This window comes from Pithys albifrons, chromosome 3 (genome assembly GCF_047495875.1).
Source record: "Pithys albifrons albifrons isolate INPA30051 chromosome 3, PitAlb_v1, whole genome shotgun sequence".
Taxonomy (NCBI): Eukaryota; Metazoa; Chordata; class Aves; order Passeriformes; family Thamnophilidae; genus Pithys; species Pithys albifrons.
The window spans coordinates 21,587,226-21,658,195 of record NC_092460.1 but is presented as its reverse complement, the minus strand read 5'-3'; the positions used below and the strand labels follow the sequence as shown (position 1 = coordinate 21,658,195).

At 44.7% G+C, this 70,970-nt stretch overlaps 2 protein-coding genes and 1 long non-coding RNA gene across 3 annotated transcripts; all 3 read right to left on the bottom strand.

Moving 5' to 3' along the window:
* Positions 1–13,400: 13,400 nt before the first annotated feature.
* LOC139669543 (nucleolar protein 8-like) lies at positions 13,401–24,509 on the bottom strand. Its single transcript, XM_071550043.1, has 13 exons — positions 23,960–24,509; positions 23,732–23,794; positions 23,357–23,435; positions 22,896–23,043; positions 21,703–21,771; positions 19,475–21,394; positions 19,102–19,203; positions 17,545–17,664; positions 17,145–17,229; positions 16,159–16,303; positions 15,769–15,852; positions 15,032–15,162; positions 13,401–13,468 (listed from the first exon to the last, which is right to left on the bottom strand). Exons 1-13 carry the CDS (start codon positions 24,096–24,098, stop codon positions 13,401–13,403), a joined length of 3,153 nt encoding a protein of 1,050 aa, XP_071406144.1. The 5' UTR covers positions 24,099–24,509.
* A 12,327-nt stretch (positions 24,510–36,836) lies between these two features.
* LOC139669298 (uncharacterized) lies at positions 36,837–38,961 on the bottom strand. Its single transcript, XR_011697229.1, has 2 exons — positions 38,888–38,961; positions 36,837–38,576 (listed from the first exon to the last, which is right to left on the bottom strand). It is a non-coding gene; the product is annotated as an uncharacterized lncRNA (long non-coding RNA).
* Positions 38,962–53,217: 14,256 nt separating this feature from the next.
* LOC139669542 (nucleolar protein 8-like) lies at positions 53,218–64,406 on the bottom strand. Its single transcript, XM_071550042.1, has 10 exons — positions 64,379–64,406; positions 63,808–63,990; positions 60,144–61,316; positions 59,323–59,765; positions 58,950–59,051; positions 57,393–57,512; positions 56,993–57,077; positions 56,000–56,144; positions 54,873–55,003; positions 53,218–53,285 (listed from the first exon to the last, which is right to left on the bottom strand). Exons 1-10 carry the CDS (start codon positions 64,404–64,406, stop codon positions 53,218–53,220), a joined length of 2,478 nt encoding a protein of 825 aa, XP_071406143.1.
* Between the last annotated feature and the right edge of the window lie 6,564 nt (positions 64,407–70,970).

The window sequence follows — 70,970 nt, the reverse complement described above, 5'->3', positions numbered from 1 at the left end:
TTTTTTTCCTTAAACCTCTCACCTGTGTTACAGAACAAATAACTAGACAGGACTTCTTCCCTGACTTTCAGTAAGACTTTTGAAAGAAACCAAAAAAGAAGTGACAGTGAGTAAGTTCTGTTGTACCTCTCAGTCGTTCATCGTCTTTGGAGAAGAAGAAAAATCTTGTACTTTCTCTTTGTGGCAAGCAAAGAAACCTGGACAAACACAAGGAAACTTTAACATCAAGAAAGTTACTGTCAAATTCCATTAATGCAAGTTAAAGCTGTAGTGCTTCAGAGAAACAGAATGCATGGAAGAACATTCCTTCACAGTAACCAAATATGGTCTCCTATAAAAAAGACCCTTTTATAAAAGAAAATTTACTATGTCTCTGACTTTTGGCCAAACCAAACCTGGTTTGGGTTGAACCAAAATTACCCACTTAATTTCTCCAGTCTTCAACCACAAACTCAGCTTTCGTATTTTTATACTCAAGGTCAAACCAAATGGGCTGTTGGGATGTTTCACTGTTACACTCTGTGCAGCAAGGAATGGTTTTCCAGGATAACTTCTGTTGCTCAGAGATGTGGAATGAAGACAGCAGTTTCCCAGGACCTGAGTGCTGCTATTAATATTCTCACAGCAGCAAATTACTACAACCAAATAGAAAACAAATACAACTTGCATTTCTTGATCCTTTTCAATTTCTGATGCCTCTGGCTCATCACCATCCTCAGAACTGCTGTCCTGGAAACGTGGATCTTCTTGCCATGTGACTTTTCCAGGTTTTATTGTTTCAAGGATGTAGGGCTCTGCAAGATTATCACAATTGAAATAAAAAATCAGATTATTCCTCTACTTGCCAGCAAAAAACCCTACTTCCCAGTGCAGAACTTACATTGGAAAAGCAGATTTAAGAACGATGGAAACCTCCCCTCTTGGGCTTTCTGAATCTACGTCTCTGCTCAGGTATTTTTCACTTTGTTCTGGGGGTTTCTTTCATATCCTGAAACCTTCATTAGTGCATTCAGAACACTGAATCCTTTCTGAAAGTCAGTAAAAATGTGGGGGGCTTGGTTTTTTCTGGTTTCTTTTGTTTTAAATCTTTCATTTAACTTCACATGGTTTGTTTTGTTTCCTACCCTACTGACTGACTTAATTCAGTATGTTTTAATCTTGAGTGTGTAACACTTATATCCCCTATAGTCATGGGTCGTGCAGTTTCAATTTCCTAAAGGTACAATAAGAAAATTAAGTAAATAATAAAGCAATCTTGAATGTTCTTGGTGTCAACTCCGGATTTGCTTTTGCTCATAATACTCCCATTATCACTCCTTTGATTTCAAATCTTATTGGGTTGTATGAAACTTTGACTTGGCATATCACCTTTTTCCCTGTCTGAGAAATGTAGGGGATGACAACAACGTCCATCACGGTTTAAAAAAAACAAATAAATAATCGTTCTTTCTCAAAACATCCCTTTCAAGATTCCTGGGGCGCAAGCTGAGCTACCACAATCCTGGCAAGTGTAACTGAAGATCATAATGATTCTGCCTCATTACTCACTGTTGCCTCTGAAAATGCCCTGGATTCTGAATTCCTAGGCACCGTATTCCTGCACAGTGCCTGACGTGAGCCATTCACTAGAAATTGCACTGTCCTGCTCTTACCTTCTTTTACACCTGACTTCTCTGTGTCTCCAAAGAAGGAAAACTTGAAACCACTCGGCTCCTGAGCTGTGTTATTCCCAGAGACAGGTTCCAAATGGTCAGGTGGGGCAGAGTCCTCTGCATCATCTTTGTCCCAGGGTATTTCCTCACGTTTCTCTGATTGGCTCTTTGAAGATCCAAATAAGTCTTTTAAATCAGCAGCAATATCATAATAGACTTCTTCAGACACTTGAGGCAGTTTCTCACTCTCTTCTTTCTTCTTCTTCTTCCTTTTAGCTTTACTGAAATGGGATAGTTGGAGGACAGTAACACAACACAGCTGTTTTTAAAAGAAAGAGCCACCTGGCTCTTGATGTTTTCCTAAACTCAGCCATGCACATTGATGAGGAGTTCACTTTTAAGGGAGAGAGCAGTGCAGGGGAAACATCTGAGCTTTGATTCTAAAGGCAGGAACAAGCCTCCTTTTTATTACCCACATCATTAAGGGACTTTTCACTTAACATGTGGTAGTTCATAAATGAAGATACTTAGGACAGATTTCTCTTCTGGCAAAAGAAATGTTAAGAGCTAATATGCCTTTTCACAGGATAAGAGCTAATACACATGTCTCTTGAAAACTTCTCAAATCTTCAAGTCCATGACTTGACCTTTCTCACCTTCAGTGAGGACAGAAAATGGCATGCAGAGAGTAGATGGACTACAAAGAAAATATGACACTGCATGCTGGTTTTAGTGCTCACAATTCCTATTGTATATTGACTTCTGCAACCACAGGGAGGACTAAAGAGAAAACAGCAGTCTGTGTAGTTTCAAACTCAGTCTGCTGCCATAGGCTTCTCTCTAAGGGGAGAAACATCACAACTATAGTTACCAAGCTGTAATATTACCTCTCCTTTTCTGTAGTACTTGGTTTCCTTTCAAAAACTGCGTGGTCCTGTCTGGTGGGATCGTAACGGAGGGCATTAATGTCTCTAAGAAAATAGAAAGGCAAAGAGAAACCATGAGACACTCTAAAGGCTCAAATGAAAGCTACCCCAAACCTTTACAGTAGGATACAAATTCAAATTGGCTTCTTCACCAAAATCTCTCCAAAATGTAATTGACATTTAGAAAGTCCCTGCTAGTCAGTGCCTGGGAATTCCATTAAATACTGACTTCAAATACACACAAGAAAGGAAGTACTTTCCTCAGCCATCTAGGCAGAAATTTTGGTTAGGAAACACCGGCAAAACTTAAGTCTCCCTAAAACTCCTTCACTGATGGCAGATGATTCATACTTGAATTTCTTGGCACTTGTTGCTGTTTTACTTGGCTTAGGCTGTTCCAGGTTGATGTTCAAGAGGCTTCCCAGTATCTGCAGAGTTTTCTTTTTCTCTGCAGCAAGGTCGTCTTCCTCATCTGCCTTCAAGCTCTTTGTCTCTGCTAAGATAGCAAGAAATACATTATATTTTCCCTGCTGAGCCTGTGATATTTGATGCATAGTATCACTATAGTACTAGCAGAGCTCACGTCTATCAACACATCGCTTCCTTTATCTAAAAGCTACTCAGAGACTTTGTCCCTTGCACTGTAGAAAATCTTGGGTTAGAACAGTTCTGGGCATCTATTTCATGTGAAGGCCAGATCAGGTATTTAACATGTTTCCTGCTGCTGTCATGTAACTGCAAACCCTCTGCCACTGCTGATACTCTACAGAAGATCACATTAAAGCAATGAAGGGAATAGCAGAGTGAGGCTAAATTTAAGTTTCAGAAAGAAATTGAATCCTGAAAACTGGGTTAATTTCTTTTTCTTGGGGGTGGATATTCAAACTTTTTCTATTTTCAGCTTTTCTGCCTTCTGCTGCTAAAGAAAAAAAATGACCCTACTTAAGACTGCCAAATCAGCCACAGGCTGCAGGATGGCTACAAAACAAACAGTTTAAATGAATATAATGATCCAAAAGGGGGTTTTTCTAAGTCACCGCTTACCCAGTTTTTCAATGTGGATAAACACATTCTGATATCATGCTGTATTAAAAATAGTCTCAAATGTTGTTTTATTAGGCACATGTGCCTCACTCAGCTGTTCCAAATACTTTTGCAGCATACACCTTTAAGAAAGCACAGCCACCCCTGGTGTTTCCCATGCAGAGCCACAGCAGAGGTGGGTGGTTTTCTTTTAAGGGATCACCAAAGAAGCCAAAGGAGGCCATAAGGTGCTTCAAAAGCTGAAGCTCCATGATATGGCTCCATTACTACCAGTAACCAGGAAGTATGGGCAGCTTTACCTTCCTCCTCACTGTCACTCTCCAGGAATCGGGCGTCCATGCGGAATCTTTCATCGGTGCCAAATCGGGACTGCAGCCTCAGGAGCTAAACAAATGAAACAAGTGCTCTTAAGCACTGGAGGAGGAAATCAGCAACGTTCAATCCCCTTTTTTTCAGACTTAATGAGAACATACCAATAATTTTTAGCTCCTGGGGCCTTTTCCAGGAATTTCTTTGGATACAAAGATAACACCACACATTATTTCCTCCATGGCCACTCTTTCCTCTGTTGAAGGGAATTCTATTGTAAATTGATAAAAACCATACTCAGCAATAATACAAGCCTACCAGTTCTGTTCCTCTGAAGTGGCCCTATAGACTCTCAGAGGAAAACTACATTCCAGTGATGGGTTCACTCACTTTTTCCCCAGCTTTGCCTTCAAACTGTGGCTTAATTTTCAATCGTTCATCATCCGTGTTGTCTTGCTCGTTCTCACTGCTGTCAAACAGTTTGCCTGAAGGCTTGGGAGCAGATTTATCCTTTGTTAAACAAAAAGGAAAAACAAAAGGAGGAGGTTATTTACATCTGACAATATAAATCAGTACCAATTTTGTGCGTGTACTTTCCAGTTTACCTTAAAAAGTGGATTTCCTGCACAACCCTGTGCATTTCCAGCACTGATCAATCTACTGCCAATCTTACCTTGTATACACACCTTGTGCAATTCTGGTTTATAATTATAAAATTATAATTACGATTGTTCAATTTGACCACAGGAAAAATATCCACATAAAAGGTAGGAAGATCGTCTTAAAAATATCAATGGCTAAATAACGATAATGGTCCTAATCTCACTACAATTACAAGGAAAAATCACAACAAAAGCAAACCCAATGGTTTAAAGTTTTAGCAGAGATGCGATTAAAAAATGTCATAGATAAGAAGTTCTATTTAAGAAAAAAAAGTATTAAATTGTACTAAGCCATGGCAGTAAAATCATGAGGAGTCTGCTAATGATAGTAAAGACGAAGCCTTACACAGTTCTTCGGAGCTCAACAAAAACAAGATACTGCCTTAGCACTTCATCCAGTCTCAGAAAGAGCAGAATACTTCTGTACTGCTCAAGCCCAATCTCCTCCCCAGCCTTTGCCTAAAAGCAGAGGAATTTCAACACTGATTATACAGAAGTTCTTTCTCTTCTAAGTTAGAATACCTTCTATACCAATCTCAAACTCCTTCCAAATTCTCCAAGCTCTCAAGCTTTCTCAGATGAATGGTTAAGTTCTTTCAAACCTGTCTGATGTTAATTCAAAACTTACCTACATTTCTCTGGCACTTCACTAGGAAATCTAGTCTTCAGAACAAAAGGCATGGTCACACAGGGCTTTTGTCTAACAACACTTACTTCTCCAGGCATATTTCCCAAACTTGCGTCTTTTTTCAACGTCTCATTTTCCGTGTCTGAATCGAATAGGATGTGTTTGTGCTTCCCTGCTGGCTGGCTGTCCTAGGAAAGGGGGAAATGTCAGGTCAAACACAGCAAGTACTTGCTGCAGTCATACAGAAGTATCTAAAAGGTGTTTCCATGACCTCTGCTATTCCTCCTGCAACTCCAGAGGCATTCCAGGGACGAGGTATGCAGGATTTTGTATATACTCAAAACTGGCAATGTATCAGAAAATCCAGACTATGATTTTTAGGAATCTTAATTCACATACATTAATTACCCTTTTCCTTGTACTCTGGACTATTCAGATAAAAGTTGTGAGTGTAATTACCAGATTCGAAAGTGCTCCTTGAATGAGTTTCTTCTGGAGTTCTCTCTCCCTGTGTCTCTCCTCCAGAGCCGCCAGCCTCCTCTGGTCTGGTTGTCCTGTTCCTGTTTGTCTCTTGTAGGTTCCTTTGAAGCAGCAGCATGAAGACAAAGCTCCTTATCTTCCAGAAGGCCTGTCTTCCTGTTCTCACATGTATTAGCTTCACATTCTGCCTTTATTGCTTACATTCGTCTTCATCTTTTAGGAAAGCAGTTTTGGGGTCTTCAGTTTTGGGCCACCCAGTTGAGAACAAGTAGGGTATTGCTTGGGGGGAGAAAGGCCAGGAGTCCTGTCCAATCGTTCTCTTGCTGATAAAGGAGATTGGCCAAAGACAATGTGCTCGTAAAGACAGTGAGGCAGGGACTGTGTGTTGGAAAGCTGGAGGGAGCCCACGGAGCAATTCAGCATGAAGAACATGTGGCCACAGTGCCCATCTCAAGTTTTTTCCTGCAGATATCTGGGTAAGCATCTGATCGTTTACACAGCAGGCATGCTGGAAGGGCGAGAGTCAATGGCACCAGGAATGGCACCTCTGCGGGGCTGTGGGATTGACCCCAAGGGCTGCTCTGTGACTGCCTGGATGAAGGACAGGGCTGGAGGCCTTGGAGAGGATGGGCCATTGTGGGCACAGGTGTCCCAGCAGGTGCCTCCTGCCCCAGCTGGGCCCGGCTTGCTGAGGAAAGGAGGGCCCCAGCCCCGGGATGGCTGGATGGCTCCTGCCTCCCCTGCCACCACTTCCAGCCCTGCACTGGCCATCCTGACAGCCCCTCTGCCCGGCTGTGGGAGGGGCACTTTGGTCTCATCTGGGTCACTCACTCCGGGGGCTTCCTCCTTGCCCTCTAACATGGTGCCTGCCAGTGGTGAGTCCCTGTCTCACTGTCCCACTGGTGAGCACAACTCCTGTCACTTTGTGTTCTCACGTCTTCTGTCAGGGCAACGTCTTGACTGGCTGCGTGGATTTCGGGAACCAGGGCAACGTCTTGACTGGCTGCATGGATTTCGGGAACCAGGGCAACGTCTTGACTGGCTGCGTGGATTTCGGGAACGACCCTGCTGGCGGGAGTGGTTTCGCCTGCGGGATGTTCCCAACGTGTTCTCCCTTCGGTTTCGCCTCCCAGCACTCGGTGCAGGCGAGCAGCTTCTGGTGTGGGGCCTTCTGGATAGGCTGGATGAATCTGAGTTTTGACGTTGGCGGGAGCGGTTTTGCCTGCGGGATCCCCCTGAAGATTCCTGGCGGGACCTGCAGCTCCCAGCACTTGGTCGTCTTACACAGCTTCTGTCATGACGACTTCTTGACCGGCTGGATGGATCCGCGGTCTGATGTCGCAGGCGGGGACGTTTTCCCCTGCGGGATGTCTCTGTCACTTCCTCACTGGAGCCGCGACTCCCAGCACTTGGTGATCTCGCACGCTTTCTGTCACGTCGACTTCTGGACCTGCGAGATCGATCTGGGGTCTGCCGTTGCTGGCGGGGACGTTTTCCCCTGCGGGATGTCTCTGTCACTTCCTCACTGGAGCCGCGACTCCCAGCACTTGGTGATCTCGCACGCTTTCTGTCACGTCGACTTCTGGACCTGCGAGATCGATCTGGGGTCTGCCGTTGCAGGAGGGAGCGGTTTTGCCTACGGGATGTCCCTGATGCTTCCTGATTGGAGCTGCAGCTCCCGGCACTTGGTGGTCTCACGCGGCTTCTGTCACAACAACTTGTGGAACTGCCAGATGGATCCGGGGTCTGACGTTGCAGGTGGGGACGTTTTCCCCTGTGGGATGTCTCTGTTTCTTCCTGACTGGAGCTGCTACTCCCAGAACTTAGTGGTCTCACACGTCTTCTGTCACAACGACCTATGGACCCACCAGGTCGATCTGGCGTCTGCCGTTGGAGGCGGGAGCGGTTTTGCCTACGCGATGTCCCTGTTTCTTCCTGGCTACGGGTGCGACTCGCAATACCTGATGGTCTCACGCAGCTCCTGTCATGGGGACTTGTGGACCCGATAGGTGGATCTGGGGTCTGACGTTGCAGGCGGGAGCAGTTTTGCCTGCGGGATGTCCCCGATTGTCTCTGCCTGGCCTGGCGCTGCCCAGCACTTGGTGTTGGCACATGGGTTCTGTCACGCAGAGTTCTGCGCTGGCCCTGTGGATCTGGGGCCTGACCTTGCTGGCAGGAGCCATTTTGTGTGAGGTCAGGCCCAGGACTGGTGGAGGAGCTGCTGTCCTGTGTGCCCAGGTCAGGGATGTCCAGCTCTGACTCATTCCCGGGGGCTGTAAGGGGAAGCGGGAAGGTCAAGGGCTCCCCAGGCCCAAGGCAGGCTGGGCCAGAGCAGTGCCCCCAGCCCTCCTGGAGCAGACAGGCTCTGCCAAGCCATCCTGGCCACCTGATGCCAGGCCCTGCATGGCCCCAGCCCAGGGGCACCTGTGTGCTTTGTCTCTTACCTGTGTCCAGAGGAGCACAACTGCCACATTCCCAGCTGGTTGCGCTGTCTGTCAGGCTGGAGCAGCGTTTGTGGGTACCCTCGGCAGCACAGGAGCCGCACAGGAGCATTTCCCAGGGCCTGGGGAAGCAAAAAGGTTGATGGCCACGAGGACAAAGTGTCAAAAGCATGGGATATCTGGCCAAGCTCTCCTTCAGGCTCCTTCTGCTTTCAGCCCTTGCCAAGGCACAGATCCTCTGCAGAGCCCCCCACGGCCCCCCGCTGGCAACTTACCCCTCTTCCTCTGCCTCCTCTCTGCCTCCTGGATAAAGACACTCTCTGGCATTGCACTGGTGGTGCCTCACTCCCAGGTCCCTGAATGCATCGTCTTCCTCCCATAATGGCTCTCTGACAGGGAAAAGGAAAACTTATGAGCTCTGCCTGCCCTGGCATCTGGCAGGTGAGTCCCTGCCCTTTCCCCTGTGCCATTTCCAACTCCTGTGAGAAGCTGAACGTGGCCCTCCCAAAGCAGTGCAGGGCCAAGACTTGCAGCCTCCTGTGTTGTGAGCCAGGCAGAAGGACACCAACCTGAAGGGGATTCGGATCCCCACAGTGAACATATCCACGAGAAATTCCCAATGGCCTCTGCAGATGGGGCACTGGAAGTATAAAATACCTGCAGACAGAGCCTGTCCCTGCAGGAGAAACAAGCAGCGCTGAGTGAGGCCCTGGTGCTGCTGAGCCCCTGCTGTTCCCCTGGGGGTGAGGAAACTACTCCTACTTGGATGCAGTCCCTGTGGAACCAGGTGTTTTTGCACTCTGGGCACACCATGGTCTTGAAAGTCTTTCTGTCCTCCACAGGCTCCATGCAGATGACGCATTGGGTGCCTGGCTCGGGAGTCGCCTCCACTGCCTGCTGTGGTCTGTGTGCAGGGCAGTAGGAGCTGGGGACACAAGAGATGGGTGGGGTGAGAAGTGCTGGGCTCCTCCCTGGTGGTGGAGAGGAGGGGGAAGGAGGTACCTGTACGGTGTAATGTACTGGGTGACACAGCCAGCCTCCTTGGCACAGGGCAGGTGGAAGCTCAGGTCACACTCCATTTCACAGCAGGTGATGGTGGCCCCGCTCTGGCCACAGATGAAGCAGCGCTGGAAAGAGCACAACAGCCCCATCAGCAGCAGCCCTGGGGTCTCCTCCTTGTCCCAGAGCTGTTGGCAAGGGCTGGTCTTCCTTTCTTGGAGTCTGGGCTAAGCTCCAGCAAACCTCGCCTGGTACAAATCTCCCCGCTCATGTCAGGCTCTCACCTTCTGTGCCAGCCGGTGGACAGCCAGTAGGATATCCTTTGGGAGAAAGCCCAGGAATCCTACCCGCTCATTCCCTTGCTGATGAAGGAGAGTGGCAAAAAACTGCAGGAAAGACGATGCGCTCGTAAGGACAGAGTGGCAAGGACTGTGTGTTGGAAAGCTGGAGGGAACCCAGAGAGCAACTCACCAGGCAGAACATGTGGGCACAGAGCCCACATCTCTCAAGTTTTTCCCCACAGATGTCCGGGTCAGCCTCTGATCGTTTACACAGCAGGCATGCTGAAAGGGAGAGAGTCAATGGCACCAGGAATGGCACCTCTGCGGGGCTGGGGACAGCATCCCTGTGGGATTGACCCCAAGGGCTGCTCTGTGACTGCCTGGATGAAGGACAGGGCTGGAGGCCTTGGAGAGGATGGGCCATTGCGGGCACAGGTGTCCCAGCAGGTGCCTCCTGCCCCAGCTGGGCCTGGCTTGCTGAGCAAAGGAGGGCCCCAGCCCCGAGATGGCTGGATGGCTCCTGCCTCCCCTGCCACCACTTCCAGCCCTGCACTGGCCATCCTTGACAGCCCCTCTGCCCGGCTGTGGGAGGGGCACTTTGGTCTCACCTGGGTCACTCACTCCGGGGGCTTCCTCTGTCCTGTCTGACATGGTGCGTCTCAGCGGTCAGACCCTGACACTGGAACACTGAGGTCTGCTCCACTCTTCTCCGCTGGCTCTGAAATAGGAGAGAGGCTTCTGCCCCTCTCCCCCTTCTCTTGTCCAGTCAAGGAACACCACAGTCACCTTGAGATGCTCCTTTGCTGATTCTGAGAGGTGTGACGTGGGTGAGGTTGCAGCACAGGCTGAGCGCCTGAAACTGTGAGGCTCTCCCTGGGCAGCTCTATCCTCCTCTTCCTTCTCCTTGCGTTGTCAGGTAACACTGACACAGGGCCTGAGCCCAGGGTTCCCTTTTGTACCCTTGGCCCCATAGGTCACAGTGGCCACTGTGACATCAGCAGCGTGCACCTGGAATATGGGCGGGATTGGCCTCAGCCCCCACCACCCACTGTGACACCTCCCCTCGGCAGCCGAGGTTCCGAGGCAGGTCTTATGTCAACAATAATAGAAAGCATAATTTGCCCCCACCTTGAATTCAAAGCTGCGAGGACAGTTATTAATACTATGTTTAAACAGGAGGGCAGTTAAATTCCACCCTGACACCCAATCCCATCAGATCTGGGAAGCTCAGCAGGGTCAGTCCTGGTTAGTACTTGGATGGGAGACCTCCTGGGAACATCAGGGGCTATAGGTTCTAGTCCTGAGGACTTCACTGTCACAGTCCAAGCTTGCTTGGCCATGGCAGATGATCCTTAGGACTTAAACGGTGGGGCCAGTTCTGCGCACCCTGTGCCTCCCCCAAAAAATCCACTGTGCAGGCTGGAAGGGCACACCCACATGAGGAGAGCCCTTCCCAAATCTTCATTGGTGAAGCCCAGCCACACATACAAATTTAAACACATTATAATCTCTTAAAATTACTTCTTTGAGGTGAAAATTTGATATAGAAGTTATTGATTTGACAGATGTATCAACAGTTACTTTCCTGCTGTTTCAAATGAGTCACTTTACCTTGATTTATTTGCAATAGAGGCTGAATCTTACTTGCACTACCTTAGTCCAGTGCTTGGTCCAGCCTGAGAGACAGCTGGGAATGTGACAGTTCTGCTGCTCTGGACACAGGCAAAAGGCAAAGCACTCGGGTGTCCCTGGGCTGGGGCCAGGCAGGGCCTGGCAGCAGGTGCCCAGGATGGCCTTGGCAGAGCCTCTGCAGCACAGGTCTAAGTGGACATAACATACAGGAATAGATATTCATTTCATACCAAGCATACAACACCAGCAACATCTGTCCCCTGTATTTATAAATATAAAAACTCAGTAAAAAAGTTAAAAATCAGCTCTGTGAACAAATACAAATTATTCATTTCATAAACCTGTTATATATGCATGTAAATATACATACATATTTGTGCACATACGCATATATAGATGTATATATATATGTCTATTATGTATGTATTTTCATTAACTTCTGGGAAACTTTCACCCTAGAAATAACACAGTCCAAATATTGGTAAATCAATCTAAAATATGCTCTCTATTATGTTAGGCAGAATACAAGTTATATAATCTTACAGAGAAAGAGGTATCTGTTCTTTCTCAGCCTTCAGCAGTGGAGCCAGAGGACACAGCAGAAGATCTTCATTATATGATATAATTACCAGAAATCGAACAAAGCAGCACGTCACATTTAAACCATATGTATATATGTATTTCTATATGTATATACATACATACAAAACCCCAAAACATGGAACAAACATCAAACTGAAAATAAACATGTCCCTATTTAGAAACAAAGTCTTAGCAGTTTTTGCCAATATTCTTTCCTGTTAGATTTTTGAAAGGGTTTTGAAAGTAACATTGTTTGGCAGCTTCTTCAAAGAAGAAATATGAAACATTTCTGATCAGTAAAATAAGAAATATTTATTGTTTTGCTTTCACTTTCCTTTTTGCATCCTTATGCTTCTTCCTGCATTCCTGGAAATATTTAAAATACAACATAAAATTATGAAAAAAATAATAATGATTAATACAAGTTTCTAGATTCACCTGTATTTTTACATACACTTAAGTAACTGGTCCTGCACATTACAGAGATTCACTAATTTACCTGACAGGACATCATAACATGATGTTATGCACACTTGTATACTACAGAAGTTTAGTTCCTCGGCAATTACAAAATTGCCAGCCTTTCTAGAGGTCCTGAACTAATTCTTCATGCAAATAAGCAGCCGTGTTCCCTCCTCATGCCCACAGTTACCAAAGAAGAGATGTTAAATACTCACCTCAATCAATAATCTTCGTCTATCTTCCCAACCATCTTGTTCCTCACTGAGATCCACTGATCTACAAAATAACTTTGGGCCCTCTGCCCAAAAAAGAACAAATTGATTTCCTTAAACACTTCTGAAAATGCTGCTGTTTGTAAAACTCATGAGCAAGACAGCAATCAACTCAGAAGGTCTATCCTTCATATTCTTCCTATCATTCATAATCTCTTATCCCCCACAACATGATTGGCTCCAACAGAAATGCTCTGAATTACTGCCCTGTGTACTAAGAAAAACAAAAGGCAGCAGCAGTTAATATGCCAAGATAGAAATTGCAGTGAAATTGCACCTGTTTCATTAAGAGCTCAGCACCATTACCCCACATCTCCCAAGAAAATTCATGCCTGCTGAGGACTGAGGTCTCACTTTCAACAGGGCCTGTAAATCAGACAGGCTGGAAGATTGCAATGCACTAATTGTATGAACACAGCAAGATAGTTCATGACCGTTACCTCATATGTCTCAAGAAAAAAACATTATTTAAGACTGTCCTGATAAGTTACTGCATAAGATACCACAAGCAATTCTTGTTGTGGTCTGTGGAACCGTTCGAGGCTGTGAATGTTTGCTGCTGTTTTGTTTGTTTTTAAATACAAAATTCACCATATTCAGAAGAAAAAAAAATCCACATTAATTAGAATCAAGAACGATGTGGACATATGTGGCTAATAAGAGTATTCAACACTATGAATAGTAACACCAGAAGGAGAGGAAAAAATTAATGATGATATATATGCCTGAAAGGCATTTGTGATTTTTTTTTGGTAAGCTCTAAAAGGCCAGGTACATATTAGGCAATTCTCTGGAAAAAAAATGGAAGCAAGACAGATGTTCAGCGTATTTGTTACCAGCAGTTTGTCATGGGATTCTACCTCAATTTAGACCACAAATACGAATGAAAACTTGCAATTTATTTTTTTCCTTAAACCTCTCACCTGTGTTACAGAACAAATAACTAGACAGGACTTCTTCCCTGACTTTCAGTAAGACTTTTGAAAGAAACCAAAAAAGGAGTGACAGTGAGTAAGTTCTGTTGTACCTCTCAGTCGTTCATCGTCTTTGGAGAAGAAGAAAAATCTTGTACTTTCTCTTTGTGGCAAGCAAAGAAACCTGGACAAACACAAGGAAACTTTAACATCAAGAAAGTTACTGTCAAATTCCATTAATGCAAGTTAAAGCTGTAGTGCTTCAGAGAAACAGAATGCATGGAAGAACATTCCTTCACAGTAACCAAATATGGTCTCCTATAAAAAAGACCCTTTTATAAAAGAAAATTTACTATGTCTCTGACGTTTGGCCAAACCAAAACTGGTTTGGGTTGAACCAAAATTACCCACTTAATTTCTCCAGTCTTCAACCACAAACTCAGCTTTCATATTTTTATACTCAATGTCAAACCAAATGGGCTGTTGGGATGTTTCACTGTTACACTCTGTGCAGCAGGGAATGGTTTTCCAGGATAACTTCTGTTGCTCAGAGATGTGGAATGAAGACAGCAGTTTCCCAGGACCTGAGTGCTGCTATTAATATTCTCACAGCAGCAAATTACTACAACCAAATAGAAAACAAATACAACTTGCATTTCTTGATCCTTTTCAATTTCTGATGCCTCTGGCTCATCACCATCCTCAGAACTGCTGTCCTGGAAACGTGGATCTTCTTGCCAGGTGACTTTTGCAGGTTTTATTGTTTCAAGGATGTAGGGCTCTGCAAGATTATCACAATTGAAATAAAAAATCAGATTATTCCTCTACTTGCCAGCAAAAAACCCTACCTCCCAGATTTAAGAAGGATGGAAACCTCCCCCTCTCGGGCTTTCTGAACTATCTCTCTGCTCAGGTATTTTTCACTTTGTTCTGGGGGTCTCTTTCATATCCTGAAACCTTTATTAGTGCATTCAGAACAGTGAATCCTTTTTGAAGTCAACAAAAATGTGGGGGGCTTTGTTTCTTTTAAATCTTTCATTTAACTTCACATGGTTTGTTTTGTTTCCTACCCTACTGACTGACTTAATTCAGTATGTTTTAATCTTGAGTGTGTAACACTTAATTCCCCTATAGTCATGGGTCATTCAGTTTCAATTTTGTAAAGGTACAATAAGAAAATTAAGTAAATAATAAAGCAATCTTGAATGTTCTTGGCGTCAACTCCAGATTTGCTTTTGCTCACATTACTCCATTAACACACCTTTGATTTCAAATCTTGTTGGGTTGTATGAAACTTTGACTTGGCATATCACCTTTTTCCCTGTCTGAGAAATGTAGGGGATGACAACAACATCCATCACTGTTTAAAAAAAACAAATAAATAATCGTTCTTTCTCAAAACATCCCTTTCAAGATTCCTGGGGTGCAAGCTGAGCTACCACAATCCTGGCAAGTGTAACTGAAGATCATAATGATTCTGCCTCATTACTCACTGTTGCCTCTGAAAATGCCCTGGATTCTGAATTCCTAGGCACCGTATTCCTGCACAGTGCCCGACATGAGCCATTCACTAGAAATTGCACTGTCCTGCTCTTACCTTCTTTTACACCTGACTTCTCTGTGTCTCCAAAGAACTAAAACTTGAAACCACTCGGCTCCTGAGCTGTGTTATTCCCAGAGACAGGTTCCAAATAGTCAGGTGGGGCAGAGTCCTCTGCATCATCTTTGTCCCAGGGTATTCCCTCACGTTTCTCTGATTGGCTCTTTGAAGATCCAAATAAGTCTTTTAAATCAGCAGCAATATCATAATAGACTTCTTCAGACACTTGAGGCAGTTTCTCACTCTCTTCTTTCTTCTTCTTCTTCCTTTTAGCTTTACTGAAATGGGATTGTTTGAGGACAGTAACACAACACAGCTGTTTTTAAAAGAAAGAGCCACTTTGCTCTTGATGTTTCCCTAAACTCAGCCATGCCCATTGATGAGGAGTTCACTTTTAAGGGAGAGAGCAGTGCAGGGGAAACATCTGAGCTTTGATTCTAAAGGCAGGAACAAGCCTCCTTTTTATTACCCACATCATTAAGGGACTTTTCACTTAACATGTGGTAGTTCATAAATGAAGATACTTAGGACAGATTTCTCTTCTGGCAAAAGAAATGTTAAGAGCTAATATGCCTTTTCACAGGATAAGAGCTAATACCCTTGTCTCTTGAAAACTTCTCAAATCTTCAAGTCCATGACTTGACCTTTCTCACCTTCAGTGAGGACAGAAAATGGCATGCAGAGAGTAGATGGACTACAAAGAAAATATGACACTGCATGCCGGTTTTAGTGCTCACAATTCCTATTGTATATTGATTTCCGCAATCCCAGGGAGGACTAAAGAGAAAACAGCAGTCTGCGTAGTTTCAAACTCAGTCTGCTGCCATAGGCTTCTCTCTAAGGGGAGAAACATCACAACTATAGTTACCAAGCTGTAATATTACCTCTCCTTTTCTGTAGTACTTGGTTTCCTTTCAAAAACTGCGTGGTCCTGTCTGGTGGGATCGTAACGGAGGACATTAATGTCTCTAAGAAAACAGAAAGGCAAAGAGAAACCATGAGACACTCTAAAGGCTCAAATGAAAGCTACCCCAAACCTTTACAGTAGGATACAAATTCAAATTGGCTTCTTCACCAAAATCTCTCCAAAATGTAATTGACATTTAGAAAGTCCCTGCTAGTCAGTGCCTGGGAATTCCATTAAATACTGACTTCAAATACACACAAGAAAGGAAGTACTTTCCTCAGCCATCTAGGCAGAAATTTTGGTTAGGAAACACCGGCAAAAATGATGCCACCCTAGAACTCCTTCACTAATGGCAGATGATTCATACTTGAATTTCTTGGCACTTGTTGCTGTTTTACTTGGCTTAGGCTGTTCCAGGTTGATGTTCAAGAGGCTTCCCAGTATCTGCAGAGTTTTCTTTTTCTCTGCAGCAAGGTCGTCTTCCTCATCTGCCTTCAAGCTCTTTGTCTCTGCTAAGATAACAAGAAATACATTATATTTTCCCTGCTGAGCCTGTGATATTTGATGCATAGTATCACTATAGTACTAGCAGAGCTCACGTCTATCAACACATCACTTCCTTTATCCAAAAGCTACTCAGAGACTTTGTCCCTTGCACTGTAGAAAATCTTGGGTTAGAACAGTTCTGGGCATCTATTTCATGTGAAGGCCAGATCAGGTATTTAACATGTTTCCTGCTGCTGTCATGTAACTGCAACCCCTCTGCCACTGCTGATGCTCTACAGAAGATCACATGAAAGCAATGAAGGGAATAGCAGAGAGATGCAAAAATTTAAGTTTCAGAAAGAAATTGAATCCTGAAAACTGGGTTAATTTTTTTTTGGGGGGGTTGAGGAGGAATATTCAAACTTTTCCCATTTTCAGCTTTTCTGCCTTCTGCTGCTAAAGAAAAAAAATGACCCTACTTAAGACTGCCAAATCAGCCACAGGCTGCAGGATGGCTACAAAACAAACAGTTTAAATGAATATAATGATCCAAAAGGGGGTTTTTCTAAGTCACCGCTTACCCAGTTTTTCAATGTGGATAAACACATTCTGATATCATGCTGTATTAAAAATAGTCTCAAATGTTGTTTTATTAGGCACATGTGCCTCACTCAGCTGTTCCAAATACTTTTGCAGCATACACCTTTAAGAAAGCACAGCCACCCCTGGTGTTTCCCATGCAGAGCCACAGCAGAGGTGGGTGGTTTTCTTTTAAGGGATCACCAAAGAAGGCAAAGGAGGCCGTAAGGTGCTTCAAAAGTTGAAGCTCCATTACTACCAGTAACCAGGAAGTATGGGCAGCTTTACCTTCCTCCTCACTGTCACTCTCCAGGAATCGGGCGTCCATGCGGAATCTTTCATCGGTGCCAAATCGGGACTGCAGCCTCAGGAGCTAAACAAATGAAACAAGTGCTCTTAAGCACTGGAGGAGGAAATCAGCAACGTTCAATCCCTTTCTTTTCATACTTAATGGCAACATACTAATAATCTTTAGCTCTTGAGGCCTTTTCCAGGAATTTCTTTGGATACAAAGATAACACCACACATTATTTCCTCCATGGCCACTCTTTCCTCTGTTGAAGGGAATTCTATTTTAAATTGATATAAATCATACTCAGTAATAATGCAAGCCTACCAGTTCTGTTCCTCTGAAGTGGCCCTATAGACTCTCAGAGGAAAACTAAATTCCAGTGATGGGTTCACTCACTTTTTCCCCAGCTTTGCCTTCAAACTGTGGCTTAATTTTCAATCGTTCATCGTCCGTGTTGTCTTCCTCGTTCTCACTGCTGTCAAACAGTTTGCCTGAAGGCTTGGGAGCAGATGTATCCTTTGTTAAACAAAAAGGAAAAACAAAAGAAGGAAAGTTATTTACATCTGAGAATATAAATCAGTACCAACTTTGTTCATGTGCTTTCCAGTTTTCCTGAAAAAGTGGATTTCCTGCGCAACCCTGTGCATTTCCAGCACTGATCAACATGCTGCCAATCTTATCTTGTATACACACCTTGTGCAACTCTGGTTTATAATTATAAAATTAAATTATGATTATTCCATTTCATCATGGGCAAAATATCCACGTAATGGTGTCCAGGTTTAGCCTAGCTTTTTACCAACTCTCGACTGGCCCCCCTTCCCCCCTCTCAAAAGCCTCCCCAGCAAACGGAAGAAACACTGAAAAGAAATTAACTCAAAAGAAACTGAAATGAATAAAAAGAAGAAATTATATTTTCTAACATTCACAATCACACTGTGTACACAGTACGTAGGATCCCACCCCCAGGGGAAAGGGAAAAGGGGACTGATCAACGAGAAAATTGGGAAGAAACAAAACCAAACCAAAAAAACCCCAAATGAAACAGACAAACACAATTAAAAACTTCAAGGAAGGGGAACAAGCATGAAACAATCTCACCCAGGACAGGAGAACCACCAGCAACCGAAGGGATCAGACTCCAGCCTCTCCCACCAACAACCCCGGCCAAGGAAAAAGGGACAACCAAAACCAAAAACCCCTCCTCCCCTACTATGTGGAAGACACATGTAGAATACTTGTAACTTCCTTAGATACAGTGGTTACTGAGGAAGCCATGGGTAGAACCATTACAAATGGGTAACTCAGATTTTACAACAGTTAAAAAATTGCAAATTTCTGATTACATCAAGGAAGGTAAAAATGTCAATGGCTAAATAACGATAATGGTCCTAATCTCAATACATTTATAAGGCAAAATCCCAACAAAAGCAAACCCAATGCTTTAAAGTTTTAGCAGAGATGCGATTAAAAAATGTCATAGATAAGAAGTTCTATTTGAGAAAAAAATAACTATTTAATTGTACTAAACCATGGCAGTAAAATCATGAGGAGTCTGCTAACAATAGTAAAGACGAAGCCTTACACAGTTCTTTGGAGCTCAACAAAAACAAGATACTGCCTTAGCAGTTCATCCAGTCTCAGAAAGAGCAGAATACTTCTGTACTACTCAAGCCCAATCTCCTCCCCAGCCTTTGCCTAAAAGTAGAGGAATTTCAACACTGATTATACAGAAGTTCTTTCTCTTCTAAGTTAGAATACCTTCTGGACCAATCTCAAACTCCTTCCAAATTCTCCAAGCTCTCAAGCTTTCTTAGATGAATGGTTAAGTACTGTCAAACCTGTCTGATGTTAATTCAAAACTTACCTACATTTCTCTGGCACTTCACTAGGAAATCTAATCTTCAGAACAAAAGGCATGGTCACACAGGGCTTTTGCCTAACAACACTTACTTCTCCAGGCATATTTCCCAAACTTGTGTCTTTTTTCAACGTCTCATTTTCCGTGTCTGAATCGAATAGGATGTGTTTGTGCTTCCCTGCTGGCTGGCTGTCCTAGGAAAGGGGGAAATGTCAGGTCAAACACAGCAAGTACTTGCTGCACTAATACAGAAGTATCTAAAAGGCATTTCCATGACCTCTGCTATTCCTCCTGCAACTCCAGAGGCATTCCAGGGACGAGGTATGCAGGATTTTGTATATACTCAAAACTGGCAATGTATTAGAAAATCCAGACTATGATTTTTAGGAATCTTAATTCACATACATTAATTACCCTTTTCCTTGTACTCTGGACTATTCAGATAAAAGTTGTGAGTGTAATTACCAGATTCGAAAGTGCTCCTTGAATGAGTTTCTTTTGGAGTTCTCTCTCCCTGTGTCTCTCCTCCAGAGCCGCCAGCCTCCTCTGGTTGTCCTGCTCCTGTTTGTCTCTTGCAGATTCCTTTGAAGCAGTAGCATGAAGACAAAGCTCCTTATCTTCTAGAAGGCTTGTCTTCCTGTTCTCACATGTATTAGCTTCGCATTCTGGCTTTTTATTGCTTACATTCATCTTCATTTTTTTGGAAAGCAGTTTTGGGCTCTCCCGTTGCCGTTTAACGTGTTTCAGAGCCCCTGCAGCGTTGCTGTCCCTGTCACTGCTCTCACTGTCACTCTGATCAAGGCTGGGAGAGGCAGCTCCATGCTCTGAACTGTGGTCTTGTGGAGAACTCCTGTCTTTTTTCTTCCCCTGTAAACATGGCCTGGAAACAGGCTGATGTCTCTCATCTGCTGAGGAGGCACCAGGTGACGGTGCCTCATGCTGCTCACTGGGCACATTTTGTCTCTTTTTACTGCTGACTTGAAGTGCACACAATGGATGGTTCTTGGGCTGTCTTTTAGATGACTCCTCCCCAGAAGAAAATACACAAGCTCCAAGTCCTAAACCTACAGACCCCTTTTTTAACCCAGTACTGTCCTTACTTGACTCTTTCACACAAAGGGACCCCATTCCCCTGAAGGGCTGATATTTCAAACGTGAATTATTTTGTCCCTTGGAGCTTTCCTTATTCTCCCCTGCTAAAATATCAGCCAGCACATCGTCAGGAGAGATGCTTTTTTTTTTATCTGCAGGGTGACATTTAGGAAGTTTTGGTTTATTTGCATTACCCTTAGGATTTTCTTCAGCAGGGGACTGAGCAGAACTCTGTGCACCATCAGATTCCTCTGCAGGTGTCCCAGTGTTTTTGGCAGCCAATGCTTTTAAGTCATGTAAGGAAAGGTCTAAGCGGTAACAGTTTTGCATCATGGACTCATAGTCAGAACTGATTTCAGACTCCCCTTGCTCAGACTCCGAGTGAGAGCTCTCACTATCACTTGTCTCTGCTGTACTGGTAACTGCTGAAGTTTGCAATGCACCAATTTTGGATTTTTTAATTTTCCACTTTTTTTCAATGTGTTCTCCTTCTACATTTTGAGTTTTCAGTGATGAGTCATTTAACAAACCACTTTTTTTGTTAGCTAGGATTTTTTTACTTTCCACCTTCATCTGTTCAGAATCTTCTAAAATTGCAGTTTTGCTGCTATTTGGATCTGGAGTTTTACCTTCAGCAATAATTTCATCTGTATCTGCTGAATCATAACCATTACCATATTCCACAGTCTCTTTGTAACTTCCTTTAGTGGTTTTCTTCATGGCATCTGGCTTGCTTAAGGACCAGTGACTACTGTATTTTAATCCAAAATCATCCCCAGTGATTTCCAAGGGGTCACTTTCAGTCTCAGCATTTCCAGCTTTCCATTTTTCTGTCTCTTTCTTTACCATGGCTCTGATCTCCTCTTCAGAATCAACATCACTGTCAGAAACACTCGTGTTATTTCGAGCTGTAACTCCACTAACATTCCTCTGATCTGATGATAAACCTTTGCCTGGCGTTTTACGATCCAGACTCCTCGATGGAGGCAATTTCAACTCGTCATTGGGTTTGGGGTTTGATCTCTGGCTCAGCTGTGGTGAGCTGGTGTGTTTTGGACGGGGCTGGCACCCAGAGGACAGAGCTGCTGCTCCATTCAGGGCCTCACTGCACAGTGGCCTCGGTTTTTTAGGTGGTTTCTTCATCCCAGAGAACTCTCCTTGTCGTTTCCTGTTTGCACTGACATCTCTCCCTTGCAAGTGCTGGGTGAGCTCAGGCACAGGAGCTGCTTGTGCCCGGTCTGGCTCCAGCTTCCTCAGGTTATGGCAGTACTTTGAGGGGTCATATTTCACAATGTTGGTCTGAGTTAAGGAATTAAAACAAGATTCCTCCAGCAAACAGACTCGAGTCTTTCTGAACAGGCTGAATTCTACACGAAAGGACAACAAGGAGCCCTTTTTCATCTCATGTCTTTAAGCAACTGACTTGTGCAGTCTAAGAAACTGCTCCAAATCACACAAATTTACTGCAAGACACACTTGAGGGATTCAGTAAATTGAGTCTGACATAGCAATCAAAATTAAGACTGTTCAGCAACTGTTTCTCCATATGACAGAAGAAGGAAGGGAACTGTGCCTATGCCCAAACAGTAGGAAAAGGATATTTTATTCTTTTGCGGATTCCTGAGGTGGAGGACAGGCAAGACTCTGCCAAATTTACCAACAACCCACTTCTATAGGAAAAGAAAAGTAAACGGTGTTAAACAAAAAGAGAGTGGAAGTAACCCTGGAACAGAGAAAGATGTTTGTTCTTGGATAACAGAACTACTAATAAAAGAACCATCTGTGACTAATTCATTTTTGTTTATGCTCTTTAGTGAGATATAATCGTACTGTGCAACTTAGCCAGCTTCCTTCTCAAAAACAACAAAACCCAAAGCCAACCAAAACCCCAAACTTCTACGACCTGCAAATAAAGAATGATAACAAAGTAGTAAATTTCTTTACTTTGCAAGTACTATGTCTAATATATGGCTTCTGGTTTATGAGTTAACAGCAGCCACTGCACAGACAGAATCACTATTATTTTGCTCTCTTCCCCTTTGCCACACACACACAAAAATCCCTCTAACACCATTCTGTGCTTTGCAAATAATTTTCAAAACTTTCCAATTAATATAATTTTTCCTGTCTTAATTTGCATGTTCAGTGATTTTAATCTTCCTCTTGTAAGCACGTGCAGACCCTAATCCTGAATGTGAAGCACAGAGAGCAGTTCCTGACAGCCCAGCCACCAAAAATTATGTGCTGTATAAAAGTAAGTCACACAGTCTCTTTACAAGCTTTTAAGGGTGACATGAATGTACATTATGCTACAGGCTTATGCAAATTCCCAACATACACAAGGAACAAAGCATTTCCTGATTTAACACCACGAGAGGGGACAAGCAGATCACAATTATTTCCAGTCACTGCAAAGAATCACAGAATCATAGAATGGATTGGATTGGAAAAGACCTCCGAGATCATCAAGTCCAACCCTTGGCCCAACTCCAGTCCCTTTACCAGATCATGGCACTCAGTGCCACGGCCAAGCTCTGTTGAAAAACCTCCAGGGATGGGGAATCCACGCCCTCTCTGGGCAGCCCATTCCAATGCCTGAGCACTCTCTCTGAATAACAGGAGCCTTCTCCTTGTCTCTACAGGAGGTATTTCTTCAGCCCACTTTTCACAACTTGGACTGTCACCCCCAATAATTACATGTCTTTACATAAGGCACAGAGATTTAGCATAAATTTAGATATAATGAGCTTGCTTTTTCTTGGTTTACTTCTCTTACACATCTCCCCCAGCATACCTTGTGTTCTGGCACCTCTGTACCTGGGACTGCTTTCATGTGGAAGTCCACAACTCCAGCCTTTTTCAGTGATTCCAACAGACATGCTTGGTTATTTCTCTGTGGCTTTTCTTTCTGCAGCTTTGCTTCCTCCCTCTCTGTGGCAAGCCTGTACCAAGAAGTACATCAGACATGGGAAAAGTACTCTACTAAATAAAGCCCATGTGCTGGATTCGAGCTGGCAGGGACCCCCTCCCACAGAACAGCAACCACCCACTGCTCAAGGAATCAACACCTTGACGTTCCCTTTAAGGGAATAACGACATAAATCACGTTGCAGTATCACACATGCATCAACACTCCACCACTCTCTATGAAAACTGAAAGAGTGTAGAAGATGAAAGCACAGCCATAATATTATCAGATAAACAGAAGAGGGGTAACTTGAGCAGCAACACGCATTTTTAAAAACTGATTTTTACCTGTGCAAAAAGCTTTCTTTGGCCAACTCAATTTGCAGTGTCCCTCCTTTCCATTTTGTTTTATTTAAAACTGACATGCCTGCAAAACAACGAGATGGGAAAATAAGTATTTTTTATGTTAAAGAAGCACAGCCCAGACTTCACTACACCTCCTTCTATGACAGGCTGAGGTTTCTTTAGCGTGATATTACACCTCACTGCTCACTTGGTTTAAGTTTGTACCTGAAAGGTACCCATAAAATTGAAGCTTAAAGAAGGCAACAGAATAAAACAAGCTCTACCTTGACCACATCCTGTTGTGACATCAGATGTGTTATCAGTAAAACAACCTGGCTCAAAAACATCAACAAGTAAAAACCAGAAAGATGTACTTACACTTTCTAAGCTCGGCATCAGAAATGCTGACACTGACGTAGGCAAAAGTTTTCACAGGGTTCCCTGATCAATGACAAACATCCAGTTAACTTCTGTGTAATATCAGTGTTTCCTTTAAAACTGAAAATTAAGCTATTTTGTGAAAATAAAGTGACTCTGAAGCAGAAATTCCATTTCACGCTTCAAACTGAAAAGCAATGAACCTTGAAAAGATAAAACAAAACATACCCTGATCATCCTTTCTGGTAATAATTTCTGCATCCAAAACATGCCCAAACTTCTCAAATCTTTCCTCCAGTTCGGCCTTAGACACCGTATGGCCAAGCCCTCCAACATACAAACGCTTGGAAACCTGTTCCTTCTCCATGCCTGAAGTCAAAGCATCACACCAGGAACACACACTCCGCTTTCCTGCGGGGAGACAACAACAGCTCACCGACACTGGCGCCGCAGGGGCCAGTGCGCCTGGAATGTCAAATTACGGGCAAATCGCTCCCCCAACAGCGCTCCCTGCTCTGTCCAGCGCCCGCAAACCCCGCGCTGCTGCTCCGCACCGGGGGCTGCCTTAAACCTCGAATCGCATCACCGGCTGCGCGATCGTGAATGGCAGCGGCTCGTTACCGCATAACCCGGGGTGCTCTATCGGAAGCATGGGAGACCCGCACAGACCCGACCGCGTCAGGAGCTGCCGAGGGACGCCCGGCAGAGGGGCCCGGGCCCGGCCCGAGAGACCCCCACCCGGCAAAGGGGGCCCGAGGAACAGCCCCTCGCCCCCAGACCCGCCGCCCCCCTCCCTCACCGCCGCCCCCCTCCCTCACCGCGGCGACACTCGATTTACCTTCCCCCCAGCACCTCTTCCCAGCTCTCACGCGGAAAGGGTTCCGCCTCGTTAGGCAGCCGGGTTCTCTGCAGGCTTCATGTTTCCCGCCGGTCAAGTGTGGTGGGAACACATAGGCTGGGTCTTGTGACGAAGGGCGCCTTGGGCGTAACCAATCACGAAGAAAAGCAGGGGCGTTTTCTGCAATACATGAGCAGAAATTAACAAAAACACAGGAACAACCGCCAAAGCAACGCTTTTCCCATTCGTGTCTAACGAGGAGCTTTGCTACTGTCCCTTCAGCGGCGCCGTTCTTTCAGAAGGAGGGGAAAGAAGGCGCGACCGGCCGCCCCCCGCTCGGGAAGCAGCAGTGCTAGCGTCCAGACGCGCGCAGCGCGCGGGCTTGGCGCGCGTTTCGAAAGGCGCGGGGGGCGCGGGAACAGCTGACCCGCCCCTGGGTCCCGCCGCCCGCGGCTCCCCGTTCCCGGCCGCTCATCCCTTCCGTCCCTCGGTCCCGCCGCCCGCGGCTCCCCGTTCCCGGCCGCTCATCCCTTCCGTCCCTCGGTCCCGCCGCCCGCGGCTCCCCGTTCCCGGCCGCTCATCCCTTCCGTCCCTCGGTCCCGCCGCCCGCGGCTCCCCGTTCCCGGCCGATCCGCTCGGTTCCACTGCCCGCAGCTCCCCGTTTCCGGCCGCTCATCTCGTCCCCCGGTCCCGCCGCCCGCGGCTCCCCGTTCCCGGCAGCTCCGCTCCAACCCCCGGTGCCGCCGCTCGCGGCTCCCCGGTGCCGTCCCCCGGTCCCGCTGCCCGCGGCTCCCCGTTCCCGGCCGCGCCCCCGGGGCACGTCTGTGCTCCCAGCCCGAGTCTCGGCGGGCGGCACCGGCTCCGGCGGGCGCGGTCCCTGCGGGGCCGAACCCCCGCTCGTTGCTCCCAGACCCTCCGAGGCGCTTCCCGGCTCCGCTTGTGGCGGCGTAAAATCCGCGGCTCGGGGGTGTGGACGGGCAGGTGCGTAGAAGTGTGGAATGAGCGCTGTTGATGCACAAAAGTATATAAATACACGCATAAATACACATGTGTGATGTGCTTAGGTATGTATGTTTAGAGTGAGAAGAGTTTACTTGTTGCTTTATAATTAAAAATATGTACGAGGTGGGTTTTTTTTTCTGGAGTTAAAGCTCTCTGAAGTCACAAATAGTCTTTGAGTCTTCTGCAGTCTAGTGAAAGCCTTGGGTTCAAGTAGCTGTAAGCAGTTTGTGTGTCCTGTTAGTGTTGTTTAAAAGAGGGATTGGCTAAGGTGGGATGAAGTTCTGCTGCTGTAGTGTTTTTCTTTTTCCCACCATACTCTTTGTAATGACCATAACTTTCTCCCCTGTATCCAGTTAAATTCCCACCTCCAAACTAATAGGATGCTTTAAAAGTTGGAGAACTTCTAGTTGTTGCTTGTTGTCATTCACTTCATGAATTGCACAGCCATGGGGATTCTTTAATTCCATGTACTTTATTCACTAAATAAGTCTTTAATGCAAACCATATTTTCAAATGTTGCTTTCTTGTGCCTCTTATTCCGATGCCGTTTCCTATGAAATAAACCAACAAAATCCTATTCCCTCCTCATCCCTTTCTATTGAACAATGTTAGTGTGGATCTTGCAGGTAGAGTAGGGATGGTTTAAAACACATAAAATCAACTTATGTTTTTTCCTGGTTGAAAATATTAATACATCAGTGTTGAGCTGCATCATCTCCTGCACAGTCCCTTGAATGTGTCAGGCCTAGGCTGAATGTCAGATTACCGTTTTCCCTGGAATTTGAGGTGTTTTGAACTGTTTGTGAAACACGGTTGCAGTTTGTGCCTCTCTCCTGGTGTTTAACCAGAAGGCAGATTTTGCTGCTGTGTTGGGACAGCTGTGCCTCATTAACCAGGGGAGTCGTTAGGTTAATTGGTCAGAGCTGGATTCCATTTTTATATCTGATTAGGAATGGTTTTCACCTGTAGAGCAGTTTGTTGTTCTATTACAGCAAATTTAAAACAGCTGGATCTGCTTCTAATGCAATCAGGATCCTTAGAAGGTCTTTAAAGCCTTTGCCCTCATTAGATTCCTGATTTAACTTCTGTCTTTGGAGGCTGTGCAGTGATCTGTGTCTTAAAATTATTTTTACTTTAATTGGATTTAATTTAATTAACTCTTAAGGAACCAGTGCAAGAAAACAAATCTTTTTTCCCCTGAGATTGTTACCTGTTTTGGAGTAAACAATTTTTTTGATGGTCTCACATGGCTCCTGTCATGGGGACTTGTGGACCTGCCAGGTGGATCTGGGTTGTGCCATTGCAGGCAGGAGTGGTTTCCCTTGCGGGATGTTCCCGATGCGTTCTCCCTTCGGTTTCGCCTCCCAGCACTCGGTGCAGGCGGGCAGCTCCTGTCGTGGGGCCTTCTGGACAGGCTGGATGAATTTGAGTTTTGACGTTGGCGAGAGCAGTTTTGCCTGCAGGATGTCCCTGATGTGCGACTCGCAATACCTGATGGTCTCACGCGGCTCCTGTCATGGGGACTTGTGGACCCGATAGGTGGATCTGGGGTCTGACGTTGCAGGCGGGAGCAGTTTTGCCTGCGGGATGTCCCCGATTGTCTCTGCCTGGCCTGGCGCTGCCCAGCACTTGGTGTTGGCACATGGGTTCTGTCACGCAGAGTTCTGCGCTGGCCCTGTGGATCTGGGGCCTGACCTTGCTGGCAGGAGCCATTTTGTGTGAGGTCAGGCCCAGGACTGGTGGAGGAGCTGCTGTCCTGTGTGCCCAGGTCAGGGATGTCCAGCTCTGACTCATTCCCGGGGGCTGTAAGGGGAAGTGGGAAGGTCAAGGGCTCCCCAGGCCCAAGGCAGGCTGGGCCAGAGCAGTGCCCCCAGCCCTCCTGGAGCAGACAGGCTCTGCCAAGCCACCCTGGCCACCTGATGCCAGGCCCTGCATGGCCCCAGCCCAGGGGCACCTGTGTGCTTTGTCTCTTACCTGTGTCCAGAGGAGCACAACTGCCACATTCCCAGCTGGTTGCGCTGTCTGTCAGGCTGGAGCAGCGTTTGTGGGTACCCTCGGCAGCACAGGAGCTGCACAGGAGCATTTCCCAGGGCCTGGGGAAGCAAAAAGATTGATGGCCGTGAGGACAAAGTGTCAAAAGCATGGGATATCTGGCCAAGCTCTCCTTCAGGCTCCTTCTGCTTTCAGCCCTTGCCAAGGCACAGATCCTCTGCAGAGCCCCCCACGGCCCCCCTCTGGCAACTTACCCCTCTTCCTCTGCCTCCTCTCTGCCTCCTGGATAAAGGCACTCTCTGGCATTGCACTGGTGGTGACTCACTCCCAGGTCCCTGAATGCATCGCCTTCCTCCCATAATGGCTCTCTGACAGGGAAAAGGAAAACTGATGAGCTCTGCCTGCCCGGGCATCTGGCAGGTGAGTCCCTGCCCTTTCCCCTGTGCCATTTCCAACTCCTGTGAGAAGCTGAACGTGGCCCTCCCAAAGCAGTGTAGGGCCAAGAGTGCTGGGGCATGCCCTGGCAAGGCACAGCACTTGCACCCTCCTGTGTTGTGAGCCCAGCAGAAGGACACCAACCTCAAGGGGATTCAGATCCCCACAGTGAACATATCCACGAGAAATTCCCGATGGCCTCTGCAGAGGGGGCACTTGAAGGCTAAAATACCTGCAGACAGAGCCTGTCCCTGCAGGAGAAACAAGCAGCACTGAGTGAGGCCCTCGTGCTGCTGAGCCCCTGCTGTGCCCCTGGGGGTGAGGAAACTGCTCCTACTTGGATGCAGTCCCTGTGGAACCAGATGCTTTTGCACTCTGGGCACACCATGGTCTTGAAAGTCTTTCTGTCCTCCACAGGCTCCATGCAGATGAGGCATTGGGTGTGGAGGAAAAAGAGACCAAAAAACCCTAATTTTGTGAAATTTCTAATTCTGCTTTTCAAAATGTTGTTTGCATAGCAAAGTCTCTGAACAGCATAAAGTGCTAGAGTCACTTTGTTCTGGTACAAATTGTCCAGTAGTTATAGGAACTAGTGTACTATGGGTTAGAAGTCATAGATTAAACTAAGCTAGACACTTCAATAGGATGAAATGGTAAAAATCAAGATTTTGGAGAGTTGAAGCCAAGGTTTTACAAGGTTGACAGGTCATGTCACTGAACAAAGAAAAGGCAGAAATCCAACGGTGAAGAAGACGCTTTGAGACCACCCGAGGGATGAAGTCAGGAGACCACTACCCAAATTCCAAGCCAAAAGGAAAGCTCTGCCCACGGTTTTGCCTAGTCATTAATATGGAAATTACAAGGTGTTAACCATGAACTTAAGACTATAAATGGCTTATTTTACTTGAACAAGTTAGGCAAGTTTTTGCCCAGCACGAACTGGCTTTGCCTCCAACATTATCAATAAGTACCTTGCTGCTATTAGAATACAAAACTTTCTCTTAGCAGTCACTTTTTGCAGCGTTTTCGCTTATCAGATTTGGCACCCCAGCGGGACATTTCCATCTGGCTGCATAATCCATAGGTGATTGGGGACCCCCTGGGCACCCCTAGGTGAGTTTTACCTAGAGGGGCTCCCCCTTCTTCAGTGCCTTTTACAGGGGTGGAAAAGAACTCGCTGCATTTTGCCAAAAGGTATTTCTGTTTTCCTGTCCTGTAACCTAAAGGATAACAAGAGACATCTTGTTGCAGAAGTGAATGGGGGTTGTGAGATATCCTCCCCAGAGTTCATCTTCCTGCTTGTACCCGTATCTGTGTCCTGGTATTAAATTCCTCCAGAAGCAGTAGGCAATGTCCCCTTTAAAAAGGGAATTCTTCCCTGCACGGAGCTAACTCTCTGTACCTCTATCTGTACCTGTAATTCCAGAATCCTGTGTTTCTCTGTGTTTTCTGTATTAGAGAAACTACTCTGTGCTTTAAGTGTTAAAATCCTACAGACGCAGCTCGCAGTGTTTGTTTTTTTTCTGTGGGCTCTTACAGCATTGCTTTTCTCTGTGCAAATTGTTTGCTATTATCTAAGTTTTTGTCTGTGTCTGAGCTGTTTGCCCAGGTTTTAAGTGTGTCTGAGCCAAGCCTTTGTGTGTACCAGTTCTCGTGTGCATTTTAGTTTTGAATAATTTATGTGTGATTAGTAAATGAGACACAGGTAAAAGTTATTGGGTGTCTGAGCTGTCTTGTATACTGTGAAAAAGTAAGTTGAGGTGTTAATTTGTAGTATACATGTGATTAGTGAATGAATAAGATATGATCAGCCACGAGCTGAGTGTGAAGTCTGTGTATGTACTTTATGTTTGTTTTAGAATTAAGCAGTGTTGTGCATTTTAAGAGTTGTGTGTGTGATTTTGGATTTAGAGAAATTACTATATGTTTGAAATAAGTTTTTGTTTATAATCCCACTGACAATGTGGGCTATTGTGTTGTAAATGAGTGGTACCTCTGATAGATTGCCTATAAAAATAGCCCACTGGATAAAGCCTAAAATTAAGATTTGTGTGTGTGGTTACTGTCTTCTGTGTGGTTGTCTTGTTTTTAGACAAGTTGAGAGTTTTGTGTGTATGCCTTATTGTAAAAAAAAAAGAGTTAAGAGTTTTGTGTGAAGTTACTGTTTTCTGAGTTGTTTTATTTGTTTTCAGAAAAGTTACTCAATACCTAAAACATCTAAGATCATATTGTTGAAAGTATTACCCTGCCAAAATGTGGCAGTGTTGAAAAATTAACTGTAAGCATGCCACACTGGACAAGACCTAAAATTAGGATTTGTTTGTTTTGCAATTGTTTATTACATGTAAGTATTTTATACAATAGATGTGGTGGTACTTAAAATTGTAGTAGCAGCTCCAATATAAAAATATAAACATTAGAAAAAAACTGTTGCTGCTTGACACTGGAACTACAGCTTTTGTTTTAAATCAAAAATTGATACTTAAAAGTCATAAATTTGTTCAAGTCACAGGTGTGCAACTGGTCAAACAGAGAAAGCTTTCTTTTGAAACCCCTTAAGTTTAAAATGAGAAAACAAATGAAGTACATCAGTTTTTATGTTTACCAAATTTGTACAAACCCTTATGGGCAAAAATTTGTTAGAAAATCTGGAAGCTGTAAAATTGAATTCAAGAAAAAAGAAAAACAATTGATAACAGCTTTGAGTTTAGCTATGAACTGTGTGAAACCAAAACAGAATAATCAAAATATTAATCAAATTTAGATTAAGTGTATCCTGAGTCTGAGCTACTAACACACCAAGTAAGTCAAAATGGGCAAGCCCCATCTAAATAGAAGTACAACCAGAAGCAAAACCAATAACTGAGAACAAAAAGCAAGTATTAGATTTTAAAAATGTTCTTTTCTGTCTTTCCTTAGCAAAAAGTCAGAAAATATTTGCATTTAAGTAGGAAAGCTTTAATATATTTGCTAAAAAGAAAAAAAAAAAAACAACCAAAAACCACACCACTCACAACAGCTACCTTGGACAATGTTACCTCAAAGATTTTAACATCTGAAACAATAGCAGTTGCCACTGGGAGAAAGTATGTTTCTGCAATTTATAAGTAACTTATTAATAACCACTGAAAAACAAGATTTTCTTCTGTAGACTCCAAATTTGCTAAATGAGTACTGAGTCTCTCAACAGGAAAAAGCAACTGATACAGAAGCAATAGTTACCCCTGAGATAAGCAGTTTCTAGAAGATAATGCTCCCCAAGAACAGCAAGAAAAGAAGCAACTGCCAAACACCTGAAGCACAGACAGTGAGAGATCTTTGAGCGTTTCTGGACATGACAGGTTGGTGTGTCAGCAGTGCTGGAGCAGAAAGGTAACCATTGACTGCCACTCTCTCAGTTCCTGAAATGCCAAGCTATCCTGGCTGATAGACTAACTGCAAAACTATTCTATAACCTGTTAAAAGCTGCTAAAGACAACATAGCCTGGACCCCTGCAGCAAATAAGGCCTTTGAGCAGCTAAAGCAAGAACTCCTGAGGGTTCCGGCGTTGGGATTACCTGATGTGAGGAAGCCCTTCTGGCTGTTTTTGCACGAGCAGCAAAGAAAGTCCTGGGGGTCCTGACAGAGCAGCTGGGGCCAGACAAAAAGCCAGCAGCCACTTCTCTAAGCAATTAGATGAAGTGAGCAAAAGCTGGCCCAGCTGCCTGAAAGCAAAGAGCAGCAGTGATCATAAACACAGAAGAAGCCAGGAAATTTCATAAATATTCAAATGACTAACATTGTCAACCAGCTGCGTTCCTAGAAAGTGCATGCACAGCTGAACCTGTTGTACCTGACTGCCTGGAGACCACTAAAGCAGTTTATTCCAGCCATCCAGACCTTAAAGAAGAACCACTCCTGGAAGCAGAAAATTGGTTTCTGCCAGTAGCAGCTTTGTGAAAAAAGGTAAGCAAATGAAATCCTCTGCCTACAGGAACTTCAGCCCAGAAAGACTGATAGCACTCACCTGAGCTCTAGAACTGGCAAAATCAACATCTGGACTGACTTTAAATCTGTCTTTGGCATCGTCCATGCTCATAGAGCATTTTAGAAAGAGGACTTTTAACTGCACAAAGGAAATATGTTGAAAAAATTCTGCAATTGCTAGAAGCACTACAACTCCCATCAGAAGTGGCCATTATGTACTGTAAAAAAACACCAAAGAGGTAACAGTGTTCAAAAAGTAAGTAACATAAAAACTGATGCTAAGGCAAAACAAGGTGCTGAAACTGTCAAGAACAAATAGCAGCCCTAGTACCAGAAGAAATAAAATCTAACAGTCAAATAGTGCATCAAAATCAGATTACAAAAAATATATGAAATAATAATAATAATAATAATGAATAAGTCAGTGCTACCTAAAAAAATTAGTTTAGCATTTTGTGAAAGCTGAGCATAACACACTAAAAATTAGATTTATCATGCCAATATTTAAAAACCTGAGTAGCAAAGCCAAATCTCTTCACAACAATAAAACAAGTTACATTTCAATGTAAAACATGTCTGAGAAACCCAAATACTAGAACCGAAATACAACAAAGAGCAATAAACAAAAAACACCTTTTAAGTGAAATTTAGCAAATTGACTTTTAAGCTCTTAAGAAAGGGGGGAGGAGGGGGGGCAGTTTCTGTTATCTTTCAGTTTTCACAGATACCTTTCCTGAGTGACCAGAAACATTCCTGTGCAAAACTAACAAATCAAGAGAAATTATTAAAATTCTGTTAAATAAAATATTACCTGATTGCAAACTATATTTATGTACCTTTAGTGATTGTGTATGTTAAGAATTTCTCAGGAGACCCTCTTCAAGAAATATGAAATGGACTGTTTAAAGTGTTGCTAACCCCCCTCCCAGCAGTCTGGGTAAAAGAAAAGCCTACCTAGAAAGCTCCTGAGAGAAAAAAATAGACTTCAGAACCTGTGAAACCCACTATCCTCAAATTCACTTGACACAAGTTGTTGAACTTTTCATAAGTATAATGACATTAACACAAGCTTTTATTTTAAAATAGCCGCAGTCTTAAACCTTTATTAAGTATTTTAGTAGTGTGAAATAGCAGTGTAAATATTTTATGTAAGCAGTAGCTGTGTACATGTTAGAATTTGGTTTAATTATATGTTGTATGACTAAAGTAAGAAATGTCGGTTTCGAGCTCCCCGGGTTCCGGCGTGAGAATCACGATGTAACCTCCACGGGAGTATGATCAGTGTTCTGATTTATTCTTTACATTACACACGCACATATCGCATATTCTCTCAGTCTACGAATAGTACAGGAGTATCATTGGCCTATGGCTAGGGCGTGCTACCAGCTGGATTGGTGCTTTTCTCAAAACTATGCCTTTCTGTATCAATGTGTTTACCTGCTTCTCCTGGCAGCTGCCGCATTCTTTCTATTGTTTACTGCTCTTCTTGAAGCAGGCTCAAGGATACAGAGGCCCCGTTTCCCTCTCCATGGCCTGGGCTGTGCACAAAAACTTCCAAGTTCAAATTTCTTCCAACATATTACAATGTACCTGAATTGCAAAACTAGCATAAATTTTAACCTGTTTAAAGAAATGCTAAGACACCTAAACAAAATGACTCAGCACATGCTATGGCAAATTAAACATGATATTAAAAGTATTAAAACTGTCTTAACCAAAGTTAAACAAGTAAAGACCTACCACTGGTGAGACATTTTTATAAGTTATTTGCCCACCGTCTCACAAGTCTTTAAACTCCCTGGTACACTCAATCATAGCGGCAGCAATAATCTTTCTGGCACTGCACAATGTGTAGCTATAATACAAATTAAGCACTAAAGCCAGAACAACAGCAGTGATATTAGCAATGGTACATGTGTATCAAACCCCAATAGGATTAAAACTGAATGAAAGACTTCATATACTTTGAAACACAGCTGGGACTGAAAATCCCTAATTTTGTGAAATTTCTAATTCTGCTTTTCAAAATGTTGTTTGCACAGCAAAGTCTCTGAACAGCATAAAGTGCTAGAGTCACTTTGTTCTGGTACAAATTGTCCAGTAGTTATAGGAACTAGTGTACTATGGGTTAGAAGTCATAAATTAAACTAAGCTAGACACTTCAATAGGATGAAATGGTAAAAATCAAGATTTTGGAGAGTTGAAGCCAAGGTTTTACAAGGTTGACAGGTCATGTCACTGAACAAAGAAAAGGCAGAAATCCAACGGTGAAGAAGACGCTTTGAGACCACCCGAGGGATGAAGTCAGGAGACCTTTGCCCAGTACGAACTGGCTTTGCCTCCAACATTGTCAATAAATACTTTGCTGCTATTAGAATACAAAACTTTCTCTTAGCAGTCACTTTTTCCAGCATTTTCACTTATCAGGGTGCCTGGCTCAGGAGTCGCCTCCACTGCCTGCTGTGGTCTGTGTGCAGGGCAGTAGGAGCTGGGGACACAAGAGATGGGTGGGGTGAGAAGTGCTGGGCTCCTCCCTGGTGGTGGAGAGGAGGGGAAAGGAGGTACCTGTACGGTGCAATGTACTGGGTGACACAGCCAGCCTCCTTGGCACAGGGCAGGTGGAAGCTCAGGTCACACTCCATTTCACAGCAGGTGATGGTGGCCCCGCTCTGGCCACAGATGAAGCAGCACTGGAAAGAGCACAGCAGCCCCATCAGCAGCAGCCCTGGGGTCTCCTCCTGGTCCCACAGCTGTTGGCAAGGGCAGGTCTTCCTTTCTTGGGGTCTGGGCTAAGCTCCAGCAAACCTCGCCTGGTACAAATCTCCCCGCTCATGTCAGGCTCTCACCTTCTGTGCCAGCCGGTGGACAGCCAGTAGGATATCCTTTGGGAGAAAGCCCAGGAATCCTACCCGCTCATTCCCTTGCTGATGAAGGAGAGTGGCAAAAAACTGCAGGAAAGACGATGCGCTCGTAAGGACAGAGTGGCAGGGACTGCGTGTTGGAAAGCTGGAGGGAACCCAGAGAGCAACTCACCAGGCAGAACATGTGGGCACAGAGCCCACATCTCTCAAGTTTTTCCCCACAGATGTCCGGGTCAGCCTCTGATCGTTTACACAGCAGGCATGCTGGAAGGGAGAGAGTCAATGGCACCAGGAATGGCACCTCTGCAGGGCTGGGGACAGCATCCCTGTGGGACTGACCCCAAGGGCTGCTCTGTGCCTGCCTGGATGAAGGACAGGGCTGGAGGCCTTGGAGAGGATGGGCCATTGTGGGCACAGGTGTCCCAGCAGGTGCCTCCTGTCCCAGCTGGGCCCGGCTTGCTGAGCAAAGGAGGGCCCCAGCCCCGAGATGGCTGGATGGCTCCTGCCTCCCCTGCCACCACTTCCAGCCCTGCACTGGCCATCCTTGACAGCCCCCCTGCCTGGCTGTGGGAAGGGCACTTTGGTCTCACCTGGGTCACTCACTCCGGGGGCTTCCTCTGTCCTGTCTGACATGGTGCGTCTCAGCGGTCAGACCCTGACACTGGAACACTGAGGTCTGCTCCACTCTTCTCCGCTGGCTCTGAAATACGAGAGAGGCTTCTGCCCCTCTCCCCCTTCTCTTGTCCAGTCAAGGAACACCACAGTCACCTTGAGATGCTCCTTTGCTGATTCTGAGAGGTGTGATGTGGGTGAGGTTGCAGCACAGGCTGAGCGCCTGAAACTGTGAGGCTCTCCCTGGGCAGCTCTATCCTCCTCTTCCTTCTCCTCCCGTTGTCAGGTGGCCTGAACCCAGAGTTGCCTTTGTACCCTTGGCCCCACAGGTCACATTGGCCACTGAGACATAAGCCACGTGCACCTGGAATATGGGCAGGGTTGGCCTCAGCCCCCCACCACCCACTGTGAGGCAGCCCCTCAGCAGCCGAGGGTCCAAGGCAGGTCCCGAGCCCTCCGTTGCCACAGAGTCAGGGCGGCTGCTGCTGCAGCAAGCGCAGGGGCAAATGCCAGGCCCTGGGGCGGCCAGCGAGGTTGGCACTGTTGGACGAAAATGCCGTTCAAGCAGTGCCACTCCAGGGCTCCAGCCCTGGCCAAGGGGAATCTCTGCTCCTGCCCCTGGCATGGGGAACACTGCCAGCAGGCCAGGGAAGGTGATTCCCCAGCAGAGGTGCCCGAGACTGGGAAAAGCCAACATCACTCCAGTCTCTGAACAGGGCAGCAAGAAGGAGCTAGGAAATGCCAGGCCCATCGGTGTCACTTCCTTCCCTAGGAAGATGACATCATCCTGAATGTCATCTCTAAGCTGGTGGAATAAAAGGAAAAATCATGCTTGACAGTCTCATAGCCTTCTATGCTGGAGTGAATGGATGGGTAGATGAGGGGACAGCAGTGGCTTTTGTTGGGATTGATGGGGTTAACAGCGGGTCTGATGAACCCCTCACTCCTATGGTAATCAATCTTGAGCATTTTAAAGTGTACCCTTGGAACAGAGAAAAGCATGCAGGCAAAATAACAGTAAGTCAGTCAGAGAACGTATCAACAGCAGAACAGGATGGAAACGGCACAGGGGAAAGGGCAGGGACACCCTGTACCTTCCTGATGCCAGGGCAGACGGAGCTCATCAGTTTTCCTTTTCCCTGTCAGAGAGCCATGCTTCCCCAGGCCCTGGGAAATGCTCCTGTGCTGCCAAGGGCACTCACAGACGCTGCTTCGGCCTAAGGGACAGCACAACCAGCTGGGAATGTGGCAGCTGTGCTGCTCTGGACATAGGTAAGAGTCAAAACACTCGGGTACCCCTGGGCTAGGGCCAGGCTGGGCCTGGCAGCAGGTGCCCAGGAGGGCTTGGAGACACTTGGCAGCAGAGGCCTAGGTAGACATAATACATATATATATATGTATATATATAAAACCCTTTATTGAATACCATGCATATATATGTATATATGTATATGTATGTATGTATATGTGTACATATGTGTATTTATGTCTACATGTGTATATATGTATGTGAATATGAGTATATATGTGTATATGACTATATGTATGTGTGTGTATGTATATGTGTGCAAAATTGTACATGCATGTATGTGTGTGTGTATATGTATAGTATGTATATATGTATATAGGTCTATGTATATATATGTGTGTGTGTTTGTGTATGTGTATATATTTACATTTATGTGTATATATATATGCATATATATTTATATATGTGTACTTATGTATCTGTGCATATGTATTTACATCTATGTGTGTATCTGTGTATATATGTGTATGTATGTGTACATGTATATATGTATATGCGTATATATGTACATATATATGTGTGTAAATATGTATATGTGTATCTATGGATTATGCATATGTATATGTGTATATGTAGATATGTATATAGGTGTGTATATATATGTCTATCTGTATACGTGTATATGTTTATATTTATGTATATATATGTACATATGTGTACGTATGTATAGATGTATATTTATGTATATTTATGTCTGTGTGTTTATCTGTATATGTGTATATGTGTATATATGTATATGTGTATATACGTATATGTATTTACACCTATGGGTATGACTATATGTATGTATACCGTGTATATATGTACATGTATGTGAATTTATATGGTGAAGTATGTGTATATATGTATAAGTATGTATACATGTGTATGTGACTATATGTATATGTATGTACATTTCTGTATATGTATACATGTATGCGTATCTATGTAGGGGTATTTATGTGTGTATGCATATGTGTATATGCATAGATATGTGTATAGGTGAATGTACACGTGTATTTGTATATGTGTATATGTTTTTATTTATATGTATAGGTATATATCTGTATATGTATGTATATTTATGTCTGTGTATATATGTACATGTATGTACGTTTGTGTATGTGTAAGTAGTGTATTTATGTATATAAATGTCTGTGTGTATATGCATATGTATATGTGTACATATGTATACATTCTAGACATACATACATGCGACTGTATGTATACATATGTGTGTACATATGAATGTATATGTATGTATATTTATGTCTATGTGTGTATATATGTATCGATAGGTATATATGTGTATGCATATGTGTATACGTATAGGTATGTATATAGGTCTATGTATATATGTGTGTATTTTTAAATGTGCATATATGTATATATGTATGCACATATGTATATGTGTGTATATATATGTCTATGTGTGTATATATGTATGTACATGTATATATATGTGTGTGTATATATGTATGATATGTATATATGTGTGTGTATATGTGTATATGTATAGATACATATATAGGAGAATGCATATGTGTCTATTTCTATATGTTTAGATTTATGTATACAGACATGCATATATAAGTATATATGTATGTCTATTTATGCCTAAGTATGTGTATATATGTATAATATGTATACATATGTATTTATGTTTATACATATATATGTCTGTGTCTATATGTCTATGTATATCTACATGTATTTGTATACATCTGTATACATGTATATAGGGGTATGTGTATATGTCTGTGTATAGAGATGTATGTATATATGTATATGTACATTATATATGCCTTTTCATTAACTTCTGGGAAACTTTCAAGCTTCTTCTGGCATTCCTGAAAATATATAAAATATAACATAAAATTATGAATAAAATAATAATGATTAATACAAGTTTCTAAATTCACCTGTATCTTTACATACACTTAAGTAACTGGTCCTGTACATTACAGAGATTCACTAATTTACCTGACGGGACATCATAACATGATGTTATGCACACTTGTATACTACAGAAGTTTAGTTCCTCGGCAATTACAAAATTGCCAGCCTTTCTAGAGGTCCTGAACTAATTCTTCATGCAAATAAGCAGCCGTGTTCCCTCCTCATGCCCACAGTTACCAAAGAAGAGATGTTAAATACTCACCTCAATCAATAATCTTCGTCTATCTTCCCAACCATCTTGTTCTTCACTGAGATCAACTGATCTACAAAATAACTTTGGGCCCTCTGCCCAAAAAAGAACAAATTGATTTCCTTAAACACTTCTGAAAATGCTGCTGTTTGTAAAACTCATGAGCAAGACAGCAATCAAGTCAGAAGGTCTATTCTTCATATTCTTCCTATCATTCATAATCTCTTATCCCCCACAACATGATTGGCTCCAACAGAAATGCTCTGAATTACTGCCCTGTGTACTAAGAAAAACAAAAGGCAGCAGCAGTTAATATGCCAAGATAGGAACTGCAGTGAAATTGCACCTGTTTCATTAAAAGCTCAGCACCATTACCCCACATCTCCCAAGAAAATTCATGCCTGCTGAGGACTGAGGTCTCACTTTCAACAGGGCCTGTAAATCAGACAGGCTGGAAGATTGCAGTGCACTAATTGTATGAACACAGCAAGACAGTTCATGACCGTTACCTCATATGTCTCAAGAAAAAAACATTATTTAAGACTGTCCTGATAAGTTACTGCATAAGATACCACAAGCAATTCTTGTTGTGGTCTGTGGAACCGTTCAAGGCTGTGAATGTTTGCTGCTGTTTTGTTTGTTTTTAAATACAAAATTCACTATATTCAGAAGAAAAAAAAATCCACATTAATTAGAATCAAGAACGATGTGGACATAAGTGGCTAATAAGAATGTTCAACACTATGAATAGTAACACCAGAAGGAGAGGAAAAAATTAATGATGATATATATGCCTGAAAGGCATTTGTGATTTTTTTTTTGGTAAGCTCTAAAAGGCCAGGTACATATTAGGCAATTCTCTGGAAAAAAAATGGAAGCAAGACAGATGTTCAGCGTATTTGTTACCAGCAGTTTGTCATGGGATTCTACCTCAATTTAGACCACAAATACGAATGAAAACTTGCAATTTATTTTTTTCCTTAAACCTCTCACCTGTGTTACAGAACAAATAACTAGACAGGACTTCTTCCCTGACTTTCAGTAAGACTTTTGAAAGAAACCAAAAAAAGGAGTGACAGTGAGTAAGTTTTGCTGTACCTCTCAGTCGTTCATCGTCTTTGGAGAAGAAGAAAAATCTTGTACTTTCTCTTTGTGGCAAGCAAAGAAACCTGGACAAACACAAGGAAACTTTAACATCAAGAAAGTTACTGTCAAATTCCATTAATGCAAGTTAAAGCTGTAGTGCTTCAGAGAAACAGAATGCATGGAAGAACATTCCTTCACAGTAATCAAATACAGTCTTCTATAAAAAAGACCCTTTTATAAAAGAAAATTTACTATGTCTCTGACGTTTGGCCAAACCAAAACTGGTTTGGGTTGAACCAAAATTACCCACTTAATTTCTCCAGTCTTCAACCACAAACTCAGCTTTCGTATTTTTATACTCAATGTCAAACCAAATGGGCTGTTGGGATGTTTCACTGTTACACTCTGTGCAGCAGGGAATGGTTTTCCAGGATAACTTCTGTTGCTCAGAGATGTGGAATGAAGACAGCAGTTTCCCAGGACCTGAGTGCTGCTATTAATATTCTCACAGCAGCAAATTACTACAACCAAATAGAAAACAAATACAACTTGCATTTCTTGATCCTTTTCAATTTCTGATGCCTCTGGCTCATCACCATCCTCAGAACTGCTGTCCTGGAAACGTGGATCTTCTTGCCATGTGACTTTTGCAGGATTGTTTCAAGGATGTAGGGCTCTGCAAGATTATCACAATTGAAATAAAAAATCAGATTATTCCTCTACTTGCCAGCAAAAAACCCTACCTCCCAGTGAAGAACTTACATTGGAAAAGCAGATTTAAGAACGATGGAAACCTCCCCTCTTGGGCTTTCTGAATCTACGTCTCGGCTCAGGTATTTTTCACTTTGTTCTGGGGGTCTCTTCCATATCCTGAAACCTTCATTAGTGCATTCAGAACACTGAATCCTTTCTGAAGTCAGTAAAAATGTGGGGGGCTTGGTTTTTTCTGGTTTCTTTTGTTTGTTTTAAATCTTTCATTTAACTTCACATGGTTGGTTTTGTTTCCTACCTTAGTGACTGATTTAATTCAGTATGTTTTAATCTTGAGTGTGTAACACTTATATCCCCTATAGTCATGGGTCGTGCAGTTTCAATTTTCTAAAGGTACAATAAGAAAATTAAGTAAATAATAAAGCAATCTTGAATGTTCTTGGTGTCAACTCCGGATTTGCTATTGCTCATAATACTCCCATTATCACTCCTTTGATTTCAAATCTTGTTGGGTTGTATGAAACTTTGACTTGGCATATCACCTTTTTCCCTGTCTGAGAAATGTAGGGGATGACAACAACGTCCATCACTGTTTAAAAAACCAAATAAATAATCGTTCTTTCTCAAAACATCCCTTTCAAGATTCCTGGGGTGCAAGCTGAGCTACCACAATCCTGGCAAGTGTAACTGAAGATCATAATGATTCTGCCTCATTACTCACTGTTGCCTCTGAAAATGCCCTGGATTCTGAATTCCTAGGCACTGTATTCCTGCACAGTGCCTGACATGAGCCATTCACTAGAAATTGCACTGTCCTGCTCTTACCTTCTTTTACACCTGACTTCTCTGTGTCTCCAAAGAAGGAAAACTTGAAACCACTCGGCTCCTGAGCTGTGTTATTCCCAGAGACAGGTTCCAAATAGTCAGGTGGGGCAGAGTCCTCTGCATCATCTTTGTCCCAGGGTATTCCCTCACGTTTCTCTGATTGGCTCTTTGAAGATCCAAATAAGTCTTTTAAATCAGCAGCAATATCATAATAGACTTCTTCAGACACTTGAGGCAGTTTCTCACTCTCTTCTTTCTTCTTCTTCTTCCTTTTAGCTTTACTGAAATGGGATTGTTTGAGGACAGTAACACAACACAGCTGTTTTTAAAAGAAAGAGCCACCTGGCTCTTGATGTTTTCCTAAACTCAGCCATGCACATTGATGAGGAGTTCACTTTTAAGGGAGAGAGCAGTGCAGGGGAAACATCTGAGCTTTGATTCTAAAGGCAGGAACAAGCCTCCTTTTTATTACCCACATCATTAAGGGACTTTTCACTTAACATGTGGTAGTTCATAAATGAAGATACTTAGGACAGATTTCTCTTCTGGCAAAAGAAATGTTAAGAGCTAATATGGTTTTTCACAGGATAAGAGCTAATACACATGTCTCTTGAAAACTTCTCAAATCTTCAAGTCCATGACTTGACCTTTCTCACCTTCAGTGAGGACAGAAAATGGCATGCAGAGAGTAGATGGACTACAAAGAAAAGATGACACTGCATGCTGGTTTTAGTGCTCACAATTCCTATTGTATATTGACTTCTGCAACCACAGGGAGGACTAAAGAGAAAACAGCAGTCTGCGTAGTTTCAAACTCAGTCTGCTGCCATAGGCTTCTCTCTAAGGGGAGAAACATCACAACTGTAGTTACCAAGCTGTAATATTACCTCTCCTTTTCTGTAGTACTTGGTTTCCTTTCAAAAACTGTGTGGTCCTGTCTGGTGGGATCGTAACGGAGGGCATTAATGTCTCTAAGAAAACAGAAAGGCAAAGAGAAACCATGAGACACTCTAAAGGCTCAAATGAAAGCTACCCCAAACCTTTACAGTAGGATACAAATTCAAATTGGCTTCTTCACCAAAATCTCTCCAAAATGTAATTGACATTTAGAAAGTCCCTGCTAGTCAGTGCCTGGGAATTCCATTAAATACTGACTTCAAATACACACAAGAAAGGAAGTACTTTCCTCAGCCATCTAGGCAGAAATTTTGGTTAGGAAACACCGGCAAAACTTAAGCCTCCCTAAAACTCCTTCACTGATGGCAGATGATTCATACTTGAATTTCTTGGCACTTGTTGCTGTTTTACTTGGCTTAGGCTGTTCCAGGTTGATGTTCAAGAGGCTTCCCAGTATCTGCAGAGTTTTCTTTTTCTCTGCAGCAAGGTCGTCTTCCTCATCTGCCTTCAAGCTCTTTGTCTCTGCTAAGATAGCAAGAAATACATTATATTTTCCCTGCTGAGCCTGTGATATTTGATGCATAGTATCACTATAGTACTAGCAGAGCTCACGTCTATCAACACATCACTTCCTTTATCCAAAAGCTACTCAGAGACTTTGTCCCTTGCACTGTAGAAAATCTTGGGTTAGAACAGTTCTGGGCATCTATTTCATGTGAAGGCCAGATCAGGTATTTAACATGTTTCCTGCTGCTGTCATGTAACTGCAACCCCTCTGCCACTGCTGATACTCTACAGAAGATCACATTAAAGCAATGAAGGGAATAGCAGAGAGATGCAAAAATTTAAGTTTCAGAAAGAAATTGAATCCTGAAAACTGGGTTAATTTTTTTTTCTTGGGGGTGGATATTCAAACTTTTTCTATTTTCAGCTTTTCTGCCTTCTGCTGCTAAAGAAAAAAAATGACCCTACTTAAGACTGCCAAATCAGCCACAGACTGCAGGATGGCTACAAAACAAACAGTTTAAATGAATATAATGATCCAAAAGGGGGTTTTTCTAAGTCACCGCTTACCCAGTTTTTCAATGTGGATAAACACATTCTGATATCATGCTGTATTAAAAATAGTCTCAAATGTTGTTTTATTAGGCACATGTGCCTCACTCAGCTGTTCCAAATACTTTTGCAGCATACACCTTTAAGAAAGCACAGCCACCCCTGGTGTTTCCCATGCAGAGCCACAGCAGAGGTGGATGGTTTTCTTTTAAGGGATCACCAAAGAAGCCAAAGGAGGCCATAAGGTGCTTCAAAAGCTGAAGCTCCATGATATGGCTCCATTACTACCAGTAACCAGGAAGTATGGACAGCTTTACCTTCCTCCTCACTGTCACTCTCCAGGAATCGGGCGTCCATGCGGAATCTTTCATCGGTGCCAAATCGGGACTGCAGCCTCAGGAGCTAAACAAATGAAACAAGTGCTCTTAAGCACTGGAGGAGGAAATCAGCAACGTTCAATCCCCTTTTTTTCAGACTTAATGAGAACATACCAATAATTTTTAGCTCCTGGGGCCTTTTCCAGGAATTTCTTTGGATACAAAGATAACACCACACATTATTTCCTCCATGGCCACTCTTTCCTCTGTTGAAGGGAATTCTATTGTAAATTGATAAAAACCATACTCAGCAATAATACAAGCCTACCAGTTCTGTTCCTCTGAAGTGGCCCTATAGACTCTCAGAGGAAAACTAAATTCCAGTGATGGGTTCACTCACTTTTTCCCCAGCTTTGCCTTCAAACTGTGGCTTAATTTTCAATCGTTCATCATCCGTGTTGTCTTGCTCGTTCTCACTGCTGTCAAACAGTTTGCCTGAAGGCTTGGGAGCAGATTTATCCTTTGTTAAACAAAAAGGAAAAACAAAAGGAGGAGGTTATTTACATCTGACAATATAAATCAGTACCAATTTTGTGCGTGTACTTTCCAGTTTACCTTAAAAAGTGGATTTCCTGCACAACCCTGTGCATTTCCAGCACTGATCAATCTACTGCCAATCTTACCTTGTATACACACCTTGTGCAATTCTGGTTTATAATTATAAAATTATAATTACGATTGTTCAATTTGACCACAGGAAAAATATCCACATAAAAGGTAGGAAGATCGTCTTAAAAATATCAATGGCTAAATAACGATAATGGTCCTAATCTCACTACAATTACAAGGAAAAATCCCAACAAAAGCAAACCCAATGCTTTAAAGTTTTAGCAGAGATGCGATTAAAAAATGTCATAGATAAGAAGTTCTATTTAAGAAAAAAAAGTATTAAATTGTACTAAGCCATGGCAGTAAAATCATGAGGAGTCTGCTAATGATAGTAAAGACGAAGCCTTACACAGTTCTTCGGAGCTCAACAAAAACAAGATACTGCCTTAGCACTTCATCCAGTCTCAGAAAGAGCAGAATACTTCTGTACTGCTCAAGCCCAATCTCCTCCCCAGCCTTTGCCTAAAAGCAGAGGAATTTCAACACTGATTATACAGAAGTTCTTTCTCTTCTAAGTTAGAATACCTTCTATACCAATCTCAAACTCCTTCCAAATTCTCCAAGCTCTCAAGCTTTCTCAGATGAATGGTTAAGTTCTTTCAAACCTGTCTGATGTTAATTCAAAACTTACCTACATTTCTCTGGCACTTCACTAGGAAATCTAGTCTTCAGAACAAAAGGCATGGTCACACAGGGCTTTTGTCTAACAACACTTACTTCTCCAGGCATATTTCCCAAACTTGCGTCTTTTTTCAACGTCTCATTTTCCGTGTCTGAATCGAATAGGATGTGTTTGTGCTTCCCTGCTGGCTGGCTGTCCTAGGAAAGGGGGAAATGTCAGGTCAAACACAGCAAGTACTTGCTGCACTAATACAGAAGTATCTAAAAGGCATTTCCATGACCTCTGCTATTCCTCCTGCAACTCCAGAGGCATTCCAGGGACGAGGTATGCAGGATTTTGTATATACTCAAAACTGGCAATGTATCAGAAAATCCAGACTATGATTTTTAGGAATCTTAATTCACATACATTAATTACCCTTTTCCTTGTACTCTGGACTATTCAGATAAAAGTTGTGAGTGTAATTACCAGATTCGAAAGTGCTCCTTGAATGAGTTTCTTCTGGAGTTCTCTCTCCCTGTGTCTCTCCTCCAGACCCGCCAGCCTCCTCTGGTCTGGTTGTCCTGTTCCTGTTTGTCTCTTGTAGGTTCCTTTGAAGCAGCAGCATGAAGACAAAGCTCCTTATCTTCCAGAAGGCCTGTCTTCCTGTTCTCACATGTATTAGCTTCACATTCTGCCTTTATTGCTTACATTCGTCTTCATCTTTTAGGAAAGCAGTTTTGGGGTCTTCAGTTTTGGGCCACCCAGTTGAGAACAAGTAGGGTATTGCTTGGGGGGAGAAAGGCCAGGAGTCCTGTCCAATCGTTCTCTTGCTGATAAAGGAGATTGGCCAAAGACAATGTGCTCGTAAAGACAGTGAGGCAGGGACTGTGTGTTGGAAAGCTGGAGGGAGCCCACGGAGCAATTCAGCATGAAGAACATGTGGCCACAGTGCCCATCTCAAGTTTTTTCCTGCAGATATCTGGGTAAGCATCTGATCGTTTACACAGCAGGCATGCTGGAAGGGAGAGAGTCAATGGCACCAGGAATGGCACCTCTGCGGGGCTGTGGGATTGACCCCAAGGGCTGCTCTGTGACTGCCTGGATGAAGGACAGGGCTGGAGGCCTTGGAGAGGATGGGCCATTGTGGGCACAGGTGTCCCAGCAGGTGCCTCCTGCCCCAGCTGGGCCCGGCTTGCTGAGGAAAGGAGGGCCCCAGCCCCGGGATGGCTGGATGGCTCCTGCCTCCCCTGCCACCACTTCCAGCCCTGCACTGGCCATCCTTGACAGCCCCTCTGCCCGGCTGTGGGAGGGGCACTTTGGTCTCACCTGGGTCACTCACTCCGGGGGCTTCCTCCTTGCCCTCTAACATGGTTCCTGCCAGTGGTGAGTCCCTGTCTCACCGTCCCACTGGTGAGCACAACTCCCGTCACTTTGTGTTCTCACGTCTTCTGTCAGGGCAACGTCTTGACTGGCTGCGTGGATTTCGGGAACCAGGGCAACGTCTTGACTGGCTGCGTGGATTTCGGGAACGACCCTGCTGGCGGGAGTGGTTTCGCCTGCGGGATGTTCCCAACGTGTTCTCCCTTCGGTTTCGCCTCCCAGCACTCGGTGCAGGCGGGCAGCTTCTGGTGTGGGGCCTTCTGGATAGGCTGGATGAATCTGAGTTTTGACGTTGGCGGGAGCGGTTTTGCCTGCGGGATCCCCCTGAAGATTCCTGGCGGGACCTGCAGCTCCCAGCACTTGGTCGTCTTACACAGCTTCTGTCATGACGACTTCTTGACCGGCTGGATGGATCCGCGGTCTGATGTCGCAGGCGGGGACGTTTTCCCCTGCGGGATGTCTCTGTCACTTCCTCACTGGAGCCGCGACTCCCAGCACTTGGTGATCTCGCACGCTTTCTGTCACGTCGACTTCTGGACCTGCGAGATCGATCTGGGGTCTGCCGTTGCTGGCGGGGACGTTTTCCCCTGCGGGATGTCTCTGTCACTTCCTCACTGGAGCCGCGACTCCCAGCACTTGGTGATCTCGCACGCTTTCTGTCACGTCGACTTCTGGACCTGCGAGATCGATCTGGGGTCTGCCGTTGCAGGAGGGAGCGGTTTTGCCTACGGGATGTCCCTGATGCTTCCTGATTGGAGCTGCAGCTCCCGGCACTTGGTGGTCTCACGCGGCTTCTGTCACAACAACTTGTGGAACTGCCAGATGGATCCGGGGTCTGACGTTGCAGGTGGGGACGTTTTCCCCTGTGGGATGTCTCTGTTTCTTCCTGACTGGAGCTGCTACTCCCAGAACTTAGTGGTCTCACACGTCTTCTGTCACAACGACCTATGGACCCACCAGGTCGATCTGGCGTCTGCCGTTGGAGGCGGGAGCGGTTTTGCCTGCGCGATGTCCCTGTTTCTTCCTGGCTACGGGTGCGACTCGCAATACCTGATGGTCTCACGCAGCTCCTGTCATGGGGACTTGTGGACCCGATAGGTGGATCTGGGGTCTGACGTTGCAGGCGGGAGCAGTTTTGCCTGCGGGATGTCCCCGATTGTCTCTGCCTGGCCTGGCGCTGCCCAGCACTTGGTGTTGGCACATGGGTTCTGTCACGCAGAGTTCTGCGCTGGCCCTGTGGATCTGGGGCCTGACCTTGCTGGCAGGAGCCATTTTGTGTGAGGTCAGGCCCAGGACTGGTGGAGGAGCTGCTGTCCTGTGTGCCCAGGTCAGGGATGTCCAGCTCTGACTCATTCCCGGGAGCTGTAAGGGGAAGCGGGAAGGTCAAGGGCTTCCCAGGCCCAAGGCAGGCTGGGCCAGAGCAGTGCCCCCAGCCCTCCTGGAGCAGACAGACTCTGCCAAGCCATCCTGACCACCAGATGCCAGGCCCTGCATGGCCCCAGCCCAGGGGCACCTGTGTGCTTTGTCTCTTACCTGTGTCCAGAGGAGCACAACTGCCACATTCCCAGCTGGTTGCACTGTCTGTCAGGCTGGAGCAGCGTTTGTGGGTACCCTCGGCAGCACAGGAGCTGCACAGGAGCATTTCCCAGGGCCTGGGGAAGCAAAAAGGTTGATGGCCACGAGGACAAAGTGTCAAAAGCATGGGATATCTGGCCAAGCTCTCCTTCAGGCTCCTTCTGCTTTCAGCCCTTGCCAAGGCACAGATCCTCTGCAGAGCCCCCCACGGCCCCCCGCTGGCAACTTACCCCTCTTCCTCTGCCTCCTCTCTGCCTCCTGGATAAAGACACTCTCTGGCATTGCACTGGTGGTGCCTCACTCCCAGGTCCCTGAATGCATCGTCTTCCTCCCATAATGGCTCTCTGACAGGGAAAAGGAAAACTGATGAGCTCTGCCTGCCCTGGCATCTGGCAGGTGAGTCCCTGCCCTTTCCCCTGTGCCATTTCCAACTCCTGTGAGAAGCTGAACGTGGCCCTCCCAAAGCAGTGCAGGGCCAAGACTTGCAGCCTCCTGTGTTGTGAGCCAGGCAGAAGGACACCAACCTGAAGGGGATTCGGATCCCCACAGTGAACATATCCACGAGAAATTCCCAATGGCCTCTGCAGATGGGGCACTGGAAGTATAAAATACCTGCAGACAGAGCCTGTCCCTGCAGGAGAAACAAGCAGCGCTGAGTGAGGCCCTGGTGCTGCTGAGCCCCTGCTGTTCCCCTGGGGGTGAGGAAACTACTCCTACTTGTATGCAGTCCCTGTGGAACCAGGTGTTTTTGCACTCTGGGCACACCATGGTCTTGAAAGTCTTTCTGTCCTCCACAGGCTCCATGCAGATGACGCATTGGGTGCCTGGCTCGGGAGTCGCCTCCACTGCCTGCTGTGGTCTGTGTGCAGGGCAGTAGGAGCTGGGGACACAAGAGATGGGTGGGGTGAGAAGTGCTGGGCTCCTCCCTGGTGGTGGAGAGGAGGGGGAAGGAGGTACCTGTACGGTGTAATGTACTGGGTGACACAGCCAGCCTCCTTGGCACAGGGCAGGTGGAAGCTCAGGTCACACTCCATTTCACAGCAGGTGATGGTGGCCCCGCTCTGGCCACAGACGAAGCAGCGCTGGAAAGAGCACAGCAGCCCCATCAGCAGCAGCCCTGGGGTCTCCTCCTGGTCCCAGAGCTGTTGGCAAGGGCTGGTCTTCCTTTCTTGGAGTCTGGGCTAAGCTCCAGCAAACCTCGCCTGGTACAAATCTCCCCGCTCATGTCAGGCTCTCACCTTCTGTGCCAGCCGGTGGACAGCCAGTAGGATATCCTTTGGGAGAAAGCCCAGGAATCCTACCCGCTCATTCCCTTGCTGATGAAGGAGAGTGGCAAAAAACTGCAGGAAAGACGATGCGCTCGTAAGGACAGAGTGGCAAGGACTGTGTGTTGGAAAGCTGGAGGGAACCCAGAGAGCAACTCACCAGGCAGAACATGTGGGCACAGAGCCCACATCTCTCAAGTTTTTCCCCACAGATGTCCGGGTCAGCCTCTGATCGTTTACACAGCAGGCATGCTGAAAGGGAGAGAGTCAATGGCACCAGGAATGGCACCTCTGCGGGGCTGGGGACAGCATCCCTGTGGGATTGACCCCAAGGGCTGCTCTGTGACTGCTCTGTGACTGCCTGGATGAAGGACAGGGCTGGAGGCCTTGGAGAGGATGGGCCATTGCGGGCACAGGTGTCCCAGCAGGTGCCTCCTGCCCCAGCTGGGCCCGGCTTGCTGAGCAAAGGAGGGCCCCAGCCCCGAGATGGCTGGATGGCTCCTGCCTCCCCTGCCACCACTTCCAGCCCTGCACTGGCCATCCTTGACAGCCCCTCTGCCCGGCTGTGGGAGGGGCACTTTGGTCTCACCTGGGTCACTCACTCCGGGGGCTTCCTCTGTCCTGTCTGACATGGTGCGTCTCAGCGGTCAGACCCTGACACTGGAACACTGAGGTCTGCTCCACTCTTCTCCGCTGGCTCTGAAATAGGAGAGAGGCTTCTGCCCCTCTCCCCCTTCTCTTGTCCAGTCAAGGAACACCACAGTCACCTTGAGATGCTCCTTTGCTGATTCTGAGAGGTGTGACGTGGGTGAGGTTGCAGCACAGGCTGAGCGCCTGAAACTGTGAGGCTCTCCCTGGGCAGCTCTATCCTCCTCTTCCTTCTCCTTGCGTTGTCAGGTAACACTGACACAGGGCCTGAGCCCAGGGTTCCCTTTTGTACCCTTGGCCCCATAGGTCACAGTGGCCACTGTGACATCAGCAGCGTGCACCTGGAATATGGGCGGGATTGGCCTCAGCCCCCACCACCCACTGTGACACCTCCCCTCGGCAGCCGAGGTTCTGAGGCGGGTCTTATGTCAACAATAATAGAAAGCATAATTTGCCCCCGCCTTGAATTCAAAGCTGCGAGGACAGTTATTAATAGTATGTTTAAACAGGAGGGCAGTTAAATTCCACCCTGACACCCAATCCCATCAGATCTGGGAAGCTCAGCAGGGTCAGTCCTGGTTAGTACTTGGATGGGAGACCTCCTGGGAACATCAGGGGCTGTAGGTTCTAGTCCTGAGGACTTCACTGTCACAGTCCAAGCTTGCTTGGCCATGGCAGATGATCCTTAGGACTTAAACGGTGGGGCCAGTTCTGCGCACCCTGTGCCTCCCCCAAAAAATCCACTGTGCAGGCTGGAAGGGCACACCCGCATGAGGAGAGCCCTTCCCAAATCTTCATTGGTGAAGCCCAGCCACACATACAAATTTAAACACATTATAATCTCTTAAAATTCCTTGTTTGAGGTGAAAATTTGATATAGAAGTTATTGATTTGACAGATGTATCAACAGTTACTTTCCTGCTGTTTCAAATGAGTCACTTTACCTTGATTTATTTGCAATAGAGGCTGAATCTTACTTGCACTACCTTAGTCCAGTGCTTGGTCCAGCCTGAGAGACAGCTGGGAATGTGACAGTTCTGCTGCTCTGGACACAGGCAAAAGGCAAAGCACTCGGGTGTCCCTGGGCTGGGGCCAGGCAGGGCCTGGCAGCAGGTGCCCAGGATGGCCTTGGCAGAGCCTCTGCAGCACAGGTCTAAGTGGACATAACATACAGGAATAGATATTCATTTCATACCAAGCATACAACACCAGCAACATCTGTCCCCTGTATTTATAAATATAAAAACTCAGTAAAAAAGTTAAAAATCAGCTCTGTGAACAAATACAAATTATTCATTTCATAAACCTGTTATATATGCATGTAAATATACATACATATTTGTGCACATACGCATATATAGATGTATATATATATGTCTATTATGTATGTATTTTCATTATCTTCTGGGAAACTTTCACCCTAGAAATAACACAGTCCAAATATTGGTAAATCAATCTAAAATATGCTCTCTATTATGTTAGGCAGAATACAAGTTATATAATCTTACAGAGAAAGAGGTATCTGTTCTTTCTCAGCCTTCAGCAGTGGAGCCAGAGGACACAGCAGAAGATCTTCATTATATGATATAATTACCAGAAATCGAACAAAGCAGCACGTCACATTTAAACAATATGTATATATGTATTTCTATATGTATATACATACATACAAAACCCCAAAACATGGAACAAACATCAAACTGAAAATAAACATGTCCCTATTTAGAAACAAAGTCTTAGCAGTTTTTGCCAATATTCTTTCCTGTTAGATTTTTGAAAGGGTTTTGAAAGTAACATTGTTTGGCAGCTTCTTCAAAGAAGAAATATGAAACATTTCTGATCAGTAAAATAAGAAATATTTATTGTTTTGCTTTCACTTTCCTTTTTGCATCCTTATGCTTCTTCCTGCATTCCTGGAAATATTTAAAATACAACATAAAATTATGAAAAAAATAATAATGATTAATACAAGTTTCTAGATTCACCTGTATTTTTACATACACTTAAGTAACTGATCCTGCACATTACAGAGATTCACTAATTTACCTGACAGGACATCATAACATGATGTTATGCACACTTGTATACTACAGAAGTTTAGTTCCTCGGCAATTACAAAATTGCCAGCCTTTCTAGAGGTCCTGAACTAATTCTTCATGCAAATAAGCAGCCGTGTTCCCTCCTCATGCCCACAGTTACCAAAGAAGAGATGTTAAATACTCACCTCAATCAATAATCTTCGTCTATCTTCCCAACCATCTTGTTCCTCACTGAGATCCACTGATCTACAAAATAACTTTGGGCCCTCTGCCCAAAAAAGAACAAATTGATTTCCTTAAACACTTCTGAAAATGCTGCTGTTTGTAAAACTCATGAGCAAGACAGCAATCAAGTCAGAAGGTCTATTCTTCATATTCTTCCTATCATTCATAATCTCTTATCCCCCACAACATGATTGGCTCCAACAGAAATGCTCTGAATTACTGCCCTGTGTACTAAGAAAAACAAAAGGCAGCAGCAGTTAATATGCCAAGATAGAAATTGCAGTGAAATTGCACCTGTTTCATTAAGAGCTCAGCACCATTACCCCACATCTCCCAAGAAAATTCATGCCTGCTGAGGACTGAGGTCTCACTTTCAACAGGGCCTGTAAATCAGACAGGCTGGAAGATTTCAGTGCACTAATTGTATGAACACAGCAAGACAGTTCATGACCGTTACCTCATATGTCTCAAGAAAAAAACATTATTTAAGACTGTCCTGATAAGTTACTGCATAAGATACCACAAGCAATTCTTGTTGTGGTCTGTGGAACCGTTCGAGGCTGTGAATGTTTGCTGCTGTTTTGTTTGTTTTTAAATACAAAATTCACTATATTCAGAAGAAAAAAAAATCCACATTAATTAGAATCAAGAACGATGTGGACATATGTGGCTAATAAGAGTATTCAACACTATGAATAGTAACACCAGAAGGAGAGAAAAAATTAATGATGATATATATGCCTGAAAGGCATTTGTGATTTTTTTTTGGTAAGCTCTAAAAGGCCAGGTACATATTAGGCAATTCTCTGAAAAAAAATGGAAGCAAGACAGATGTTCAGCGTTTTTGTTACCAGCAGTTTGTCATGGGATTCTACCTCAATTTAGACCACAAATACGAATGAAAACTTGCAATTTATTTTTTTCCTTAAACCTCTCACCTGTGTTACAGAACAAATAACTAGACAGGACTTCTTCCCTGACTTTCAGTAAGACTTTTGAAAGAAACCAAAAAAGGAGTGACAGTGAGTAAGTTCTGTTGTACCTCTCAGTCGTTCATCGTCTTTGGAGAAGAAGAAAAATCTTGTACTTTCTCTTTGTGGCAAGCAAGGAAACCTGGACAAACACAAGGAAACTTTAACATCAAGAAAGTTACTGTCAAATTCCATTAATGCAAGTTAAAGCTGTAGTGCTTCAGAGAAACAGAATGCATGGAAGAACATTCCTTCACAGTAACCAAATATGGTCTCCTATAAAAAAGACCCTTTTATAAAAGAAAATTTACTATGTCTCTGACTTTTGGCCAAACCAAACCTGGTTTGGGTTGAACCAAAATTACCCACTTAATTTCTCCAGTCTTCAACCACAAACTCAGCGTTCATATTTTTATACTCAATGTCAAACCAAATGGGCTGTTGGGATGTTTCACTGTTACACTCTGTGCAGCAGGGAATGGTTTTCCAGGATAACTTCTGTTGCTCAGAGATGTGGAATGAAGACAGCAGTTTCCCAGGACCTGAGTGCTGCTATTAATATTCTCACAGCAGCAAATTACTACAACCAAATAGAAAACAAATACAACTTGCATTTCTTGATCCTTTTCAATTTCTGATGCCTCTGGCTCATCACCATCCTCAGAACTGCTGTCCTGGAAACGTGGATCTTCTTGCCAGGTGACTTTTGCAGGTTTTATTGTTTCAAGGATGTAGGGCTCTGCAAGATTATCACAATTGAAATAAAAAATCAGATTATTCCTCTACTTGCCAGCAAAAAACCCTACCTCCCAGTGAAGAACTTACATTGGAAAAGCAGATTTAAGAAGGATGGAAACCTCCCCCTCTCGGGCTTTCTGAACTATCTCTCTGCTCAGGTATTTTTCACTTTGTTCTGGGGGTCTCTTTCATATCCTGAAACCTTTATTAGTGCATTCAGAACAGTGAATCCTTTCTGAAGTCAACAAAAATGTGGGGGGCTTTGTTTGTTTTAAATCTTTCATTTAACTTCACATGGTTTGTTTTGTTTCCTACCCTACTGACTGACTTAATTCAGTATGTTTTAATCTTGAGTGTGTAACACTTATATCCCCTATAGTCATGGGTCATTCAGTTTCAATTTTGTAAAGGTACAATAAGAAAATTAAGTAAATAATAAAGCAATCTTGAATGTTCTTGGCGTCAACTCCAGATTTGCTTTTCCTCACATTACTCCATTAACACACCTTTGATTTCAAATCTTGTTGGGTTGTATGAAACTTTGACTTGGCATATCACCTTTTTCCCTGTCTGAGAAATGTAGGGGATGACAACAACATCCATCACTGTTTAAAAAAAACAAATAAATAATCGTTCTTTCTCAAAACATCCCTTTCAAGATTCCTGGGGTGCAAGCTGAGCTACCACAATCCTGGCAAGTGTAACTGAAGATCATAATGATTCTGCCTCATTACTCACTTTTGCCTCTGAAAATGCCCTGGATTCTGAATTCCTAGGCACCGTATTCCTGCACAGTGCCCGACATGAGCCATTCACTAGAAATTGCACTGTCCTGCTCTTACCTTTTTTACACCTGACTTCTCTGTGTCTCCAAAGAAGGAAAACTTGAAACCACTCGGCTCCTGAGCTGTGTTATTCCCAGAGACAGGTTCCAAATAGTCAGGTGGGGCAGAGTCCTCTGCATCATCTTTGTCCCAGGGTATTCCCTCACGTTTCTCTGATTGGCTCTTTGACGATCCAAATAAGTCTTTTAAATCAGCAGCAATATCATAATAGACTTCTTCAGACACTTGAGGCAGTTTCTCACTCTCTTCTTTCTTCTTCTTCTTCCTTTTAGCTTTACTGAAATGGGATTGTTGGAGGACAGTAACACAACACAGCTGTTTTTAAAAGAAAGAGCCACTTTGCTCTTGATGTTTCCCTAAACTCAGCCATGCACATTGATGAGGAGTTCACTTTTAAGGGAGAGAGCAGTGCAGGGGAAACATCTGAGCTTTGATTCTAAAGGCAGGAACAAGCCTCCTTTTTATTACCCACATCATTAAGGGACTTTTCACTTAACATGTGGTAGTTCATAAATGAAGATACTTAGGACAGATTTCTCTTCTGGCAAAAGAAATGTTAAGAGCTAATATGGTTTTTCACAGGATAAGAGCTAATACCCTTGTCTCTTGAAAACTTCTCAAATCTTCAAGTCCATGACTTGACCTTTCTCACCTTCAGTGAGGACAGAAAATGGCATGCAGAGAGTAGATGGACTACAAAGAAAATATGACACTGCATGCCGGTTTTAGCGCTCACAATTCCTATTGTATATTGATTTCCGCAATCCCAGGGAGGACTAAAGAGAAAACAGCAGTCTGCGTAGTTTCAAACTCAGTCTGCTACCATAGGCTTCTCTCTAAGGGGAGAAACATCACAACTGTAGTTACCAAGCTGTAATATTACCTCTCCTTTTCTGTAGTACTTGGTTTCCTTTCAAAAACTGCGTGGTCCTGTCTGGTGGGATCCTAACGGAGGGCATTAATGTCTCTAAGAAAACAGAAAGGCAAAGAGAAACCATGAGACACTCTAAAGGCTCAAATGAAAGCTACCCCAAACCTTTACAGTAGGATACAAATTCAAATTGGCTTCTTCACCAAAATCTCTCCAAAATGTAATTGACATTTAGAAAGTCCCTGCTAGTCAGTGCCTGGGAATTCCATTAAATACTGACTTCAAATACACACAAGAAAGGAAGTACTTTCCTCAGCCATCTAGGCAGAAATTTTGGTTAGGAAACACCGGCAAAACTGATGCCACCCTAGAACTCCTTCACTGATGGCAGATGATTCATACTTGAATTTCTTGGCACTTGTTGCTGTTTTACTTGGCTTAGGCTGTTCCAGGTTGATGTTCAAGAGGCTTCCCAGTATCTGCAGAGTTTTCTTTTTCTCTGCAGCAAGGTCGTCTTCCTCATCTGCCTTCAAGCTCTTTGTCTCTGCTAAGATAACAAGAAATACATTATATTTTCCCTGCTGAGCCTGTGATATTTGATGCATAGTATCACTACAGTACTAGCAGAGCTCACGTCTATCAACACATCACTTCCTTTATCCAAAAGCTACTCAGAGACTTTGTCCCTTGCACTGTAGAAAATCTTGGGTTAGAACAGTTCTGGGCATCTATTTCATGTGAAGGCCAGATCAGGTATTTAACATGTTTCCTGCTGCTGTCATGTAACTGCAACCCCTCTGCCACTGCTGATGCTCTACAGAAGATCACATGAAAGCAATGAAGGGAATAGCAGAGAGATGCAAAAATTTAAGTTTCAGAAAGAAATTGAATCCTGAAAACTGGGTTAATTTCTTTTTCTTGGGGGTGGATATTCAAACTTTTTCTATTTTCAGCTTTTCTGCCTTCTGCTGCTAAAGAAAAAAAATGACCCTACTTAAGACTGCCAAATCAGCCACAGACTGCAGGATGGCTACAAAACAAACAGTTTAAATGAATATAATGATCCAAAAGGGGGTTTTTCTAAGTCACCGCTTACCCAGTTTTTCAATGTGGATAAACACATTCTGATATCATGCTGTATTAAAAATAGTCTCAAATGTTGTTTTATTAGGCACATGTGCCTCACTCAGCTGTTCCAAATACTTTTGCAGCATACACCTTTAAGAAAGCACAGCCACCCCTGGTGTTTCCCATGCAGAGCCACAGCAGAGGTGGGTGGTTTTCTTTTAAGGGATCACCAAAGAAGGTAAAGGAGGTCATAAGGTGCTTCAAAAGCTAAAGCTCCATGATATGGCTCCATTACTACCAGTAACCAGGAAGTATGGGCAGCTTTACCTTCCTCCTCACTGTCACTCTCCAGGAATCGGGCGTCCATGCGGAATCTTTCATCGGTGCCAAATCGGGACTGCAGCCTCAGGAGCTAAACAAATGAAACAAGTGCTCTTAAGCACTGGAGGAGGAAATCAGCAACGTTCAATCCCTTTCTTTTCATACTTCATGGCAACATACTAATAATCTTTAGCTCTTGAGGCCTTTTCCAGGAATTTCTTTGGATACAAAGATAACACCACACATTATTTCCTCCATGGCCACTCTTTCCTCTGTTGAAGGGAATTCTATTTTAAATTGATATAAATCATACTCAGTAATAATACAAGCCTACCAGTTCTGTTCCTCTGAAGTGGCCCTATAGACTCTCAGAGGAAAACTAAATTCCAGTGATGGGTTCACTCACTTTTTCCCCAGCTTTGCCTTCAAACTGTGGCTTAATTATGAATCGTTCATTGTCCGTGTTGTCTTCCTCGTCCTCACTGCTGTCAAACAGTTTGCCTGAAGGCTTGGGAGCAGATGTATCCTTTGTTAAACAAAAAGGAAAAACAAAAGAAGGAGGTTATTTACATCTGAGAATATAAATCAGTACCAACTTTGTTCATGTCCTTTCCAGTTTTCCTGAAAAAGTGGATTTCCTGCACAACCCTGTGCATTTCCAGCACTGATCAACATGCTGCCAATCTTATCTTGTATACACACCTCGTGCAACTCTGGTTTATAATTATAAAATTAAAATTGTGATTATTCCATTTCATCATGGGCAAAATATCCACGTAATGGTGTCCAGGTTTAGCCTAGCTTTTTACCAACTCTCGACTGGCCCCCCTTCCCCCCTCTCAAAAGCCTCCCCAGCAAACGGAAGAAACACTGAAAAGAAATTAACTCAAAAGAAACTGAAATGAATAAAAAGAAGAAATTATATTTTCTAACATTCACAATCACACTGTGTACACAGTACGTAGGATCCCACCCCCAGGGGAAAGGGAAAAGGGGACTGATCAACAAGAAAATTGGGAAGAAACAAAACCAAACCAAAAAAAACCCAAATGAAACAGACAAACACAATTAAAAACTTCAAGGAAGGGGAACAAGCATGAAACAATCTCACCCAGGACAGGAGAACCACCAGCAACCGAAGGGATCAGACTCCAGCCTCTCCCACCAGCAACCCCGGCCAAGGAAAAAGGGACAACCAAAACCAAAAACCCCTCCTCCCCTACTATGTGGAAGACACATGTGGAATACTTGTAACTTCCTTAGATACAGTGGTTACTGAGGAAGCCATGGGTAGAACCATTACAAATGGGCAACTCAGATTTTACAACAGTTAAAAAATTGCAAATTTCTGATTACATCAAGGAAGGTAAAAATGTCAATGGCTAAATAACGATAATGGTCCTAATCTCAATACATTTATAAGGCAAAATCCCAACAAAAGCAAACCCAATGCTTTAAAGTTTTAGCAGAGATGCGATTAAAAAATGTCATAGATAAGAAGTTCTATTTGAGAAAAAAATAAGTATTTAATTGTACTAAACCATGGCAGTAAAATCATGAGGAGTCTGCTAATGATAGTAAAGACGAAACCTTACACAGTTCTTTGGAGCTCAACAAAAACAAGATACTGCCTTAGCAGTTCATCCAGTCTCAGAAAGAGCAGAGTACTTCTGTACTGCTCAAGCCCAATCTCCTCCCCAGCCTTTGCCTAAAAGCAGAGGAATTTCAACACTGATTATACAGAAGTTCTTTCTCTTCTAAGTTAGAATACCTTCTATACCAATCTCAAACTCCTTCCAAATTCTCCAAGCTCTCAAGCTTTCTCAGATGAATGGTTAAGTACTGTCAAACCTGTCTGATGTTAATTCAAAACTTACCTACATTTCTCTGGCACTTCACTAGGAAATCTAATCTTCAGAACAAAAGGCATGGTCACACAGGGCTTTTGCCTAATAACACTTACTTCTCCAGGCATATTTCCCAAACTTGCGTCTTTTTTCAATGTCTCATTTTCCGTGTCTGAATCGAATAGGATGTGTTTGTGCTTCCCTGCTGGCTGGCTGTCCTAGGAAAGGGGGAAATGTCAGGTCAAACACAGCAAGTACTTGCTGCACTAATACAGAAGTATCTAAAAGGCGTTTCCATGACCTCTGCTATTCCTCCTGCAACTCCAGAGGCATTCCAGGGACGAGGTATGCAGGATTTTGTATATACTCAAAACTGGCAATGTATCAGAAAATCCAGACTATGATTTTTAGGAATCTTAATTCACATACATTAATTACCCTTTTCCTTGTACTCTGGACTATTCAGATAAAAGTTGTGAGTGTAATTACCAGATTCGAAAGTGCTCCTTGAATGAGTTTCTTTTGGAGTTCTCTCTCCCTGTGTCTCTCCTCCAGAGCCGCCAGCCTCCTCTGGTTGTCCTGCTCCTGTTTGTCTCTTGCAGATTCCTTTGAAGCAGTAGCATGAAGACAAAGCTCCTTATCTTCTAGAAGGCTTGTCTTCCTGTTCTCACATGTATTAGCTTCGCATTCTGGCTTTTTATTGCTTACATTCATCTTCATTTTTTTGGAAAGCAGTTTTGGGCTCTCCCGTTGCCGTTTAACGTGTTTCAGAGCCCCTGCAGCGTTGCTGTCCCTGTCACTGCTCTCACTGTCACTCTGATCAGGGCTGGGAGAGGCAGCTCCATGCTCTGAACTGTGGTCTTGTGGAGAACTCCTGTCTTTTTTCTTCCCCTGTAAACATGGCCTGGAAACAGGCTGATGTCTCTCATCTGCTGAGGAGGCACCAGGTGACGGTGCCTCATGCTGCTCACTGGGCACATTTTGTCTCTTTTTACTGCTGACTTGAAGTGCACACAATGGATGGTTCTTGGGCTGTCTTTTAGATGACTCCTCCCCAGAAGAAAATACACAAGCTCCAAGTCCTAAACCTACAGACCCCTTCTTTAACCCAGTACTGTCCTTAGTTGACTCTTTCACACAAAGGGACCCCATTCCCCTGAAGGGCTGATATTTCAAACGTGAATTATTTTGTCCCTTGGAGCTTTCCTTATTCTCCCCTGCTAAAATATCAGCCAGCACATCGTCAGGAGAGATGCTTTTTTTTTTATCTGCAGGGTGACATTTAGGAAGTTTTGGTTTATTTGCATTACCCTTAGGATTTTCTTCAGCAGGGGACTGAGCAGAACTCTGTGCACCATCAGATTCCTCTGCAGGTGTCCCAGTGTTTTTGGCAGCCAATGCTTTTAAGTCATGTAAGGAAAGGTCTAAGCGGTAACAGTTTTGCATCATGGACTCATAGTCAGAACTGATTTCAGACTCCCCTTGCTCAGACTCCGAGTGAGAGCTCTCACTATCACTTGTCTCTGCTGTACTGGTAACTGCTGAAGTTTGCAATGCACCAATTTTGGATTTTTTAATTTTCCACTTTTTTTCAATGTGTTCTCCTTCTACATTTTGAGTTTTCAGTGATGAGTCATTTAACAAACCACTTTTTTTGTTAGCTAGGATTTTTTTACTTTCCACCTTCATCTGTTCAGAATCTTCTAAAATTGCAGTTTTGCTGCTATTTGGATCTGGAGTTTTACCTTCAGCAATAATTTCATCTGTATCTGCTGAATCATAACCATTACCATATTCCACAGTCTCTTTGTAACTTCCTTTAGTGGTTTTCTTCATGGCATCTGGCTTGCTTAAGGACCAGTGACTACTGTATTTTAATCCAAAATCATCCCCAGTGATTTCCAAGGGGTCACTTTCAGTCTCAGCATTTCCAGCTTTCCATTTTTCTGTCTCTTTCTTTACCATGGCTCTGATCTCCTCTTCAGAATCAACATCACTGTCAGAAACACTCGTGTTATTTCGAGCTGTAACTCCACTAACATTCCTCTGATCTGATGATAAACCTTTGCCTGGCGTTTTACGATCCAGACTCCTCGATGGAGGCAATTTCAACTCGTCATTGGGTTTGGGGTTTGATCTCTGGCTCAGCTGTGGTGAGCTGGTGTGTTTTGGACGGGGCTGGCACCCAGAGGACAGAGCTGCTGCTCCATTCAGGGCCTCACTGCACAGTGGCCTCAGTTTTTTAGGTGGTTTCTTCATCCCAGAGAACTCTCCTTGTCGTTTCCTGTTTGCACTGACATCTCTCCCTTCCAAGTGCTGGGTGAGCTCAGGCACAGGAGCTGCTTGTGCCCGGTCTGGCTCCAGCTTCCTCAGGTTATGGCAGTACTTTGAGGGGTCATATTTCACAATGTTGGTCTGAGTTAAGGAATTAAAACAAGATTCCTCCAGCAAACAGACTCGAGTCTTTCTGAACAGGCTGAATTCTACACGAAAGGACAACAAGGAGCCCTTTTTCATCTCATGTCTTTAAGCAACTGACTTGTGCAGTCTAAGAAACTGCTCCAAATCACACAAATTTACTGCAAGACACACTTGAGGGATTCAGTAAATTGAGTCTGACATAGCAATCAAAATTAAGACTGTTCAGCAACTGTTTCTCCATATGACAGAAGAAGGAAGGGAACTGTGCCTATGCCCAAACAGTAGGAAAAGGATATTTTATTCTTTTGCGGATTCCTGAGGTGGAGGACAGGCAAGACTCTGCCAAATTTACCAACAACCCACTTCTATAGGAAAAGAAAAGTAAACGGTGTTAAACAAAAAGAGAGTGGAAGTAACCCTGGAACAGAGAAAGATGTTTGTTCTTGGATAACAGAACTACTAATAAAAGAACCATCTGTGACTAATTCATTTTTGTTTATGCTCTTTAGTGAGATATAATCGTACTGTGCAACTTAGCCAGCTTCCTTCTCAAAAACAACAAAACCCAAAGCCAACCAAACCCCCAAACTTCTACGACCTGCAAATAAAGAATGATAACAAAGTAGTAAATTTCTTTACTTTGCAAGTACTATGTCTAATATATGGCTTCTGGTTTATGAGTTAACAGCAGCCACTGCACAGACAGAATCACTATTATTTTGCTCTCTTCCCCTTTGCCACACACACACAAAAATCCCTCTAACACCATTCTGTGCTTTGCAAATAATTTTCAAAACTTTCCAATTAATATAATTTTTCCTGTCTTAATTTGCATGTTCAGTGATTTTAATCTTCCTCTTGTAAGCACGTGCAGACCCTAATCCTGAATGTGAAGCACAGAGAGCAGTTCCTGACAGCCCAGCCACCAAAAATTATGTGCTGTATAAAAGTGAGTCACACAGTCTCTTTACAAGCTTTTAAGGGTGACATGAATGTACATTATGCTACAGGCTTATGCAAATTCCCAACATACACAAGGAACAAAGCATTTCCTGATTTAACACCACGAGAGGGGACAAGCAGATCACAATTATTTCCAGTCACTGCAAAGAATCACAGAATCATAGAATGGATTGGGTTGGAAAAGACCTCTGAGATCATCAAGTCCAACCCTTGGGCCAACTCCAGTCCCTTTACCAGATCATGGCACTCAGTGCCACGGCCAAGCTCAGTTGAAAAACCTCCAGGGATGGGGAATCCACCCCCTCTCTGGGCAGCCCATTCCAATGCCTGAGCACTCTCTCTGAATAACAGGAGCCTTCTCCTTGTCTCTACAGGAGGTATTTCTTCAGCCCACTTTTCACAACTTGGACTGTCACCCCCAATAATTACATGTCTTTACATAAGGCACAGAGATTTAGCATAAATTTAGATATAATGAGCTTGCTTTTTCTTGGTTTACTTCTCTTACACATCTCCCCCAGCATACCTTGTGTTCTGGCACCTCTGTACCTGGGACTGCTTTCATGTGGAAGTCCACAACTCCAGCCTTTTTCAGTGATTCCAACAGACATGCTTGGTTATTTCTCTGTGGCTTTTCTTTCTGCAGCTTTGCTTCCTCCCTCTCTGTGGCAAGCCTGTACCAAGAAGTACATCAGACATGGGAAAAGTACTCTACTAAATAAAGCCCATGTGCTGGATTCGAGCTGGCAGGGACCCCCTCCCACAGAACAGCAACCACCCACTGCTCAAGGAATCAACACCTTGACGTTCCCTTTAAGGGAATAACGACATAAATCACGTTGCAGTATCACACATGCATCAACACTCCACCACTCTCTATAAAAACTGAAAGAGTGTAGAAGATGAAAGCACAGCCATAATATTATCAGATAAACAGAAGAAGGGTAACTTGAGCAGCAACACGCATTTTTAAAAACTGATTTTTACCTCTGCAAAAAGCTTTCTTTGGCCAACTCAATTTGCAGTGTCCCTCCTTTCCATTTTGTTTTATTTAAAATTGACATGCCTGCAAAACAACGAGATGGGAAAATAAGTATTTTTTACGTTAAAGAAGCACAGCCCAGACTTCACTACACCTCCTTCTATGACAGGCTGACGTTTCTTTAGCGTGATATTACACCTCACTGCTCACTTGGTTTAAGTTTGTACCTGAAAGGTACCCATAAAATTGAAGCTTAAAGAAGGCAACAGAATAAAACAAGCTCTACCTTGACCACATCCTGTTGTGACATCAGATGTGTTATCAGTAAAACAACCTGGCTCAAAAACATCAACAAGTAAAAACCAGAAAGATGTACTTACACTTTCTAAGCTCGGCATCAGAAATGCTGACACTGACGTAGGCAAAAGTTTTCACAGGGTTCCCTGATCAATGACAAACATCCAGTTAACTTCTGTGTAATATCAGTGTTTCCTTTAAAACTGAAAATTAAGCTATTTTGTGAAAATAAAGTGACTCTGAAGCAGAAATTCCATTTCACGCTTCAAACTGAAAAGCAATGAACCTTGAAAAGATAAAACAAAACATACCCTGATCATCTTTTCTGGTAATAATTTCTGCATCCAAAACATGCCCAAACTTCTCAAATCTTTCCTCCAGTTCGGCCTTAGACACCGTATGGCCAAGCCCTCCAACATACAAACGCTTGGAAACCTGTTCCTTCTCCATGCCTGAAGTCAAAGCATCACACCAGGAACACACACTCCGCTTTCCTGCGGGGAGACAACAACAGCTCACCGACACTGGCGCCGCAGGGGCCAGTGCGCCTGGAATGTCAAATTACGGGCAAATCGCTCCCCCAACAGCGCTCCCTGCTCTGTCCAGCGCCCGCAAACCCCGCGCTGCTGCTCCGCACCGGGGGCTGCCTTAAACCTCGAATCGCATCACCGGCTGCGCGATCGTGAATGGCAGCGGCTCGTTACCGCATAACCCGGGGTGCTCTATCGGAAGCATGGGAGACCCGCACAGACCCGACCGCGTCAGGAGCTGCCGAGGGACGCCCGGCAGAGGGGCCCGGGCCCGGCCCGAGAGACCCCCACCCGGCAAAGGGGGCCCGAGGAACAGCCCCTCGCCCCCAGACCCGCCGCCCCCCTCCCTCACCGCCGCCCCCCTCCCTCACCGCCGCCATGTGCCCTCCCCGCGGCGACACTCGATTTACCTTCCCCCCAGCACCTCTTCCCAGCTCTCACGCGGAAAGGGTTCCGCCTCGTTAGGCAGCCGGGTTCTCTGCAGGCTTCATGTTTCCCGCCGGTCAAGTGTGGTGGGAACACATGGGCTGGGTCTTGTGACGAAGGGCGCCTTGGGCGTAACCAATCACGAAGAAAAGCAGGGGCGTTTTCTGCAATACATGAGCAGAAATTAACAAAAACACAGGAACAACCGCCAAAGCAACGCTTTTCCCATTCGTGTCTAACGAGGAGCTTTGCTACTGTCCCTTCAGCGGCGCCGTTCTTTCAGAAGGAGGGGAAAGAAGGCGCGACCGGCCGCCCCCCGCTCGGGAAGCAGCAGTGGTAGCGTCCAGACGCGCGCAGCGCGCGGGCTTGGCGCGCGTTTCGAAAGGCGCGGGGGGCGCGCGCCGGGCGCGGGAACAGCTGACCCGCCCCTGGGTCCCGCCGCCCGCGGCTCCCCGTTCCCGGCCGCTCATCCCTTCCGTCCCTCGGTCCCGCCGCCCGCGGCTCCCCGTTCCCGGCCGCTCATCCCTTCCGTCCCTCGGTCCCGCCGCCCGCGGCTCCCCGTTCCCGGCCGCTCATCCCTTCCGTCCCTCGGTCCCGCCGCCCGCGGCTCCCCGTTCCCGGCCGATCCGCTCGGTTCCACTGCCCGCAGCTCCCCGTTTCCGGCCGCTCATCTCGTCCCCCGGTCCCGCCGCCCGCGGCTCCCCGTTCCCGGCAGCTCCGCTCCAACCCCCGGTGCCGCCGCTCGCGGCTCCCCGGTGCCGTCCCCCGGTCCCGCTGCCCGCGGCTCCCCGTTCCCGGCCGCTCATCCCTTCCGTCCCTCGGTCCCGCCGCCCGCGGCTCCCCGTTCCCGGCCGATCCGCTCGGTTCCACTGCCCGCAGCTCCCCGTTTCCGGCCGCTCATCTCGTCCCCCGGTCCCGCCGCCCGCGGCTCCCCGTTCCCGGCAGCTCCGCTCCAACCCCCGGTGCCGCCGCTCGCGGCTCCCCGGTGCCGTCCCCCGGTCCCGCTGCCCGCGGCTCCCCGTTCCCGGCCGCGCCCCCGGGGCACGTCTGTGCTCCCAGCCCGAGTCTCGGCGGGCGGCACCGGCTCCGGCGGGCGCGGTCCCTGCGGGGCCGAACCCCCGCTCGTTGCTCCCAGACCCTCCGAGGCGCTTCCCGGCTCCGCTTGTGGCGGCGTAAAATCCGCGGCTCGGGGGTGTGGACGGGCAGGTGCGTAGAAGTGTGGAATGAGCGCTGTTGATGCACAAAAGTATATAAATACACGCATAAATACACATGTGTGATGTGCTTAGGTATGTATGTTTAGAGTGAGAAGAGTTTACTTGTTGCTTTATAATTAAAAATATGTACGAGGTGGGTTTTTTTTTCTGGAGTTAAAGCTCTCTGAAGTCACAAATAGTCTTTGAGTCTTCTGCAGTCTAGTGAAAGCCTTGGGTTCAAGTAGCTGTAAGCAGTTTGTGTGTCCTGTTAGTGTTGTTTAAAAGAGGGATTGGCTAAGGTGGGATGAAGTTCTGCTGCTGTAGTGTTTTTCTTTTTCCCACCATACTCTTTGTAATGACCATAACTTTCTCCCCTGTATCCAGTTAAATTCCCACCTCCAAACTAATAGGATGCTTTAAAAGTTGGAGAACTTCTAGTTGTTGCTTGTTGTCATTCACTTCATGAATTGCACAGCCATGGGGATTCTTTAATTCCATGTACTTTATTCACTAAATAAGTCTTTAATGCAAACCATATTTTCAAATGTTGCTTTCTTGTGCCTCTTATTCCGATGCCGTTTCCTATGAAATAAACCAACAAAATCCTATTCCCTCCTCATCCCTTTCTATTGAACAATGTTAGTGTGGATCTTGCAGGTAGAGTAGGGATGGTTTAAAACACATAAAATCAACTTATGTTTTTTCCTGGTTGAAAATATTAATACATCAGTGTTGAGCTGCATCATCTCCTGCACAGTCCCTTGAATGTGTCAGGCCTAGGCTGAATGTCAGATTACCGTTTTCCCTGGAATTTGAGGTGTTTTGAACTGTTTGTGAAACACGGTTGCAGTTTGTGCCTCTCTCCTGGTGTTTAACCAGAAGGCAGATTTTGCTGCTGTGTTGGGACAGCTGTGCCTCATTAACCAGGGGAGTCGTTAGGTTAATTGGTCAGAGCTGGATTCCATTTTTATATCTGATTAGGAATGGTTTTCACCTGTAGAGCAGTTTGTTGTTCTATTACAGCAAATTTAAAACAGCTGGATCTGCTTCTAATGCAATCAGGATCCTTAGAAGGTCTTTAAAGCCTTTGCCCTCATTAGATTCCTGATTTAACTTCTGTCTTTGGAGGCTGTGCAGTGATCTGTGTCTTAAAATTATTTTTACTTTAATTGGATTTAATTTAATTAACTCTTAAGGAACCAGTGCAAGAAAACAAATCTTTTTTCCCCTGAGATTGTTACCTGTTTTGGAGTAAACAATTTTTTTGATGGTCTCACATGGCTCCTGTCATGGGGACTTGTGGACCTGCCAGGTGGATCTGGGTTGTGCCATTGCAGGCAGGAGTGGTTTCCCTTGCGGGATGTTCCCGATGCGTTCTCCCTTCGGTTTCGCCTCCCAGCACTCGGTGCAGGCGGGCAGCTCCTGTCGTGGGGCCTTCTGGACAGGCTGGATGAATTTGAGTTTTGACGTTGGCGAGAGCAGTTTTGCCTGCAGGATGTCCCTGATGTGCGACTCGCAATACCTGATGGTCTCACGCGGCTCCTGTCATGGGGACTTGTGGACCCGATAGGTGGATCTGGGGTCTGACGTTGCAGGCGGGAGCAGTTTTGCCTGCGGGATGTCCCCGATTGTCTCTGCCTGGCCTGGCGCTGCCCAGCACTTGGTGTTGGCACATGGGTTCTGTCACGCAGAGTTCTGCGCTGGCCCTGTGGATCTGGGGCCTGACCTTGCTGGCAGGAGCCATTTTGTGTGAGGTCAGGCCCAGGACTGGTGGAGGAGCTGCTGTCCTGTGTGCCCAGGTCAGGGATGTCCAGCTCTGACTCATTCCCGGGGGCTGTAAGGGGAAGTGGGAAGGTCAAGGGCTCCCCAGGCCCAAGGCAGGCTGGGCCAGAGCAGTGCCCCCAGCCCTCCTGGAGCAGACAGGCTCTGCCAAGCCACCCTGGCCACCTGATGCCAGGCCCTGCATGGCCCCAGCCCAGGGGCACCTGTGTGCTTGTCCAGAGGAGCACAACTGCCACATTCCCAGCTGGTTGCGCTGTCTGTCAGGCTGGAGCAGCGTTTGTGGGTACCCTCGGCAGCACAGGAGCTGCACAGGAGCATTTCCCAGGGCCTGGGGAAGCAAAAAGGTTGATGGCCGTGAGGACAAAGTGTCAAAAGCATGGGATATCTGGCCAAGCTCTCCTTCAGGCTCCTTCTGCTTTCAGCCCTTGCCAAGGCACAGATCCTCTGCAGAGCCCCCCACGGCCCCCCTCTGGCAACTTACCCCTCTTCCTCTGCCTCCTCTCTGCCTCCTGGATAAAGACACTCTCTGGCATTGCACTGGTGGTGCCTCACTCCCAGGTCCCTGAATGCATCGTCTTCCTCCCATAATGGCTCTCTGACAGGGAAAAGGAAAACTGATGAGCTCCGCCTGCCCTGGCATCTGGCAGGTGAGTCCCTGCCCTTTCCACTGTGCCATTTCCAACTCCTGTGAGAAGCTGAACGTGGCCCTCCCAAAGCAGTGTAGGGCCAAGAGTGCTGGGGCATGCCCTGGCAAGGCACAGCACTTGCACCCTCCTGTGTTGTGAGCCCAGCAGAAGGACACCAACCTCAAGGGGATTCAGATCCCCACAGTGAACATATCCACGAGAAATTCCCGATGGCCTCTGCAGAGGGGGCACTGGAAGGCTAAAATACCTGCAGACAGAGCCTGTCCCTGCAGGAGAAACAAGCAGCACTGAGTGAGGCCCTGGTGCTGCTGAGCCCCTGCTGTGCCCCTGGGGGTGAGGAAACTGCTCCTACTTGGATGCAGTCCCTGTGGAACCAGATGCTTTTGCACTCTGGGCACACCATGGTCTTGAAAGTCTTTCTGTCCTCCACAGGCTCCATGCAGATGAGGCATTGGGTGTGGAGGAAAAAGAGACCAAAAAAACCTAATTTTGTGAAATTTCTAATTCTGCTTTTCAAAATGTTGTTTGCATAGCAAAGTCTCTGAACAGCATAAAGTGCTAGAGTCACTTTGTTCTGGTACAAATTGTCCAGTAGTTATAGGAACTAGTGTACTATGGGTTAGAAGTCATAAATTAAACTAAGCTAGACACTTCAATAGGATGAAATGGTAAAAATCAAGATTTTGGAGAGTTGAAGCCAAGGTTTTACAAGGTTGACAGGTCATGTCACTGAACAAAGAAAAGGCAGAAATCCAACGGTGAAGAAGACGCTTTGAGACCACCCGAGGGATGAAGTCAGGAGACCACTACCCAAATTCCAAGCCAAAAGGAAAGCTCTGCCCACGGTTTTGCCTAGTCATTAATATGGAAATTACAAGGTGTTAACCATGAACTTAAGACTATAAATGGCTTATTTTACTTGAACAAGTTAGGCAAGTTTTTGCCCAGCACGAACTGGCTTTGCCTCCAACATTATCAATAAGTACCTTGCTGCTATTAGAATACAAAACTTTCTCTTAGCAGTCACTTTTTGCAGCGTTTTCGCTTATCAGATTTGGCACCCCAGCGGGACATTTCCATCTGGCTGCATAATCCGTAGGTGATTGGGGACCCCCTGGGCACCCCTAGGTGAGTTTTACCTAGAGGGGCTCCCCCTTCTTCAGTGCCTTTTACAGGGGTGGAAAAGAACTCGCTGCATTTTGCCAAAAGGTATTTCTGTTTTCCTGTCCTGTAACCTAAAGGATAACAAGAGACATCTTGTTGCAGAAGTGAATGGGGGTTGTGAGATATCCTCCCCAGAGTTCATCTTCCTGCTTGTACCCGTATCTGTGTCCTGGTATTAAATTCCTCCAGAAGCAGTAGGCAATGTCCCCTTTAAAAAGGGAATTCTTCCCTGCACGGAGCTAACTCTCTGTACCTCTATCTGTACCTGTAATTCCAGAATCCTGTGTTTCTCTGTGTTTTCTGTATTAGAGAAACTACTCTGTGCTTTAAGTGTTAAAATCCTACAGACGCAGCTCGCAGTGTTTGTTTTTTTTCTGTGGGCTCTTACAGCATTGCTTTTCTCTGTGCAAATTGTTTGCTATTATCTAAGTTTTTGTCTGTGTCTGAGCTGTTTGCCCAGGTTTTAAGTGTGTCTGAGCCAAGCCTTTGTGTGTACCAGTTCTCGTGTGCATTTTAGTTTTGAATAATTTATGTGTGATTAGTAAATGAGACACAGGTAAAAGTTATTGGGTGTCTGAGCTGTCTTGTATACTGTGAAAAAGTAAGTTGAGGTGTTAATTTGTAGTATACATGTGATTAGTGAATGAATAAGATATGATCAGCCACGAGCTGAGTGTGAAGTCTGTGTATGTACTTTATGTTTGTTTTAGAATTAAGCAGTGTTGTGCATTTTAAGAGTTGTGTGTGTGATTTTGGATTTAGAGAAATTACTATATGTTTGAAATAAGTTTTTGTTTATAATCCCACTGACAATGTGGGCTATTGTGTTGTAAATGAGTGGTACCTCTGATAGATTGCCTATAAAAATAGCCCACTGGATAAAGCCTAAAATTAAGATTTGTGTGTGTGGTTACTGTCTTCTGTGTGGTTGTCTTGTTTTTAGACAAGTTGAGAGTTTTGTGTGTATGCCTTATTGTAAAAAAAAAAAAGAGTTAAGAGTTTTGTGTGAAGTTACTGTTTTCTGAGTTGTTTTATTTGTTTTCAGAAAAGTTACTCAATACCTAAAACATCTAAGATCATATTGTTGAAAGTATTACCCTGCCAAAATGTGGCAGTGTTGAAAAATTAACTGTAAGCATGCCACACTGGACAAGACCTAAAATTAGGATTTGTTTGTTTTGCAATTGTTTATTACATGTAAGTATTTTATACAATAGATGTGGTGGTACTTAAAATTGTAGTAGCAGCTCCAATATAAAAATATAAACATTAGAAAAAAACTGTTGCTGCTTGACACTGGAACTACAGCTTTTGTTTTAAATCAAAAATTGATACTTAAAAGTCATAAATTTGTTCAAGTCACAGGTGTGCAACTGGTCAAACAGAGAAAGCTTTCTTTTGAAACCCCTTAAGTTTAAAATGAGAAAACAAATGAAGTACATCAGTTTTTATGTTTACCAAATTTGTACAAACCCTTATGGGCAAAAATTTGTTAGAAAATCTGGAAGCTGTAAAATTGAATTCAAGAAAAAAGAAAAACAATTGATAACAGCTTTGAGTTTAGCTATGAACTGTGTGAAACCAAAACAGAATAATCAAAATATTAATCAAATTTGGATTAAGTGTATCCTGAGTCTGAGTTACTAACACACCAAGTAAGTCAAAATGGGCAAGCCCCATCTAAATAGAAGTACAACCAGAAGCAAAACCAATAACTGAGAACAAAAAG

Bases quoted from the DNA above. Each gene is read 5' to 3' on its own strand.
- LOC139669543 (XM_071550043.1), bottom strand. From the start codon at position 24,098: ATGGAGAAGGAACAGGTTTCCAAGCGTTTGTATGTTGGAGGGCTTGGC. The intron at 23,795-23,959 runs GTATGTTTTGTT...GTCATTGATCAG, and splicing joins TACCAGAAAGGATGATCAGG to GGAACCCTGTGAAAACTTTT. The intron at 15,163-15,768 runs GTAATATTACAG...ATCCCATTTCAG, and splicing joins AGTACTACAGAAAAGGAGAG to TAAAGCTAAAAGGAAGAAGA.
- LOC139669542 (XM_071550042.1), bottom strand. From the start codon at position 64,406: ATGGCGGCGGTGAGGGAGGGGGGCGGCG. The intron at 59,052-59,322 runs GTAATTACACTC...CCCCTTTCCTAG, and splicing joins AAGGAGCACTTTCGAATCTG to GACAGCCAGCCAGCAGGGAA. The intron at 56,145-56,992 runs GTAAAGCTGCCC...TTGTTATCTTAG, and splicing joins GAGTGACAGTGAGGAGGAAG to CAGAGACAAAGAGCTTGAAG.